This window comes from Pogona vitticeps, chromosome 3 (assembly GCF_051106095.1).
Source record: "Pogona vitticeps strain Pit_001003342236 chromosome 3, PviZW2.1, whole genome shotgun sequence".
Classification (NCBI taxonomy): Eukaryota; Metazoa; Chordata; class Lepidosauria; order Squamata; family Agamidae; genus Pogona; species Pogona vitticeps.
The window spans coordinates 28,424,907-28,496,995 of record NC_135785.1 but is presented as its reverse complement, the minus strand read 5'-3'; the positions used below and the strand labels follow the sequence as shown (position 1 = coordinate 28,496,995).

Below are 72,089 nucleotides of genomic sequence, written 5' to 3'. Positions count from 1 at the left end.
ATTGCAATGGTGAATGGTCAGTACACAAAACAAAATGTCTTCCCCAGATGTAAGGCTTGGCCTTCTGGATCGCGTAGACTATGGCCAAACACTCCTTCTCCACGGTTGCCAAATGTCTCTCACCTTTTTGAAGTTTCCTACTCAGGTAGGACACTGGATGCTGGTCACCATTCTCATCCTCCTGGCACAGAACTGCTCCTACCCCGCTGTTAGACGCATCGGTGTAGATGATGAACTCCCGGTCGAAGTCTGGAGCACGCAGGACAGGATAGTTGATTAACGCCTCCTTCAACCTCTGGAACGCCGCTTCACAGTCGCTGGTCCACGGGATGCGGTCATCAGCCTTCTTCCTCGTCAGATCGGTCAGCGGAGCCGCAATCTCGCTAAACCTCGGGATGAACTTTCTGTAGTAGCCCACCAACCCAAGAAATGATTTGACTTTTTTCTTGGTGTTGGGTCTAGGCCAATCACGAACAGCTTCTATTTTGGCCTCCAGGGGTTTTATCATTCCTCCCCCTACCATGTGACCCAAGTATTTTATTTCTGGGCTACCCAGCTGACACTTGCTGGCCTTTACTGTTAGCCCTGCTGCACATAACCTCTGCAGCACTAACTCCAGGTGTATCAGGTGATCTTCCCAGGTATTACTGAAGATCCCTATGTCGTCAATGTAGGCCACTGTAAAGTCACTGAGCCCTGCCAAGGTCTGGTCCATCAGCCTTTGGAATGTGGCTGGTGCATTTCTGAGACCAAAGCTCAGGACTCGAAACTCATAGAGACCAAAAGGGCTGCAAAAGGCAGTTTTTTCTTGATCCCTGGGATCAATTCTTAATTGCCAATATCCCTTTACCAGGTCCAATGATGAAATGAACCGACAACCCCCTATGGTTTCAATCAGGTTGTCTAGCCTGGGCATTGGGTAGGCATCAGGAGTGGTTACACGGTTTAATTTCCTGTAATCGACACAAAACCTAATGCTCCCATCAGGCTTGTCCACAAGGACTATCGGAGAGGACCAAGGACTAGAAGAGGGGACGATTATGTTCTCCCTCAGCATCTCGTCCAGCTCCTTCCGCACCTTGTCCCTATAGGGTCCCGTTACTCGGTATGGGGATACTGCCTGCGGGGGTGCATCCCCTGTGTGGATCCGATGCATCACTCCCTTCACTATCCCCGGCTTGTTGGAAAACACCTGTTGATATTTACTAAGCAGCATTTTTAGTTCTTGCTGCTGGTCTTGGGTGAGTGCAGGACTGATCTTTACCTCCTCTGGGTTGTATTTTACTTCCCCTCTACCCTCCCAGAAGGGTAATTCAGCTTCCTCACTCTCAGCTGCTTTTATCGCGAATAAAACCCTCTGTTCCCCTCTGTAGTAGGGTTTTAGGGCATTCACATGAACCACCCTCCTTGCTTGGTTCTCCTCCTGCTCTATTAGGTAGTTCAGGTCTGACATCTTGGAAATGACCCTATATGGTCCTGCCCATTTGAGCTGCAGTTTATTCTCTCTGCAGGGCCTAAGCCAAAGCACTTCCTCCCCTGGGTCAAAGTGCCTCTCTCTAGCTTTGTGGTCATACCATGTTTTCTGTCTGACCTTCTGAGCTTGCAGGTTTTCTGCTGCCAGCTCTAGATTTCTCCTTAGGTCATTCATCAAGGTGTCTATGTAAGTCACAACGTCTTGTGGGTCATCCTGGGTGATCTGCTCCCAATCTTGCTTGATCAAATCAAGGGGCCCTTTCACCCCTAAGTGTGCAGCAGACATGTCAGAGTGACCCCTTTGTAAGATCATGGGGCGATACTTTTCAGGTACCACCAGCTGACTTCTGATCCCATCTCCCCCTTTTGAGATATTCCTCAGGGTCTCTCTATATAAAATCCCCTTTTCCTCCTGAAATCTCACTGGGGTTTCAGGTGTTAGCTGGGCGTCAGTCACCTGTTCAAAACACTTTTGGAGAGTGGCGTCTGCCTTTTGCTCCTGTCCAAATCTGCTGTCTGTGGTTAAGGTTTCCACCACAGCTTCTGAACTCCCCTCTGCTTCCGTCTCTGGCTCATCATTACCCCCCTGAACTGTCCCCGTGGTGGCTTGTGAGCGTGTAATCACTAGCACCCATTTCACATGTTCAGCCAGGTCATTTCCCACGAGCACGGCTGCTGGCAGAGTCGATGAAATCGCTAGCCGCCAATCTCCCCTCCAGCCTTGAAAGTTGACAGGTACCTCTGCTACTGGCAGAGAGATTACCTGCCCCTCAATCCCTGCCACCTTTATGCTCTCATTTGGGATTATAAACTCCCTAGGAATAATATCTGGATGGCACAGGGTTACCTGGGAACACGTGTCCCGCAGCCCCCTATACTGACGGTCAAGTATTCCTACGTCCACCCCGGCTGTCTCAAACAACTGAGAATCTGTTTTCACCAGCAAGCAGCGCTTTACCTCTATAAGAGGACCATTTTCCTCAGCCTGATCAGCAGATGTAACTGTCCCAGACTGAGTAGCCATGGCAACAGGCTCCCTCAGTGACACTGAGCCTTGCTCTTTCTGGACACAGAACACAGCTTTTGGCTTGGTCTGACTAGAATCCTGAGGCACCATTCCTTTTAGCTGCTTTAATTTCTCACAATCTGAGATTAGATGACCCTTTCCCTGACAGAAATAACATTTTCTGGTGTATTTTGATTCTCTCTCATCTTGTTTTGGTTTTCCCTCCAAAATCTGAGGTCTTAGTTTCATGTCTGAGGGCTTCCCTTCACCATGGGCCCCTCCCCCTTGCTGGCTTTTCCCTGGTCCCTGAGAGTACTTGCTGTAGGTTTCTTTGGGTTTACCTACAGATTTCCCCTCACCCAAGGGCTTTCTTATTTGGGAAATAAAATCTGCGATCTCAGCGGCTGCTGCCACAGATTTCGGTTTCCTTTCCCTCACCTGGAATTTCAATTCCCCATGCAGGACTGAATAGAACTGTTCCAGTGCTATCAAGTCTTTAAGCTGCTCATAGGTCTCTGTCCCCTCCTGAGATAGCCATTTCTCAAGCAGCCTCACCAATTGGGCCCCCACTTGGGTAAAAGTCTGTTCTGGTTTCTTGGTGAGGGACCTGAATCTTTGTCTCAGCTGCTCCGCATTTATCCCATGTCTGGCAAACACCAGTTTTTTAAACTCTGCAAAATCTTTCATCAGTTCCTCAGGCATCTCGGCATAGACCTCAGCCAGGCTACCACTGATTAAAGATCGCATGATGGTCATCTTCTCAGTTTCCCTCACTGAGAAGTCCACAAACGCTCTTTCCACTAGGGAAAAGAACACCTCAGGACAATCTCCCTTGTGGTACACAGGGAATTTCTTCAGGTCAGCCTTAGACAATTGGCCTCCCTCAGAATCCCTATTGTTATTATTGTTCTGGTTCATCAGTTCCAATTTTTTTAATTCAAAGGCCATTCTTTCTTTTTCCAGAGCAATTTTCTCTCTCTCCCTCTCCATTTCCATTCTCTCTCTCTCTAATCTTTCTTCTTTTTCCAATTGCCTCATCCTCAGTTCATGCTGTTGGGCTATGAGCAATTTTCTGAGCTCTGGGTTCTGTTCTCCTGTGCTGTCACCTTGCACTGAGCCAAATTCATCCTCAGAACCTTGGTCAATCTGGGGGTCTTTCACTTCACTCATTTCGGCCATCTGGCTTCGAGTCAAGGGCATAATCCCCCCTCAGAACAGGCTGCTTTAAAAAGTCAAGCCTCAAAATAAAACGACCACTTTTTTCCTTCTTGCCTCAGAACCAGCTCTCCCTAGAGATTGCTGCTGTTCTTCAGCACTTAGCTTGCAACAGTATCGAGTCAGAGCCTACCCCCCTCTGCTGGGCCTCTCAGCTGGCAAGCTAGCTCACTGTTACTACGCAGTTTTGCCTCAGCTTTTTCCCGCCAAAACTAGGCTGCCTCAGAGCACCTTAATCTAAGTCTCCCCAGTTGGCACGTTCTTCTACTAGCGCACCTCCCCGTGAGGTACACCTAGAAGATTACCTACGCGCCTCAGACTGTCCCTGACTAGACCCCCCTTGCTCTGGGCACACTTGCCAAGGCTTTGCTGGACCACTGGACAACTGGACCAGTCGTATCCCACACGCTGGACACCAATCAATGTGACAAACCCAGACCTACTGGGATATGTCACACAGTTACACTAAGCTGCCACCAACCATTCCCTATAAGAAGTCACACAGACCAGGGATGGATTTTTAAACAATAAAAAGAATAAGGTTTATTTTAAATACACACAGGGAAAAATAAACAATCAGGTGAGTAGGATAAAGTAACGTGGCTTATTCTCACTCATTCAAGCATACAGTTTGGTTCACCCAGAACCCTTAACTTAAAGCACAGACCCTGAACCTATCAGTTCTGGCTAACCAACAGACACCTGAACCTATCAGGTTGGTACTCTGACACACAGTAGTACCCTGTCTGACACACAGACTCCCACAACAGCTTCTTCTTCCCAGCTGCTGCTTCGTCACCTCCCAGTGTCTCTCAGCATCTCTCTCTCACCACACACGCATCACATATTTATACAGTACAGCCCCTCCTCCTGATGTCCCGCCTTCCACTCCCCATAGGATGGAACTTTCCCTCCAAACCCATGACAGACAGGTAACATCAGTGCTGTATGTAACACCCATCACTTTAGGCAGACAGAGATGCTGTTTTTGAATGATCCCCAATATATATGTTTTTCCCCTTGGCAAGCAAACAAGTAAACATTATAGTACACTCAGGAGAATGTTTACAGGTCATTTTCTCCCTGTAATACCTGTTTTCTGTTTGACTGATGTTTTTCACATATAAGAATGAATTTAAAAATGGCACCTGCAGCGTGAAGTGTTATCTTCCAATCTTTCTAAATTTTTGGCTCAGCCGCCTAGAGTGGCCTTTTAGGCCAGATGGGTGGGGTATAAATCAAAATAAATAAATAAATAAATAAATAAATAAATAAATAAATAAATAGAACTCTCTCACTAGAGCTTTTTAAGAACTCTCAGAATCACTGAACATTGCCTATTTAGACCTAGACTTCTGGGAACAGAAATCTATAACTCCTGGAGGCCAGGGTTTGAGAACAAGTAGTATCATCCATTTCAACACTTCCATTCTTTTCTAATGCATTCTGTTGTGACTATTCACCTGGTCTTAGTCCCAATGGACGAAGGTGCTCCAATGCTCATGATCAGTTGCATTTTGATATGAAAGAAGGCAAAGCTTACTGGGATTCCCATCCAAATCAGGCTAAAAAAAATCTGTGCCTTAACAAAACTCAAGGAGATTCTTAAAATCCATTGAAGAAATCATTCAAATACATATATACTGTATTTGAATCTCTCTCTCTCAGGTCCCTTCCATGTTCAATCCTTAGTGTCTCCAAGCAGCACTAGGAAATATTTCTGCTTTACACCTTCTGGCAAGCTGCTGACAGTCAGAGTTGACAATACTGGCCTAGATGGACCAAAGTTCTTATTCATTATGTTTCATATCTTTTTATGAGTTCTCTGGCCAATGCACTTGCCTACGATATCTAAATGACCCAGTAGAAAATCAGCTGACATGCTCCCATTCAGCCAAATAGGCTCTTGTAAGCTACAGCTAGAACAGTTGAGTATGAAATAGTTTGCTCTATGTACTTGAGCATGAAATAGTTTGCTCTATGTACGAAGCAGAGTAAAACTGTGGAAAGGAAAGCAGCACGGAATGAGCAGTGAACAGCATCACAGTTGGTACCATAATTGGAATTGCTTCCCACCGTCTGAACCTTTGACAAGGAACGTAAATGGCACAGGCATTGGATGCAGCTGCTCCTCTTTGCTTCCTGGTATCTTAAACAGTGCGTCGACACCACTTGTTCAGATAAAGCATGGGGAAGGAAATAAAACAGATGCATTTGAAGATCTCAGATGGGGGGTTCTTTTTCCAGGTCAAATTCAGGCATCATGCCAATGTTGCAAGATCCTCCTCTGGGAATCCCATGAAGGAAAAAAAATCCCATTGCTTCTGCATCTGCTGTTGCAGCTGCTTCAGGAAACAAGGCAGTCACTCATATGCTAGCACATCTCAACTCCTCTTACATTCTTGGTCCTTCAATTAGCTTATGTTTCTACAGGTTGCTATTCCTGATCTATAATGCATAGAGTGGCCTGATCCTGCTTCTCCCATCACGTTACCTTAACCTTGAAAGTTTCAAGTAAGTGGGTTGAAGCCTTGCACAGTGTTGTTTTAGCAGAACAGTATATTGAGGGATGGTTATGTTCCATTTGCTATTGGCATATCTGACATAGCTTTCCATCTTGAAGGGTAGGCGGATTGGGTAATCTTAAAAACAATGAAATAAGTGCTCTAGGTAAAGGTAAAGGTTCCCCTTGACAATTTTTGTCCAGTTGTGTTCAACTCTAGGGGGTGGTGCTCATCCCCGTTTCCAAGCCATAGAGCCAGCGTTTTGTCCAAAGACAATCTTCCGTGGTCACATGGCCAGTGCAACTTAGACACGGAACGCTGTTACCTTCCCACCAAGGTGGTCCCTATTTATCTATTTATTTATTTATTTATTGGACTTATATACCGCCCCATAGCGCTACAAGCACTCTCCGGGCGGTTTACAATTGCATTTGCATGCTTTCGAACCGCTAGGTTGGCGGGAGCTGGGACAAAGCGATGGGAGCTCACTCCGTCGCATGGATTCGATCTTACGACTGCTGGTCTTCTGACCCTGCAGCACAGGCTTCTGCGGTTTAGTCCACAGTGCCACCACGTCCCATAAGTGCTCTATGTGATTATAATTGCTTGTTCTGTGCAGTAATGTTAGAAAATGTTTAGATTTTTCTATAATAGCATTTGTAACAAGACTGGGTTCCACTGCTAGATTAAAAAAACGAGTTGACCTCTTGTTCCAGTATGGATCTCTTGTTATATCCTCCCCAGACCCTATGTTCCACTAACATTGCCCATACCATAAGAATATACAACCATCTCTGTTTACAATTCCATGCATTGTCTTGGAGTAGAAGCCAAGGATCATGTTTTCTGTTCACTCCAACACAGCATCACATACAGGGGTGGTTACAGCACCTATTGCTGGTATGGCAATAATTAGAGAGTATAACTACAAACTATGATTGTTATATCACCTGAGGCTGCTATTTCCTGCATATTTAATGTATCATGTAGTATGTCTCTTACAAATAAAGAATGCTGCTTTATACCAACTCAAAACACTGGTCCATTTAGGTCAGTATTTTGGTTGGCAGTGATTCTAGGACTCCAGGTAGAAGTCTTCCATTACACGTCTGCAGATGTTGAAGACAGAAGCTGGAACATATAGAGCAGGAGTAAGAAGCTGATCTAATTTTTGTTCTGGACCCTGCCCAATGCTGTGGATTCTGAAGGGTTTTCAGCAGAGGGACAACTCAACCACAACCTTTAGGAGAGGAAACCACACTAGCATTTCTGCCATGGAATCCTTCCCAAGCATCAGCCTCAGTATGGTGTCTGAGCAAACGAGACTTCATAGCCAATCAGAATGCAAAACAAGCTAATCTGCAAGTTATGGGAGATCAGAAAAATAGGAGGGGGTTACAATCAGAAACAACTCTAGTTCAGTGCTGAAACAATGTGGATTTTAACACAAAAAGGTTTCCCCATGCCTCTTTTCAGATTGACTGTTTTCATAATTGACGATGCAGTTGTTCCACTCCTCTGAAGTCATCTTTCTTTGTCGTTTGAACCTTTGACGATGGGCAGAAGTCCTATCATAGTTGGGGGTGGGTTTTATTTGTTTTTTTAACCACATAATAGCAAGGAAGGAGGGTGGGCACATGAGTGGGGTGGGGGACAGAACAGTAGCATTCTTTTCCATTGCTGTTTAAAGCTATAGACAAAGATACCTGGTTTGAAACCTAACAGTTCTGTATCTTGCATTTTATACATTTTTCAGAACATGTGCTCCACATGTTTTGTGCCTCTAGATATATTTGCCTATACTGTATATCTCATCAACCCCAGCCATCATGCCCAATGGTAAGGGATTTTGAGAGTTGCACTTCAAAACAGTTGTACTCCAGAACATTCCCCATCCCTGCTGAATGATCTTTCAATCTTATGGCAGTTTCCATTTCACTGAGAACCAAACTGAAGACGTTCTAACCAAGCATTAGATTTTCCACTGCTTATTTCTTCATTCTCACAAACATTACATTCTGCCTTACATTACTTGTGATTCTTGTGTCCAAATGGCATAGGGACCTACAGTGACCCTACTTGGTCCACTCTTTAACAGTGTTCATTAGGTATGTACAGTATATTGTGTATTACATTTATTTATTTATTTATTTATTTATTTATTTATTTATTTATTTATTTATTTATTTATTTATTTATTTATTTATTTCAGTATTTGTATTAGGTATGTGTACATCTAATACACTATGTATAGCTGATGCCTGACGTTTTGTTCAAAATTGGGAAAGGAGTATGACAAGGCTGTATATTGTCCCCCGGCTTATTTGACTTGGTGACATCTTAAGTCAACTTTTAGTCCCTTCTTCCAGCTTGCTTCTTGTACCTCTGGCTTAGTACTTTTAGCAGTACAGTTCCACAGCTTCACCTACAGAAGCTCCCGTAAGCACTGAACAATTCAGTTAAGTGAATAGTAAAGCATTTTACCTGTAGGTACTACCATGAGCCCTGCCCAGTTAACAGTGTAATTCTAGATATGTCTATTCCAGTGGTTCCTAACCTTGGGTCCCCAGATGTTCTTAGACTAAAACTCCCAGAAGCCTTCATCACTACCTGTGCTGGCCAGGATTTCTTGGAGTTGTAGTCCAAAAATATCTGGGGGTCGGAACCATCAGTCTACTCAGACATCAGTCCCAGTGAATTCAATGGGATTTATTATGAACTGCATATAGGACTGTAGCCTAAATGTGAAGGGCACAACTATGACTAGTAGTTATTAATTCTAGAATTAGAGGTAGTATCAGGCACAGTTGATGGAGAACACAAGCAGGAGGAGCGTATTCCATTCATGTCCTGCTTACGGGCTTCCCATAGGCAGGGTCAGGCCTGTCACTAAACACCATGAGACAAATGATGGAACACAGGAATGGTAAAAGATTAGAGGACAGAGTTTTATGTGTCCAACAGCATACCCTACAAAGCTTTTAAGTCCCTCTACTGCCTTTATGGGATGGGAAATGGCACTGTCCCATTGCCAGTACTAAGATTCTGTTGGCTATTTGGCTGGCTTTTGTAGGTGGGTTAGAGAAGGAGTTCTTGCCTCCCTTTCTCCCCAGACAGCCAAACATATTTGTCTGGCTGTTCCCATTGACATCTGTTTGGCCACCATGGGAATGAAATACTCTACAATCGCAGGATTGCTCACTGTACTTGCACAGATACATTGCAAGGAAAAAAAATTACAGTACAACAGAGATGGGCCACTTCTGGCCTTTCAGACTCAGCTGGCTGGATAGCTCAGTAGTTTAGGTATCTGTCTGTGAAGCCAGGGGTTGGGAGTTCAATTCCCCACTGTGCCTTCTTCAAGTGGAGCCAGCCTGTGTGGCCTTGGGCAAGCTGCACAGTCTCAGAGGCCCCCAGAAGAAGGGAATGGTAAACTGCTTCTGAGTATTCTGTACCTGGAAACCCCTGAAAATGATCACTTGATGGCACATGGTTAGACACAGCTTGACTATTACTCTCATGATCCTTCACACTTAGCTATGCTACCCAAGGACAGATGGGAGTTGTCCACTTCCATTTTATATAGCCAAGACAGGACAAGAATAGAATTATTTTATTGTTTATATTATATTGGAAGCCACCTAGAGTGGTCTTATAGGCCAGATGGGTGGGGAATAAATAAATAAATAAATAAATAAATAGATAGATAGATAGATAGATAGATAGATAGATAGATAGATAGATAGATAGATAGATAGATAGATAGATAGATAGATAGATAGATAGATAGATAGATAGATAGATAGATAGATAGATAAATAAATAAATACAGTACTTTGCTAAGCACTAGTAAGAACTACTTCAGACTTTGTATCATGATGTTTAGAAGTAGTAATACAACTGTCAGATCTGTACCTAGACATGATATACAGTATATATATTTCTGTGGAAACACACACACCTTTATATATTTAGTGATAATGCTTTGCTCCCCTGAATGCATCCTTATCAAGAAAAACAGGAAGAAAATACACATAAAGCAATGCAAACATTTTTTTTATTTATTGTTTCAACTTATCTACCACCCCATAATGCTTGGAACAGTCACTGAGCAGTTTACAGCATAACTGCACAAAGAACACTTTGTCCCCCAACAAGCTGAGTGCTCATTTTACTGACAGTGGAGGGATGGAAGGCTGAGTCAACCTTGAGCCTGCTATCTGAACCCATCAGAACTGAACTCAGGCCATAAGTAGAGGCTTGACTGCAGTACTGCAGTTTAACCACTGCACCACAGGGCTCACAAAAGGAACTATAGTAAAAGCCTACCTTTGAGCATGACAGTAAAACTCTTCATAACTGTGGATTATGACTGACAGCCTACCAGTGTACAATACATTGCACCTACCAGTGTACAATATACGGTGCCTACCAGTGTACAATATAGTTCTTAATGCTTCATGATGCTTCAGAACAAGCAGCAGCCCAAATAAGCCATTGTTCTAAAATAAGTGGCTGAGGAAAGAAGTCATCGGGATGAATGTATCCTAAATTAGACATTAACCTTGAAGCAAGTATGTGTCGAAACGGCCCTTTCAAGTCTATCCCTTTTACTTAGATCTACCCCAGAGATTTCTACTGCCATTCACTAACACTACAGGTGAAGATAGTAATCAGTATATCTTGCACCCACTGTAGAATTTTCCTCCTCAAACTGAACTGAGGTCAAGTTGAATTAAAGTCCCATTACTGTGTAACAGAATTTTTATTTGGTTGTTGTAGGTTTTTCAGGCTGTTTGGCCGTGTTCTGGAGGTTTTTCTTCCTAAGGTTTCACCAGTCTCTGTGGCCGGCACCTTCAGAGGACAGGAGTCAGAACTCTGTCTGTGCTCTGGTGCAGTTTGTGGGATAGTTGAGTATTTATAGCTGTGGGATCAGCTTTTGCCCTTTTCAGGAGATAGGGTGATTAGGGTGACCAGTGTTTTTTTTTAAATTGTGGGTGTATTGTTGTGATAAGGGGGAGAGATGATCGGTCACTGTGATTGATGGGTGTCATTAGCTGGCCTTTTGTGTGCAGTGATCACCGGTCCTTGTGGCTGGGTAGAGTTTGTTGACCTTGTCTAGGCTGTATTTTTCTGTGCTGGGAGCCAGGCCTTGTTGAGTTTTAAACTTTCTTCTTTTTTGTTGAAGCTCTGCTGGTATTTGTGGATTTCAGTAGCTTCCCTGTGCAGTCTAAAATAATGATTGCTGGTGTTGCCCAGTATTTCAGTATTTTGAAATAGAATTTCATGTCCAGCTTGTTTCAGGGCATTTTTCCGGTTGTTTTAGTCTGCAGTGTCCCTCATGTTCTTTGATTCTGCTGTGGTTGCTTAATTTTGTGATTCCAATATATACCTTTCCACAACTGCAAGGTATCTGGTATACTGCAGTAGTGAGGGGGTCCCTTTTGTCCTTTGCTGACCGTAACATTTGTTGTATTTTTGTGGTGGGCCTGAATACTGCTTATAGGTTGTGTTTTTTTCAAAATCTTCCCCATGTGGTCTGTAACCCCTTTGATGTATGGCAGAAATACTTTATTTGTGGGTGGCCGTTTTTCCTCTTCAGTTTGGTGCTGTTTTCTTGGTTTGATGGTTCTTGTGATTTCATTCTTGGAATAGCCATTTGCCTGTAGGGCCCAATTCAGGTGGTTGAGTTTGGTGCTGCGAAACTGAGCTTCACAGTTCCAATTTGCATGGTCTACCAGTGTTTTGATTATGCCTCTTTTTTGCTGTGGGTGGTGGTTGGAATTTTTGTACAGATACAGGTCTGGGTGGGTGGGTTTTCTGTAAAGAGCTATAAATACTCAACTATCCCACAAACTGCACCAGAGCACAGACAGAATTCTGACTCCTGTCCTCTGAAGACACCGGCTACAGAGACTCACGAAATATTAGGAAGAAAAACCTTAAGAACACAGCCAAACAGCCCAAAAAACCTACAACAACCATCGTATCCTGGCTGTGAAATCCTTTGAGAATACAGAATCTTTATTTGTTGGTTATTGTGTAAATTGAAGATGTTACTGGAGTAATAAATGGAACCATGTAAAAGAGATAACCTAGACCAGTGGTTCCTATCCTTCTATAACCCAGTATCAAGGGGAGAACTGACATTACCTTAACTTAGCAAGTTATGGGCTGTCCAGCATTTCATTCCATTGGGACAAAATTAGTAGGACACACTATAACCACATTATAATCATAGGTATTTACTCACATAATTTTAACTACTAAATATGGAGTTGGAAAACAGGTCCCTAATGCCTAGTGATGATAATTATAGCATGGCATTATTCTACACAGCAATTTTGGTTTTTAGTGTATGACTGTTTTATATGATATAGCAAAACCAACAAAAAAAAGTTTTATTACACTCTAAAGGTGAATGGTTTTTATTTGGTGTAAGCTTTTGTAGACTACTACAGCCCACTACGTCAGTGAGATGCAGTCCAGGAAAGCTTAATGCCAAATAAAACACACTAGTCTTTAAGGTGCCACAAGACTACACAGTCCTATAAATAAATAAAAATAAATATGAAGTACTATCACGTTAATTTTACATCTTTTTCAAGTAAATCTGCTCAAAATAAGGCAGTTACAGGAAAATACATTGGACTGAACTAGTACAACTAAGTAATAAGGAAAGTTTTTTTGGAATCAGTGGCCCAAATCCTGCTGCTAAGCATACTATATCATACTAGCATAGGCTACTCTAAACAGTTAGAATAGCCTTATTTCAATCAATAGAATGTACAGAGGAGATGACTCACTAAATCCCCATTGATTCAATGGGCCTTCTCAAGTGTGATTTACTATGCTTAGCAATAGTAATTTGGGCATAATAAACTAAGTACAATAAATTTGGTTAGAAGGAAGCTGCAAGTCAATCCAAATCATCCTTGTTCCCATCATAGCTTTTAAATAATGATAAGGACTGGGTTTTTTAAAAAACTGTTTTCACATACATTGAAGAATATTATTTCATTAAATGCAAAATGTGTAGACTAATTTAATTACCTTAGCTTTCATCTTATAAAGTTTAGAACATTCAGTCAAGGGATGGTAATAAAATGAGGGGCAGTCCAAAATGCAAAGCATAAAGTATGATCTTATTAACAGATGGAAATCAGAAAGAAGCCAACATTTTTACAGAGGATGAATGAAAAGAACAGTTCTCTTTCCTAAGAATTTGAAAAATGCTGTAGAGGGGCAAACTTCCTTCCTTCCTCCCAAATATAGAATCTGTAAAGTGTAATGTGAATAATTCAATTTTCTCAGCTCTTCCCAATATTTAGTAACACAAGGAGCATTTGCTTCATGAAATGTCTGAAAATGCTCCTATTCCTTTTTTGACATGAACTAAATTAAACTTAAATGGGAATTCTATTTGATCAGGAAATTGGAATGCTGAACATGCTTTAAAATGAGATACATATCAATTTCAATAAATAAAAATGTACACGGCATGCTGCTTTAGTCACTGGACTCTTCCTTCTCCTGCGCACTCTTAGAAAGGATTAACCATTCAGTTCAGAGCTTGGAATCATTCATTTAAAAAACAGTATGTCTCTAATTAGCTATTAATTTTTGTGATTGACATGTCTTGATGAGTAGCTAGTAGCAGGTTCCATTTAATGCATTAGTGCCACTATTATTGGAATTTTTATTGTTGAAAGCACTATTGAAAATAGCCAAATCCCCCCAATAATTATCATGTGATAGTGTTTCTTTTGATGCCATGTTTTTAAGCTATGATTCAGACAAAGGCTATCAACAGAAAAGATACGGTCTAGTTGAGAGTCAGCTCTTGCTAAGAAAAGATTAAAACAGGGTAAATGCCATAGGCCTGCAACTCCTTGGCGGCTACTGGTGGTGGTGGTGGTGATGCTGGTGGTCCACAAGCCAAAGATGTCCGGGGCGGGCGGGCAGGAAGGCTACATAATGGTACGTTTACATAAAATTGTGTGCATAGTACATGGCACTACAACACAATGGCTGAAATCCTGATACTTTGTGTGTCACAGTAGAGTAGGCTACTAGAGTAGGTCCATTTGATTCAATGGAATTGATGGAGGAGTTGACTCACCAGATCCTCACTGATGCAGTGGCTTACTCTGACACAATGCTAAGCAACAAGATTTCAGTCAATATGTCTGTTTCTGTACATCAAAATAATAAATACATTTAAGATTCCAGAAGAGGCAAGTTTGCCCTCCATGTGGATATCTGTGAGGCTAGATCCTATTGGTGAAGGTCCTCATGCAGTGCATAAGCTGCTGCTGTTACATCTGGTTGCTGATAAAAGACTTTTAAAAACTTGCAGTGAACTTTGCTTTGAAATCTGGAATCAGTTTTTGTTTACAGCTGGGGAAGCTATTCTGTGGAACAAAAGGCTGAGCTGTATTTACAGATACCCCATCATTAGAAAAGGGAATTCCTTAAGTGCTGATTATGTATGATTATCACAGCAAGAGGTTGTTGGGGGTTTTGCCCCATCAGGAGTCTGCCAATTCACTTTGTTTTGAGATTGGTCTGTAGGACATAAGCATGGTGCTTGTTTGAAAGCTGGATTTCCCAGAAATGTAAGTCTGCTTGCATCATGTTTCTGGATAAATAAGACAATTTTAAGACAGGACTTGCAATGTATATTTTTGGCCTAGACTATGCTTTGAAGCCTGAAGGACATTGTACTGGGGCTTTCAATAGAGAAAACATGTGTAGAATTAAGCTGTGCTTTAAATGGCAGGTGGGGAAATGACCAAACCCAGTTAGAAGTCTATCTGGCCCCATCTACTTTGATTTCCTCCATCCTTTGTCCTCAGCCCTCTCTCCCTGGCGAAATGACGAAGTTGAAAGCATGCTCACTATTTTGTAAAAGTTCACAAAATAATTAGAACATATTTATTTAGCACTTGAGCTATCCTTCCCATCTAAAATCACTGCTGGATAGCGACAGAGTTACCATAACTGAATTTATTCACTTACCTGCATACAGTGGACCCTTGACTTACAGACGGCTTGACTTACAGACTTTTTGAGTTACAGACTTCTCTGGCTGCAAAATTTAGGTTTGACTTGCAGACTGAGATTTGACTTACAGACCAGAAAAAAACCAAAATGGAACAAAAACGGCCTGTTACGGGATTAATGGGTTTTCAATGCACTGTCGGTCAATGGAGACTTGACTTACAGACTTTTTGACTTGAGAACCGCCTTCCAATACGGATTAAGTTCTCAAGTCAAGACCCCACTGTATTTCTTTTCTGTGTCTTACCAGCTGTCTTCAAGCTGTCTCTTAAGCCATTAACTACTATCCAAGTGTAAATCTGCCCGCTTTGTGTGAACAGAGTACAAATTCAAACCAGCTGTTCCTTTTAAATTTTACTTCACTTTCTGTTACGTGTCAAGCACAGGAGTCTCCCTTCCCCTCAGAGTTGCAAAAAGCACAAGCTGAAGGGTTTGATTGAAGGATCATATCACATGACAGAGTATTTTTTTAAATAAGTACTGCTCAAGCTGTAGCAGTCACTGGGGCTTACTACCTCTTGAAAGGAAATGTGTAAATGAGATCATCCATGCTGCAGACATTGTTGAAAACAATTAAAAGTAAAAAGTTGGCCCCACTAAGAAGTTGTCTTGACCCTCAAAGCTCTTGTGCTTTTGTCAACATGGAAGGTCATTCACTGAAGAGTACTATTTACAGAGAAATTGCTGAATGTGTGTTAGGTATGACTTCAGTTGATTTCTCAACCTACAGGCTTTCATTGAACCTCTCAGATTGGTGAATTTGACATTTAAGAGAAGCAATGCACAATGTAATACGCAGAACAGCATGGTCTTGCCTAATTTTCCCATTTATGGGCTCTAGGAACGAGAAGGCTAATTGCCCAAACAATTGCTATGACTTTTTAATTGTGCACAGACATTATTCCTCTTCCTCTACCAGCTTCCAGTGGAAAATTCGTCTGATTATAATTGTTTGCTTCACCTTTTGAATAAACTCTAAAGAAGGGCATTGCTAGAACACAAAGCAGCGATACAGGGCTGAATTCATTTTAATCATTTCCAGCATTTTGGCCAGAATTCTACAGTATATGTATGTATGCACAAAACGAATGGTAGAGCTCACAGCAAATTGAGAAGATGCTGGGAAGGAGCCAGTGGCCAGCTGGGCTTGAAACCTGGCATGTGACTGATATGCCAATGGCACCTCGTCAATTCGTCACAGTTTATGTAATTCCTCTTGCACCCGCATAAATATCCAATAGGGCTTTGGCCAACTGAATGGCTCATTGCAAAGGCATTGCTTCTGGAAACAGAGGCTAAGAGTGCCAACATTTGTAGTTATATCTTTTAAAAACTTTGAACTAAAGCAGGGATGGGCCAGATCCAGCCCCTTGGCCAGTTTTTGTACCCATATAACCCCTGCCTCATGACATCCTTCATCGTGTCTTTATAAAAGGACAGTGCTTTTTGCAGTTGAGAGGAATCACTAGTAGCATCCTTGACAGTACAGTACTGCTGCATTTTTTTTAAAAATCCCAGAATGAATTAAAAACTATACATGCAAATTAGCCTCTTTGGCCACTCCCTTCCCCTGTAGCCCACCCCCTTCAGATTGTGGCCTCTGTGCTGCTAGAAAACCTAAAAAAGACCCTTGGCTCTTCTGGAATATTAGGAATTTGGAATCAGTGGTGGAAGCTTTTCTAGGTATGGAGACAGGCTGAAATTCAACAACATATGAAGGAATGCCTGTACATAGGACAGGACTTTCTCCCTCATCTCACAGTGCCACCTTGTACCTGTTCTCCTGGTCCTTCAAAACAAAATTCCCCAGTGAGTTTTGAGGGTGCATTACAGGGATTTCCCCCTCCACATTCAACTGAAGGGTAGAGTTCTATCATTAGAGTTAGTTAACATAAAGCGTTAGTTAAATACCACTCAGCAACTGGAGTCTTGGCCTGTCAGAATTTTTAGACTTGCATTCCAACAATCCCTTACCACTGGCCATGCTGCCTGGGCCATCTGAATCAAATTCAGTTTTCTATATGATATATTATACATACTGATCGACAGGGAGATAAAATACAACCTTATTTGACATATTTGCAAACTATTCTATTTTTCTGTATTCTGTTCTAACAGTAGCTCTTATTCAGAGTTTAAGCTACGCATCAGGATGCTCAAATGTTGGGTCATACACACCCCTTTAAAAACTATTTATAGTTTGCTATGATCCATACAAAGGCTTTGTTGTAATCAATGAAGCACAGAGTGATTTTCTTCTGAAATTCTTTGGCATGCTCCAGTAGCCAACACATATGCCTCTTCCTTTTCTAAATTCATTTTTTACAACAGGCATTTCTTACTCCAAATATGTTATAACACCTTGACCTTTAGTTTGCTTAATTAATGCAATGGCCCTATAGTTACTTCACTATTTGGTGTCTCCTTTCTATGGATTGGAAGACATACTGGATGTGTCCAGATTGTGGAGCATTGTTTTGATTTCCACATTTGCTGGCACATTCTTTTTAGGATTTTCATAGAATCATAGAATAATTAAGTTGGAAGGGACCTATAAAAACCATCAAGTCCAACCCCCTGCTCAATGCAGGATACATTTTGATACATTTAATCTCTGCCGCGTAGAATAAGTGGTGCCTCGCATTATGACATTAATTCGTTCCCGCGAAATCGCTATAGAACGAAAACGTTGTAATGCGAAAATTAAAAGCCCATTGAAACGCATTGAAACCGCTTCAATGCATTTCAATGGGCTGGAAACTCACCGTCCAGTGAAGATCCTCCATAGGGTGGCCATTTTAAGTGGCTGTCTTGTGAGGAATCCGTCCCAAAAAACAGTGGGAAGCCATTTTATTTACCCGGCAGCCATTTTGAAACCGCCGATCAGCTAGAGGAAAATTGTTGTTTTGTGAAGAATCGGTTCCCGAAGAAGGGAACTGATCATCGCAAAGTGAAAAAACCCCATTCAGACCATTGTTTTGCGATCGCAATTGCGATCACAAAAAGATCGTCGTAATGCAGTTTCGTTGTAATTTGGGGCAATCGTAAAGCGAGGCACCACTGTAGTTCTATTGGTTCAAGCTGAGTCACCAAACTAAGATGCAGTCACCCTCTTCAGGAAGAATGGTCACACCAGCAGAATAGAATGGATAATTCCAGTGGTGATGGGAAGGGAGAAGCTCTTGAAAGATGGCTACTAGGAAGCATCAGTAGTGGAAGGAGACACTGCTGAAGGATGTTTCACAGACAACAGCAGTGAAACTCACACTAACGTCTGTTAGTACTATGCAAAAGAGGGCAGTGGCAAATTTCTTTTGAGTATTTCCTCTCTTGAAAACCCTATGATGTGGTGAATCCTTATTTTCATTTCTATTTACCATACTGCACAGAACCCTAACTATAAAGATGGTAATCATATTAGGCAATGGCTGCGGATTTGATTGTCAAGAGATTGATAAAGGACAAAAGTAGCCAGATGCAAAAGAAGACAGGGCTTTTGCATATTTAGTTATTGTGTAGAACATGGAGTTTCGGAAAGTGTGGCTTACGTAGCCAGATGTTGCCTCAGCTACTTGTTTAGGTGTTTCTATCACATTCAGAACAAAATTTACCAACGTCTTAGTATTCTGTTTGTAAACATACAGTGTACTATTAGTTTGCACATCTTCCCATGGTAGGAAATGGAAAAGAAAGGGAAGTACGGGAACAGATGTGTTGCCTTTCCTACTCACTTTGCCACACCTGGAAAGCCATTGTTTTTCTATGCTTATTGTGCAATGTGTACAAGCAAATATAGATGTGAGTGTGCATGTCATGTGCCTCATCCAAAACTTTGATGCTGTATATTTTAAAGCATATATATTAAAACATTGAATTTTCATGGGTTCAAATAAAGGACATTATTTTGGATTTCCTCAAAAGATGCAACTAATCTAGAAAGTATTTGAACTGTGGTAATGGATCTTCTAAAACATGCATAGTCACATGAAGCAAAAACAGAAGGCTCAGTACTATATGCAGGTTGTTGCATTATATATAGGGAGTCAAACCTAGAATCTTCTGCTCATTGCAGAGCATTAGTTCTTGCTCAATGCAAAAACAAAAAAAAATACATGCATGCTTAATAACACCACCAGCAACTTGTTCCCAACATACCAGAATATAAATCAACAATAGTTGCTTAACTTTTCAAAAATATTATCCTTGTCATGTTGCCAATGCCATTGTATGGTTTATTATGGGCTATTTGTGAATTTCAGCCTGTAGCTACATTGATATTTGTCTTTTCATAAACTTTCCTGTTTTATTAATGAATCAGTGCATCTTGTTCATTCTGGTTCCTGATCTTCCTTACCACCTGTCCCCTCTTTCATTTCTCCACTCCATGCCAAGTTCCATTCCTCTTCTTTGGGCCAAACCAGATGGCAGCCAAATAATCCGTGTTGATGAACACTCATTAACTATAACCTGCTCCAAAGGGCCTCATCACAGGGCTTTTTCAAGTTACATTAAAATCCTTGTGCAAACAATGCTCTTGAATGGAGCATTTAGTTATTAACTCTTTAGCTTTGGAATTCCCTAATATTAAATACACCAGTGCTAGTGCCTATTCCAGACTGCTAATGTTATCAACTGGGACTGGTTACAGTAAACATATAATTCCCCTATTAGAGCAGCTTGACCAGCTGCTGATCCATTTCCAGGCACAATTCAAAGTGCTGGTTTTAAACTACAAACTACCTCTCCCTCTATGAGCCTGTCTGGACGTTAACATCATCAAGGAATGCCTCTCAGTCCCACCACCCTCACAGGTGCATTTGGTGGGGACACAGGAGAGAGCCTTCTCTGCTGCCACTTCCAGTCTCTGGAACTCTCTCAACAAGAGGCCAGGCTGGGGCCATCTTTGCTGTCCTTCTGCAAGCAAAACCTTTACCTGCAAGTTAGATTTCCTTTAAATCAGTGGTCTCCAACCTTGGGCCTCCAGATGTTCTTGGACTTCAACTCCCAGAAATCCTGGCCAGCAGAGGTGGTGGTGAAGGCTTCTGGGAGTGGTAGTCTAAGGACATCTGGAGGCCCAAGGTTGGGGACCACTGCTTTAAATGAATGGCTGACCAAGAAAATTTTTTAAAGTATTATTTTATTCTGTTGTTTTACTTGAGCTTGTAATGAGTTTTAATATGACATCTGCTAATGCTTTTTAATATTGTAATAATTTATTATTTAGCTTTTTAACTTTGTTTCTTGTAATACTGTAAGCTGCCTTCGATGCTTTAGAAAAAAGGCTGTACAGGATGTAAATATTTTAAATAAACAAACAAAGGGTCTCAGTGATTAGCATTGTGAACAGTGAATACAAAAGAATGTCAGGAATACTTTAGATAGGCTTTCAGCTGACAACTAATGTCCCATCAGAAGCAATACCCTGTTTCCCCGAAAATAAGACCTAACCTGAAAATAAGCCCTAGCATGATTTTTGAGGATGCTTGTAATATAAGCCCTACCTCCAAAATAAAACCCAGTTAAGTATTACAAGAAACCCCACCCTCCACCAGTGTGCAGCAGCAACCTGAATGAGATGACATGACTGTATTTGAATAAATGTAGATTGTTGTACATGAAAAAAAATAAAACTTCCCCTGAAAATAAGCTCTAATGCATTTTTTAGAATGCACAGCCCCTGTGTTATTTTCGGGGAAACAAGGTAAATCCTCAATATATAGTACTTGGTTTGTTGTTGTTATGTCCAGTCAGGTTTAACCAATGGCAACCCTATGAATGATTGATCTCCAAAATGTCCTGTCTTCAACAGCCCTGCTCTTGTAAACTCAAGCATGCTGCTTGCTTTGCAGAGTCAGTCTCATATTTTTGGTCTTCCTCTTTTCCTGTTACCTTCAGGTTTTCCTAGCACTGAACCTGGTAGCTTAGTACTAAACTTTTATATTGTTGTTTCCCAAGCTCGGGTCACCAGGTGTTCTTGGACTAAAACTCCCAGAAGCCTTCATCGCTAGCTATGCTGGCCAGGATTTCTGGGAGCTGTAGTCCAAGAACAGCTGGGGACCTAAGATTGGGAACCACTATTGATAAATTGGAATAGGTGGGTGGATATGTCTTCTTGCCTTAAAATACATCCTGTATATCTTGACACTGCTGCATGCTTTGTGTTGGACCCGTTTCCAAGCCATAGAGCCAGCGTTTGTCCAAAGACAATCTTCCGTGGTCACATGGCCAGTGCGACTTAGACACGGAATGCTGTTACCTTCCCACCGAGGTGGTCCCTATTTATCTACTCGTATTTGCATGCTTTCGAACCACTAGGTTGGTGGGAGGTGGGACAAGCAACAGGCGCTCACACTGTCACGTGCATTCAATCTTACAACTGAAGATCTACAGACCTTACAGCACAGAGGCTTCTGTGGTTTAACCCACAGCACCACCATGTTCCAGATGAGTTGTAAAAAATAAAGCAAACCGTTTCAGCAACTTATCATGTACATCTTTTTTAATAAAAGACAAATGTCTAAGATAAAAAGTTTCCCTGCCAAACTATTGACTTTTTGTGGCTGGGGAATTAACAGTCAATACCATTTATTAGGGTGGGGAAATCCCTTCCTTCATTCCTGCCTTCCTTCCTATGATGGGTCTATAGAATTGGAGGAGACCACTAGAATTCTTAGTAGGTTTAGGAAATATGAGAAATGTACATGAAATCCAACCCCTAACTCTAACCTTAAATCAAGTGCAATGCTCACTCTACTGCTAGCGGAATCAGAAAATAGAATTGGTGCATTGCCAATTTAAATCATCAACTATGAGGGTAAAATCCAGTTTTGCACAAAGAAATCCAGCTAATGAGTTAGAACAGTGAACAAAAAAATAAAACCTTATTGATAGCCATATTCTGGGCTGTTTATGATTCTTGTATCTGAGTGGAGAGTTCAATGAGTTAGGAAGAAGGCTGGGAGTTTGATTCCTTACTGTTTCTCCAGGGAGAAGAAGCAACCCTTGTGCACAGCCCCAGAGAATCCTTTCAGAAGGAGGGTATGGTAGACCACTTCTGAGTACTCTAACTAGAAAACTGGGAAAGGGATTGCCATGTCAGAATTGACTCAATAGCACAATATTATCTTGTTCCCCAAAAATAAGACCTAACCTAAAAATAAGCTCTAGTATGATTTTTTTCAGGATGCTCATAATATAAGCCCTACCCCAAAAATAAGCCAGTTAAGTGAAATCCCACCCTCCACCATTGTGCAGCAACCAGAAGATGAATCAACCAGAAGATAAACCAGAACATTTGAATCAATGTAGATTGTTGTACATGAAAAAAATTAAACATCCCCTGAAAATAAGCCCTAATGCATTTTTTGGAGCAAAACTTAATATAGGACCCTGTCTTATTCTCTGTGAAACACGGTATTATTATCATTCTTTGTTAATTGATGTAGGTGTTGTAGAACTTTGTGGGAAAGTAATATGTAATGTTTTATTAGATACCGCTTATAAAAAATATTGTCCTACTCACTTTATAGTTTCATCTCAATTGTAGGATGTAGTTCATTTTTTGTAGGTTGTAGTTCACTGTTGTTCACTTTCATGTAACAAGCTTCAAAATGTGCAAATCACATTTTGATTTGCACATTTTGAAGCTTCTTATATGAAAGTGAACAAAGACTGATGATGAGGTATTTGTTTTTTCCTTCTCATTGGTTCTGGGCTTCAGATCAAGTTTGGTACTTTGAGATTACTTACCTATTACACCTTTAATTGCCTTTTTATATGCATAATCACGATGGTTAAAATGTTACAGATGTTTCTATGCTTATGAACTAGTGTTGTTTAAAAACCAGTTTTGTCCTCTTGGTTTAAAGTTATCCACAGTGCTTTAGAGATGTAAAAGAATGGCACTTATTTGTTTCAAACACTTGACTACATTTATTCAGTTTTGAAAAAACAGCCCTGAGGCTACCCACATAAACTCTTACATGAATTAGAATTCCATTGACCCTGGGACTTTTACTTTCCATTGAAACCCACAGAGAATTGCGTGGTTATTATGACCATCAAACTGTTTTTTAAAAAATATATAAGGTAGAGTTCATTTTGAGGTTAGGTTCCCATTTCACGATAAAAATGTACCATGGTGTGATTTTAGTGCGTTGTTGATAACTACATAGTTCTTTATAACAAGACAATAAAACTGTATGAAAGATATGCCAGAAAAGAAATGAGGATCATAATCGGAGTATGACCGTGGTATTGGACGAAAAAACCTAATCGTTAATCCGGATTAGTGACAGTATACAGAATGGTACGGTCTTGGTGTAAATGGGCTGGAGGGACGAGGGAGGTACGTTCCTGTTAAAAAAAACATTCGGAAAATAAGATTATAGAAAATAGGGCATGCTGTCCTAAACGTTAAAAAAACGACCCCGGCAGGGACACGTAGTCCTTCTGTGAATACAAAGGTATGGCGGGAGGAGAGACGGTCTCCCGCCTTGACCGGGTGTCGAACGCCGTCTATGGGGAAAAGAAAAAAAAAGGCTCGCCAAAATGGAGTAAAACGAGGAGCAAGTACGAAGCTGTCACCTCATCCCTTGCCCCTTCCCCGCACTGCTAGAAGATACCAAGACACCGGTGCTGAGGAGGAGGGGGTGGCACGGAGCGAGTGGAACATTCCAAACGGTTAAAATGACGTTCGGGGAGGAGGGCTTTCCCTATTCGCGAGGCCGCGCCTCTTCTCTCCTCGCCTCCCCCACCCGCCTCCGTTCTCTGGATAGAGAAGCGGCGCAAAATTTCTCGGCTTCGGAGACAAGGGCCGGACCTGAGGGGCGTGACGTCAGCGCGCCTCGGCGTGGGGGGCGGGGCCAGCGGCGGCTGCCGCAGTAGCAGCCGCGGCAGGAGCTTAGTTGCAGTTCCCAGGGTGCCTCGCGGCTCCATTTGAGCCCCATCTTGGGCGAGGGGGCTGAGCAGTTTGAATTTCAGCTCCTTCGGCAGCGCTTGAGAGCGAAGCGCGTACGGAGTACAAAAAGAGAGAGCGAGAGGGAGAGGGCGAGACGGGCCCAGCCCAACCCCAACCCCACCGCACTCTGCTTTGCCTCGCTCGGCTGAGGAGGGGAGCGCGAGTCCGGCCGCAGACAGAGCGCGAGACAGGCGACTCCGGGAGGGAGGCCCGCCCGCCTGCCTGAGGGGGCCGCAGTGGAGCCCGGCTCGTTCTTCCGTCCACCCCACCCCCGCGCGCTTTCCCCTCCGCCTAAGAAGATGCGTCTGGTGCTGATCTCCAGGTAGAGAGCGGAGGCAGGGCGGCCTGCGCCTCCGTCGGAATTGCCGATTGCGGCCGCTGCCGCCGCCGCCACCGCCCCTCTTCGGAACCTGACGGACGGACTGGACTCGCGGCCTTGGGCCCGCCTTGGGGACCCCCCTCCCCCTGGTCCCGCCGGAAGCTTAGCGGAAAAGCGCCTGGACCGAGAGCGTCACCCCGGCCTCGCGAGCCTGTGAAGGACTGTGGAAGGAGCCGGGGCTGCAGAAGGCGACCGCGGGACAGACAACTCCACGGAGAGGAGGAGGTGGTGGCGGCTGCCGCCTCCGCCGCGTTGCTGGTGCGGTTGCCCGCTTGCCCGTCCGGCGGCCCTCAGTTCGGCTGAGAGGAGGGAAGAGGAGGAGGAGCCGGGCCGCCGCCCCCTTTTTGCCTCTCGCTCTCTTTCGCTCCTCTCCAGCCCTGGGCCTGGTGGCCGCCCGCTGAGCCGGGAGTGCGTCGTCGTGAGGCCGGAGGAATGTGCGATACGGCCGGCGTCTGCGCCGTAGACAGAACGTGATCCTCCCCCCGCTCCGCCGAGGGCTCGTCTGGCCGGCGCGGACTTTCCCCCCCCCCCCTTCCTTCGCCGACTCCGCGTAGTTTTTCGCCGACTCCAACGAGGGCAGGTGGGCGGAACCCCCAAACCACCTTCTTCCTCCGGCTTCTTCCAGCACGCACTCTCTCCCTCCCCTCGTCGTCCTCCTCCTTTCGGGGGGAAGAAGAAAAAAGCACCATGTCCAAGATGCCGGCCAAGAAGAAGAGCTGTTTCCAAATCACGAGCGTGACGACGGCCCAGGTGGCCAGCAGCATAACCGAGGACACGGAGAGCCTGGACGATCCGGATGAATCCCGCACCGAGGACGTGTCCTCCGAGATCTTCGACGTATCCCGCGCCACCGACTATGGCCACGAAGACGTCTGCGAGCGGAGCTCCTCCGAGGAGACTCTCAACAACGTGGGCGACGCCGAGACTCCCGGGACGGTCTCTCCCAACCTGGCCCTGGATGGGCAAGTCGCTGCTGCTGCCGCCGCCGCCGCCGCCGTGGCCTCGGGAGGAATACAACCGCCGCCTTCGCCTGCTGTGCCTGCCGCCAATGGAGGAGCGGTTCCCAGGAGTACCGCCATGCCCGCAGCGGCTGCCACCCCAGTTTCCTCGGTGGCGGCAGGAGGCAGCAGTGCGCAGGCAGCTGCTGGCCCTGGAGCTGTGCCGCTAACGGCTGCCGCTGCCTGCAGTTCCCGCTTCAGGGTGATCAAGCTGGATCACGGTACTGGGGAGCCCTACCGACGGGGGCGATGGACGTGTATGGAATACTACGATCGGGACACGGATGGTGGGGCCGTTTTAGCCAGGACTGGGGATTGCATTAGACACAACAGTACTTTTGAACAGGCTGTTCAAGATAGGGATAGTGGTTTGGGTGCTACTGGCAGCTCCTTGATAGTCTCAGGTGTGGCAACTTCAGTGCATGGCCCCGACTCCCTTGCTGACAGCTCACTTGCTGCTATGTCGCAGCTACTCCAGCCAGAGAAAATAAACCAGCCTTCTCCACAGCAACCTAATTTTGTCATTGGGCAGCAGCCCATAGGTGGGGCTGTGCCTCACAGTAGTGCTCAGCCCGTCTATTCAGGGGCTACAGCAGCAAGCCAGCAAATGATGGGGCCTCTGCTGCAGACCCAGCCACAGGTAAATGTGCAGAGCACGGGACAAGCTGGACCCAATGGGAAAAGCATGCCACCTTCGAATGTAGCAATACCCCAGACGAGTTTGCCCATGCCACAACAGCAGGTACAACAAGCGAATGTACCAGGCACTCAGACTCAGCAGTTTGCTTATTCTCAATCACAGATTCCACCAGTGCATCTGGTGCAGGCCCCAGCTCCTGGCCAGCCAGAATTCATTCAGCATATGTCAGTAATGCAGTCTCAAGGAGCTCAACAAGCTGCTTCAGGCACTGTCCCAAGCACTGGAACTTCCAGTCTTCCAGCAGCACAAGTAGCTGGACAGAATCCCTCACCTATAGTACCAGCGATGGGAGTTTCTTCACAGGCTGGTGAAACAGTAGGACAGGGATCCGGACTAATGCAAAGTGGCTTGACAACTCCAATTCAGACTGTCATTCCTCAGCCAGGAGGTGTGGTGCAGCAAGGCATTGGACATGCAGGGATTGTGCAACAGAAATCCATGACTCAGCAGCAGATGGGTGGAAGCAGTCAAGCGGCTGGTGCTCCTCACAGTATAGTTTCTGGAGTTCAGAATGTGCCTGCAGCTGTACCTGGTACTAGCGTGCCTAGTGCATCTACAACAACTTGTGTTACTATGCCAAATGCGCCTGTTACTTTAGTCCAGTCCCAAATGACCAGCCATACGTCTGTCAGTAGGAGTTCCAGTGTTGTCCAGCAGCACATTGGCCTTCCTCTAATGCAAGGCACAACCAATATACCTACAAATCTGCCACAATCTAATATTGGACAATTTCAGACTCAGTCTTTAGGCCAGATTGATGATACTAGAAGAAAATCTGAACCCCTACCTCAACCACCACTTTCTCTTGTTGCTGAAAATAAACTTGTGAAGCCACCTATTCCAGACACTTTAACAAACCCTCTTAGCTTACCTGCAACTACTCCCATGAACAGTCTTGCCAGCTCTGTCTTTGGCATATCTATTCCTGTTGATGGTGATGAAGACAGGTATTTATCCTTTATACATACGTACATATATATGTTTATTGTGCAGGCACTTAATTGCAGAATTATTCTGCCAGCAATTGTTTCATCAAGTTTAAATACAGTACATCTTCATGTTTGTTCTAAGGGCAGTTCCTTATAATATGTGACAGAGGAGATGCATATTTGGTTCACAGGTAAACTACTTGTGTAGCAAAAATGTGTTTAAATTTTCATAAGAAAGAACATAAGGAAATAATGTGAATGCTAAGCTGTGTACTAAAAAGGAAAGCATGTTTCCTGCAGTATTGAAGACCAGATATACTAATCCTTCAGTGTGTTAAATGCATGTTATGGTTAAAAGAAAAGGAAGGCTTTTGTTTTCTTTTATTTTAAGTATAAAGTGAATTCTTACAGCTATGCATTTGCTTGAATTTAATCTGTTGAGCTGGATGCCAAGCTTACTACTTACCAAACTTGTGTATGTGTTATTCTTTTGAGTCCATCTTTTTTTAATTCAAACATACACAGTAGTAGTGGTTATCGAAAGAAAACAAGATGCTGCCTGAGAAAATGCATGTATATTTAGTGGATTTCAGTAGTGTGTTTCTGGATTTACTTTCTGTGTTAGCATTGCAAATGATTTCAAAGTGGGGAAAACTAAGGAGTCTAAGTAAACATGGCTTCTTTTTGCTTTTATAGAAGAGAATTGCTTTATCATTTTTAGAGATATGTTTATTTCATAAGGAAAACAAAATATTGAAAAGTCAGTGAATAAGAACTATTTTAGGGAGGCGTGTTCAGGGGCAGTTAGAATGGAATTCATTTAGACTCGCTTCCTCTTATTGCTTAAGATTGCAAGTTTGGCTTGCTTAAAGCCAAAAGAATTGGATTATAAATGTGTTCTGTTAATTACTTGAAGTGAAATGGATATTGTCTTTATGGAAAGTCTTGTGGATGAAACACTGTTGGGTGACCTCTATATAGTTTCTTTGGAGAAAGTACCAAATTTGGAAATGCAATGTTCTCAAATCCTGTAAAACTTCAAAAGGCTTTAAGAAACAGATTCACCAAGAAGTCAGTAATAAGCTTTTAAACTATAAAAGAAAACATATGTTTATACAATGGGAAGTAGAAAGAGATAAGCAGAATAGTAGCAAAGGAAAAAACTGGGAAGTTCGTTTTGCTAACTGCTCTATGGTGTAGTTCTGTAAGACTTAGAGATATAGGAGTAGAAATACTTGGTCATCAAAGGTTGAACCCCCGTACTCATGTCCCTGGGAGTAAGCACCATTGAACTCTGGAAGACAAAATACAAAGAAACTTTGCCTAAAAAGTACTAATTTTCTTAACACATCTTTCAAACAGAATAAAATTCTGCCAGAAGCGTCAGAAAATTTTCTTGCATTTGAATTTGTAAGTACTGTATCGAATAAGAATTCTCTAGGTGAAATAGTAATCTAATATAGGTGTCAGTTGTAATTGTCAGGAAATCTACTTATGATTAAATACAGAATAAAATAGGGTTTTGTAGCTTTCCATTGCAGCAACTGATATAGTATTGACAGTTGGGTATTACATTTAGCTCAATGTTCCTATGGTATATCACAGATTAATACACCAATAATGCAAATATGCATTTCATTTTGTCTTATTTATTATGCAATTTTGTTTTAAGTTTTGGATATAGAAATACATCTAGCAGCATAATATTGACACAAACAGTTTCTTAAGTGGCTGTGCTACATAGTAATGGAGGTATCTCATACTGCTGCACAAACCTAAACATATTTACTTGGAAATATGTCCCACTGAGCTTGTACTCCATAGTAAGGCTGCTCAGGATTACAGCCTCAGTTTTTCAAGTGGTAATGCTAGTTATCTGCTGTTTGCATGTTACTTTAATAATGGAAAAACATTTGTAATATTTGTTTGAAACGGAACTTCTTTTTTGACCTTTCTTCTTCTTCTTCACTGAATTGTTTTGTGATTGTGTCACATATAACTCCTTGGCCTGCTAAGAGGGCTTCTTAAAGCTAAACTTGTGCATCTCTGTGTTGCTGTACACGTGAGATGTGTGTGGCCATTTCAGACAGTGTCTGTGAAATACTGTTATCTTACTGCAAGCCTCTTCCCAGCACTGACAGCACGGTAAGAGTGCATTCACATGAACATCCTGCTGGAACATTCCTTTTTTCCTTCACCCTCCCTCCCTCCCCCCACTGAGAGAGCTTCCACAGTGATAGAAGATTGACTGACTTGTATTCTGGCTGCTTCCCTGCATTCTGAAAAGGGAGGTAAAAGTGCATAGGAAGAGTAGTATTGGGAGAAGATTTTTGTTTGTTTGTTTGTTTTGCAAAATATAATGAAAGGGAATACTTCGATTGAAAAGTTCCTGTTTGCATTGGTGGGAATTAAGCAGCCTAAGCCATATTAAGCAGTGTTAGATTAAGCTTCCATGAGGATTTTGTCAGCATGGAATGTACAGGAGAAATGTATCTCATTGTATGGCCACTTCCACTGATTTTATTCTGCTTGTGTTAAATGGCTATCATTTCAATTCATTTCTACAAGGCATAGTTTGGGCAGCTTGTGACCCTCCAGATGTTCCTGGTCTGCAACTCCCATTACAACCAGCATCAGTGATTGTGATAGTGAGTTGCTGTCTAATAACAACTGGATGGTTTCTAATTGGCCAGCTCTGGCATAAAATGTGCTGTGTAGAATGCAGTGACAGTATGGAACAGTGGCTTATAGTGGTAGAAATAATACTTTTAAAACATCTGGGCTGTTAATATTATAACCAGAACAAATAACCAAAATTAAGCATATTATCTACTGGGTAACATATTAATGGAATATAACTTTGGCTAGTTTATGTAATATACAGTAATAAAGTTTGTCAATTTCAGGTGACAAAATAGCTTTACACTTACGTTTAATAACTTAACCTTTCACAAATTTAGCTGTCAAAAGTGAGATTACATATCCTTTAGTTTTGTTAAATCCTAACATCTGCTGGCTTCTGAAAACAAAACCAGCTGATGTCTATACATTTGGCTCCTGAAAAATATGTTGCTGCTCTTGAAAGGGTAAATCATTGGGAAAGCTTGTTTAAACCTCCTACATGTTTGGCAGATATTTGGTGCAAATATTACCAGGCTGGCTAGAAAAGGCATAGATAGCTGACCAGTATGAACTGTGCAGGCTGTTGTCCAGAACTTGGATGAATAGCTGCAATTGTGAGCATTCATCAGCAGCCGCTAGATTGTTGAAAACCTGATTGTAAGGATTTCTTCATAGAGTATGTCTGTGTTCATTTAAAAAGCTTATTTGTATAGTGCCCTAATTGTTTCTGATAAAGGATTATAATGGAACAAAGGCTTGCATTAGCACTAACATTGATAAGCATCCCTTAATTCATTGCTAAAAATGTGTAGTATATGTTCTATTTGAAGAAAAAGAAAATAAAGGGATTATGCAGGTTAAAAAACAGATATTATTCAGATTCTGCAGTTACTACCATGTTTCTCCAAAAAAAAGACAGGGTCTTATATTAATTTTTGCTCCAAAAAAGCATCAGGGCTTATTTTCAGGGGTTTTTTTTCCATGTACAACCATCTACATTGATTCAAATACAGTCGTGTCATCTTCTGATTGCTGAACAATGGAGGGGGTGGGGTTTCACTTAACTGGTTTATATTTGGGGTAGGTTTTATTTTCGGGGAAACAGGGTAGTTTGTTTGTTTGTTTTAAACTGCATTGTGGGTTGTTGTTCCTGAGCATGCTCACAAAAATTGCAGACCTGCATCTAAAATGGGGAGTGGTCATATTGAAATGACTTGTGAGTGTAGATCAGAAACAACTGCAAGCAGGAGCCTTTTGTAGGCCTGAAGTGTTCCTATTAGGTTAAAGTGATGCTTCATTCCTCTTACTGCTTCTGTTAAAGATGTATCAGATTTCTTTGTCTAAGGGGGAAGTTTTATTTTCAGGTTGTTAGAGTGACCTAATCTTGTGTAGTTCTAATGCACACACATTGCCTTTTATTTTAAGAATATCTGATAACATTTAGTTTTAGTGCTATAACTATGTAGCTGTTTTCTCCCAGCCATTGATCATAACTAGTGATTAAATATCGAACAGTAATTTCCACAGGTTTTATTTTAAAAATAGGTACTTCTGAAAGTCACAGATATTGTATTTCAGTTGATCAGCTTACCTGCCTTTCGTACAGAAAGAATCTCTGGAGCCAGAATACATAATTTAAATAAAGGAAGATGTATATATCTGACACTGAACTCTCGTACACTGTGAAAGACCAAGAACATGTTTGGAACACTGTTGTGGGGAGCATGGGTCAGGTCATGCTGTTGCCCACTTGCACTCCAGGGAGGTTTCTCTTGCAATTGCATATTGTAGTTAGTAGTGGTGGTCCAAACCATTAAAAAAACTTCATTGCAGAGAAAGTGCTTTTGAGGCATTTTAGATGCCTCAGGACTCTGGAAAATTTATTTGGAATTTCACTGATCATGATCATAATCATCCCTAGCTAAATGTGTGGAGTAATTTGTTTCTAGAAGAAAATAGCATTATCTTCCTTCTTCACAGTGGATATTTTGGAGTGGTTCTGTAGTGTTGAAATGGGATGCTTCAGTGATCATCAAGCCCTAGAGGAGCAAAACTAGGTATTTGGGCAAATTCTCTTTTGTTTAGACCCTCTAGCTCCTCCCCTGTGCTGGAAAAACATGGCCAGAAATGCATTTTTCTATTCTTAAACATTTCCAGGATCAGCAGTTTTAAAGTACACTTGCCCCCATCTACAAAAATGAACATGAAAGTGGATGTTCACCAACTTCCTATTGTGATTCTCATTTTTAGAAGTAGTTTGGCCTGTTGTGCTTCTGTCCAAAAATTGCCCAGTTTTGTAGAAAGGACTTCCAAAGACAGGCTTTGTTATTTACAGTGGCTTATCAAGTGGCTGTGGTATAGAATGCGATCCCTCACTGTGCCTCTTTGACAGGATCTGGTCTTGATGATCCATAAGGTCCTTCCAGCTCTGCTGTTCTTAGACGATTAAGATTAGGAATTAGATTCTTTGTACCTGCCAGAATGAAAGCAATTGGATTTTATGGGCAAAAACAATGTAATATGTGAAAGGCATGGCAGGGCACAAATAAATGTTTGTAGAAATTAGAAAATCAGATGAATAACCAGAGGAGGAAATGAAACAGTATCAACAACAGAAAGTAAATAAATTGATCTGTTTTGGGATCTTGTTCTTTATGGTTGTTAGCAGGGAAAATCCAAAGCCCAGATTTTGCTGAACAAATGTTTTGTGGGTGGGTTGAGCTTCTGTGCCTTGGCAAGCATGCTGTTTGTATGATCTGCGTCCTTATGACTGTTGGGTGAATCAATCAAAACACTAGGTACTGCTGCTGGGTGCTTAAAATTCTTTAGTCAGGATGGCTAGAAGATGTTAAGCCTTCTCTTTGGGAGAAAATCTCTCTAAAAACCTTGTGCGCAGACCTATCATGTTGTGACTTTATGTCAAAAAGATGGGTCTGCAATAAAACTTTGCAGTATATCATCCTTTCTGAACAATGTTCTTCAGTGCTCCAGACAAACATGGTATCACCAAGAACGTTATGAGCTGGAAACGTCTCTTCTCTCCCAGTCCCTTTTTTCTGAGTTTCTTTTCCAGATAGCATTCCACATTGTGTGGTTACCAAGCATACTCAGTGTTCATCGAGCTGTGTTTAGGGTTGTGTGATTCACCCTTTAGTGTTTTCAAATATTCTGCCTTTTTTTTTTACTGGGCTTTTCTTTGGGGGGGAGTATCCCTGATTTGGCCCCAGTTCTGTTGATTAGGGATGGAATTTTTGAATGTTCAGATCTTCTGGACAACAAATAATTCTCCATTCTCTGGGAGTTCTGCTGATCTTACTGGCACCCTATAAACACCTGGATGTCAAGCATCTGGAAGGAAAGTGGAGTTTTGAAGTTTAGCTAGGCCAAGCGCCACACAAGCTTTCTGCTCAGAAAGAAAGTTTCAAGTTAACACTGGCATAGGAACAGGAAGCTTAGACAGAGCTTAATCTAGGTAAGCTTCAAAGCCTTATAATTTAGGCCTTTTTCCCCCAGATACCTCCCATTCGTGTATTGGTAAGGTGCCTCTAAGGCAAAAAGAATTCTCAGAATGGAAGAATTATGATATTTGTACTCAGGAAAATTTGAAATTACCATCTTTATCATTGACACTCATCTGATTAATTCAGTTTTAGAAAAATGGCTTCCCTCCCCCCTTAGCTGAGAATAATTGTCGAAGTAAAGCAATAGTATATGATTATTTTATTTTATTTTATTTTGTTTAGATACTTTTTAAAAACCTGATCCAGGGTGGATAAAAATCAATCATGATTTCAGTTATGATTTCAGTTTTAAAAATCAATTTTTAAAATTTAAATAATCAGAAAATAATTAAAATTATGATTTAAATCAAATCCACCCTGACTGGATCCATCCTGAGGTTTCAAGTTGAACAACGTAACTGTTATTGAAAGAATCAGGACAGAGGTTTACTGCCTGTCATACTTCTTTTCATATCTAGTTGTCGTCACCAAAAATCAACTCAAATAAAGAAGATTCAGGGCTGGGCATTACAGGAAAGGAAATACACTGCAGCCATTAGACACAGGTGTCATGTCATCCCTTTCAGTTAGAAACAAAGGACTTGGTTCTCATATGGAGTTACTTTCTTAATTGTTAACCTAGTCCAAAACGAATTATCAACTCATTTGGATTGTCAAAAGTTCAAACAGGTCCTTGAATCCTATACATGAAACTTGCAATTATATAGATAGCATGTGAAGAAGCATAATAATTTATTGAGAATCTTTTGTATTGATCTTTCTAAATCAGCAGTTTGCCTGTTTATTTATCTTCACTTTTTAGGAAGGTCACAGCTGTGATAGTAATAGTAATGTATGACAATAAACAATACTTTGAAAAGCAGGGGAGAAATAAAAGTAAGTTTGTTGCAAAAATCCAGCCAAGTCATTCTGCTGATAGAAGCTGTTCCTTCAGTGGAACAGGGAAAGGGTGATGTCTTCTGCTCCTGCAGCCCCTCCCTCAAAATACTGTATGCTCCTGAAGCTAGGAAAATGTTCATAGCAGACCTCAGATCACACAAAGGAACAGAGCTTAATACTAGTGGTACTATAGAAGCTAATCAATTGCTCTAATAAGTTTGAATTGAGAACATGCAACTTAGTGCAGTAACACCATCTTCTACTGATGATATATAGTCGGGACATTAATGCTTAAGGTTTCATCCTCTTGATAAATGTCAAGTAGGAATTCAGAACTAAAAACGAGATCCAGGGACAAAATACATAAAGCTTTCTCATTTTAAATAAAGATGCAGTATACTGAAACATTAGCTTTCTATGAAAAAAAACTGTTTCTCATTAATCCAGAATTTTCTTTTGTAAAGTTAAATGGTCTTTTCATCTGGCAGTTTTGGTTATTTCCCAGTTTTCAGATGTGGTATTGTTATGTGTTATCAATTCACCTCTGACCTATGGCAGCCTTATGAATGAGCTGTCTCCAAAATGTCCTGTCCTCAACAGCCTGGCTCAGCTCTTGCAAACTCAACCCTGTGGCTTCCTTTAGGGAGGCAATCCATCCTGTATTTGTTCTTTCTCTTTTCCTGTTGCCCAGCATTGTCTTTTCCAGAGAATTCTGCTTTGTAATGATGTGTTCAAGGTAGAATAGCCTCAGTTTCAACATAGCATATCTTGATTTCAGTAAGGCCTTTGACAAATTTCCCCATTATATTCTTGCAAGGAAACTAGTAAAATGTCGGCTAGACAGTACTACTGTTTGGTGGATTGGTTGAATGACTGAACCCAAAGGGTGCTCATCAGTGGCTTCTCTTCATCCTGGAGAGAGGTAACTAGTGGGGTGCCTCGGGGTTCTGTTCTGGGCCCTGTGCTATTCAACATCTTTATCAATGACTTGGATGAAGGAATAGAGAGTATGCTGATTAAATTGGCAGATAATACCAAATTGGGAGGGATTGCTAATTCCCCAGAGGACAGGATTAAAATTCAAAATGACCTTGACAGATTAGAGTCCTGGGCCAAAACTAACAAAATGGATTTCAACAGGGAGAAATGTAAGGTCCTTTACCTAGGCAGAAAAATGAACTGCACAGATATAGGATGGAAGACACCTGGCTAGACAACAGTACCTGTGAAAGGAATCTAGGAGTCTTAGACCACAAACTGAACATGAGTCAGCAGTGTGATGTGACTGCCAAGAAAGCCAATACAATTCTTGGTTGCATCAATAGGAGTTAGATTAGGCATCCTTTAGTCTCAAGAGACTATGGTAACGTGCTCTGAATAGAAGATTTGGAACAGCATCTAGTGTGGCTGAGTAGGCCAATTCAAGAGTGACAATTCCTTCCACACTGAAGACAAATACAGTCTGTCCCCTGTCCAGCTCCCTGATTTTGCTGCTTTCGGGACTGCCTCTTTGCCTCAGCCTGCTGGATAAGGGTCTCTTCAAATTGGGAGAGGCCGTGAAGCACTGCCTGCCTCCAGGCTGAACGGTCAGATGTCAGGGTTTCCCATTTGTTGCGATCCATTCCTAAGGCCTTCAGATCCTGCTTGCAGATATCCTTGTATAGCAGCTGTGGTCTCCCTCTGGGGCAATTTCCATGCACTAATTCTCCATACAGGAGATCTTTTGGAATCTCAATAGGAGTATAGTGTCTAGATCAAGGGAAGTGACACTACCACTCTATTTTGCTTTGGTCAGACCTCACCTGGAATATTGCGTCCAGTTCTGGGCACCTCAGTTCAAGAAGGATGTTGACAACCTGGAACATGTCCAGAGGAGGGCAACCGAAATGGTCAAAGGTCTGAAAGCCATGTCCTGTGAGGAGCGGCTTAGGGAGCTGGGAATGTTTAGCCTTACAAAATAAGGTTAAGAGAGGACATGATAGCCATGTTTAAATATTTGAAGGAACGTCATGTCGAGGAGGGGACAGGTTTGTTTTCCACTCTCCAGACACTAGGGCAAGGAGCAGTGGTTTCAAACTACGTACAGGAAAAGAAATTCCACCTGAATCTCAGGAAGAACTTCCTGACAGTCAGAGCTGGTCCCCAGTGGAATATGCTGCCTGGGGGTGTGGTGGAATCTCCTTCTTTGGAGGTTTTTAAGCAGAGGCTGGATGGCCATCTGTCGGGAGTGCTTTGATGGAATTCCTACTTGGCAGGGGTTTGGATTCGATGGCCCCTGTGGTCTCTTTCAACGCTGTGATTCTATGATTTTTGCCTCCAGAGATAGTTAAGGATTGATTTCATCTAGGACTCACTTGTTTATCTTTCTGGCAGTCTAGGATATCCACAAAGCTCACCTTCAGCACCACATTTCAAATGATTTTCCCCCTGTTAGCTCTCTTAACTATCCAGGTTTCACACACCTATATGGTGGTTGGAAATACAGGAGTCTGGATGATGATGATCTTGGGTGATATATCCTTACACTTGATGATCTTTTCTAGTTCCTTCATTGCTGTTCTTCTGAGACTTAGTCTTCTGATTTCTTGGCTGAAGTGCCCATTTGGATTGATGATTGAACCAATGTATACCCTTAGCCAGATGGGTGGTTTGTTTAATTGATTAATGTCAATGTTGAAGTTGTAGCATTCTTCTGTAGTCATGATTTTTGTCATAATGTTCAACGGCAGTTTTGTTTTGCCACTTTCTTTCACTTTCACTAAAAGTGTTTCAAGTCATTGCTGCTTTCTGCCAGTAAAGTGATGTTGTTTGCATATCTTAAATAATTGCTACTTCTACCACTAATTTTCACTCCATCTGAATATATTGCAACTTTCCATATGATAGGATAAAGGGATAAAATGCACCCTTGTCTGACACCATTGCCTATAGAAAACCATTCTGTGTCTCCATATTCTGACTTACAGTAACTTCTTGTCCACAATACAAGTTATGCATCAGGACAATCATGTGGAGAGGCACCCTCATTTCTTTCATAACAACCTGTAGTTTCTCATGAACTGCACTGTCAAAGGCATTGCTGTAGTCTATAAAGCAGGGGTCCCCAACCCCCGGTCCGCGGCCCGGTGCCGGGCCCCGAGGAGCCATCAGCTGGGCCACGGGGACACAGTGGCAGCCATGACAAAAAAATGGCGGGAAGGCCATTTGAATTTCCCCAGCTCCTGCCTTCCACCACTGGGTCCATCTGTGGTGCTGGCTTTCCAGGCGGGCTCCGGGAGGCAGAGCCTGGCTGGAACGCCAGCAGCGTGGACAGACCATGCGGGAGGGGGGAATGTAAGGACCCACCAGCTATAAGCCAGGCTCCTCGCTGAGCCTTCCAGGTGCCCCACATTTTTGTCTCTTTGGGGGTTGGGGTGTGTTCCTTGGGGTTGTGCCTTCTAAAATGCCACCTGGGGAAGCGAGCCTTCCTCCAGGGAGCCACATCGGCCTCCTTCGGCACGCTCAAAACGGGGCGGGGAAGCGAAGGAGAGAAGTCTGGCCACACTTTGGGGCCGAACCTGCGTGCGTGTGTGTGTCAGGGTGGGTGCTCGGGCGCCGCCGCTCCCTGCCCCGGACCCACCAACTCATAAGCCAGGCTCCTCGCTGAGCTTTCCAGGTGCCCCACGTTTTTGTCTCTTTGGGGGTTGGGGTGTGTTCCTTGGGGTTGCGCCTTCTAAAATGCCACCTGGGGGAAGCAAGCTTTCCCCCAGGGAGCCACGTTGGCCTCCTTCGGCACGCTCAAAACGGGGCGGGGAGGCGAAGGAGAGAAGTCTGGCCACACTTTGGGGGCGAACCCGCGTGCGTGTATGTGTCAGGGCGGGCGCTCAGGCGCTTCCACTTCCTGTCCCGGACTCACCGGCTCATAAGCCAGGCTCCTCGCCGTGCCTTCCAGGTGCCCCACGTTTTTCTCTTTGGAGGTTGGGGTGTATTCCTTGGGGTTGCGCCTGAGGTCCCGACTAACCCACCTGCACCCCTCCTTCTAAAACGGCACCTGGGGGAGCAAGCTTTCCCCCAGGGAGCGATGTCGGCCTCCTTCGGCGTGCTCAAAATGGGGTGGGGAGGCGAAGAAGTCTGGCCACACTTTGGGGATGAACCCGTGTGCGTGTGTGTCAGGGCAGGCGCTCGGGCCCCGCCGCTCCCTGCCCTGGACCCACCGGCTCATAATCCAGAGTAACGCTGCCTCTTCCCCCTCCCCCCCGGTCCCTTTCAAAGGTGTATGTCCCTTCTTAAAAGCAGGCTGCAAACCGGAGGCTCTTCCTCCTCTGCCCCTGGAGGCAGAGCCTGGCTAGGAGGCCATTTGAATTTCCCCGGCTCCTGCCTCCAGCCGCAGTGTCCGTCCGCGCTGCTCTCTTTCCAGGGGCTTTCCAGGCGGGCTCCGGGAGGCAGAGGGACAGGATAGGGATGCTGCCCGTCTTCGCTCTCCTGCCCCCTCCTCCAAAGGAGGAGGTCCCGGTAAAGTCCAGGCGCTGGGTCTGTCTGCGCTTCTGGCTTTCTAAGGGCTTCCCAGGAGGGCTCCAAGAGGATTAGATTTAAATTTTCATTTCACGCAGAGGGTGGGGAGGAGCGCACGGGGGGTGCACGTGTGTGAGTGGGCAGGGGCTTCTGTGCACGCATGAAGTGGTGGGGAATGCGCGCGCAGCTATGGCGCGCGCGTGCTCCCCAAACACTTTGTGCGAGCACCGGAGAGCACGAGCGCGAGGGGCCACCCCAGCTCCCTTAGAGGCTCCACCGGTCCGCATGACAAAAAACGTTGAGGACCACTGCTATAAAGCATAGACTGATCCTCTGAAATTCTTTGGTGTGCTCCAGTAGCCAGCAGATATTTGTGTAATATTATCTCAAGTGCCTCTTCCTTTTTGGAATCCACCTTGAATTTCAGGCATTGCTCGCTCTATGTAAGCTAAAAGCCTTTGTTGTAACACCTTATGCATCACTTGCTTGCATTGTAAATTAAAGCAATGGTCCTATAGTTACTGTGCTCCTTGTTGTCTCCTTTCTTGGGAATTGGACTGCATATTGAATGTTTCCAGTCTGTAGGTCATTGTTTTGTTTTCCATATTTGTCGATACAGTGGGGTCTCGACTTACGAACTTAATCCGTATTGGAAGGTCGTTCGTAGGTCGAAAAGTTCGTAGGTCGAATCTGCATTTCCCATAGGAATGCATTGAAAACCATTTAATCTGTATCTGCTCCTTTCTGTCCATAGAAACTAATGGGAAGCTGCTATTCCGCCTTCTGCCACTAGAGGGGGATATTTTTCTTTTTTCCCCTTAGGTTCAGGAAATGAGGAGGAAGGCAGGGAACAGTTTGCAAAGCACTTTAGAAATCTTTTTTTTCCAACCAAGCCAATTTTAAATCATGTTTTAAAGCATGTTGTGCTGATTTTTTCAGCACAAAGACACACAGCCAGGCTTTTTAGGTGATGAGCAAGCCTCCCCAAGCCTCTTCAGAGCCAGCCGATCAGCTGATAGGCGGGGAGAGGAGGGTGCAGGAGGGGGGGAAGCACAAAATGGCTGCCAGACTCCCTTCTGGGTGTCGGCTTTTATCTGTTTCCTGCTCTTTTTCCTGCTGTTTTGGGGCTACCAAGGCCTGGTAAGTGACTTTCTTTTATTTATTTTTACGTTTCTGACCCTTTTCCCCCCTCCAGAAGCCTCTAAGGGGAGGGAGAGGGCACTTTCCCCCCTGTTCGTAACTCGAGGGAAGTTCGTATGTCGAGTCCTTATTTCCCCTATAGGGCGGGTTCGTAAGTTGAATTGTTCGCAAGTAGGGTCGTTCATAAGTCGAGCCCCCACTGTATAGTCTTGCTAGGATTTAGTCCTTGTGGCTTGTAAAAATTCTATCAGTATTCCATCTACCCCTGGTGATTTATTTTCATCTTAGATCTTTCAGAGCTTTCACTTCACCTTCTGGAGCTGTGTGTTCCTTGTCAAAGGATTCCTTTGCAAAGGAGCCTGTCATCCTTTTATCTATTCTGTATAGGTCTTCAGGATACTGTTTCCACCATCTCTTTATTTCTCCTGATGAGATAGTGTGCTTCCCTGTTGGTCATTCACCATTCTTAATCTAGGCTTAAATTTCCCTTTGATTCCTTCAATCTTCTGGAAGAGATCTCTTGTTTTTCCGTATTGTTTTTTTCTATTTCTTTGCACTGTAGTTGTTGTAGCACTTCTCTTTGTCTCCATGTGACAACTGAAAACTGCTTTCAGGTTTCTTACCCTATTTCTATTACCTTTTGCTGTTCTTAATGGAATTACTTTTATGGGGATATCCCCTTCCCCAAATTGAGAAACTATGCCTCTGAACATCTGGCATCTTGAGTTATGCTTCCCCTAGAACAATAGAGTATTAAACTAGCTGGAAAATACATTGCTCTTCCTGATTACATTGCCCAGGGTTGAAGGAAATGAGACATGGGCAGAACATGAACCATCTACCCACAATTAACAGACAGGCTGCATCAAGGAAAAGGTTAGAGTCTGACTTAAGTTTAAAAAAACTGCTTTCAGTTTCCCATTGCTTTCAGTAGAAACTAAGTGCTGTTAAATTAGTTTGGCTTCAGTCCATAGAATTCACAGATTAGTCACAGTGGAAAAAAGTGGTAAAGTAATGTTTAAGAGATCATATGCATATCTGAAGTAACTCAGTGCATTGGCCTTACATTGAAATTCCTGTGATTGTAGACTCTGTCAAGTTACTATTATCCAAACATATTGGGATCTGCTTGGAATTAAAATACACCTTGCATCTGAAGGAAGTTAATTTTAGTTGATTTTGAACATCATTCAAAACTCCGTTCCAGGTTTTTAAATAAGAAATGTCCTTTTGCTCTTTCATATACCAAAACTTTTCAGAGATAAAGTTTATAAAGTGAGGAGGATAATAATATCAGCCGTGCTAGACATAATTAAGATGTCTGAGGGCTTAAAGGGCTAAACAAATGTATGACATTTTGGTTGTAATACAGAGCCAATTGCAGTATTTTCATTTATGGGCAAAGATGTTCCATACTGGAAATTACTCTTGTCTACTAATTGAATGTAAACCTAATATTGTTCTAATGTCAGAAAAAAACATTAGAAGTGGTTGAAAATCTGGCTCTGTGTTGCCCCATAGTGAGTTTTATGGAAATGTAGGTTGACTTTGATTTGCTGTAGAATTTATAATCTCTTTGGAGGTTCAAAGTACAAGATATTCAGCGTGTTTAGTCGTTTAGTCGTGTCCGACTCTTCGTGACCCCATGGACCAGAGCACGCCAGGCCCTCCTGTCTTCTACTGCCTCCCGGAGTTGTGTCAGGTTCATGTTGGTTGCTTCGCAGACACTGTCCAGCCATCTCATCCTCGGTCGTCCCCTTCTCCTCTTGCCATCACACCTTCCTAACATCAAGGTTTTTTCCAAAGATATTCAGCAGTCTGTTTTAAATAACCTGCTTTCGGCCAAGACTTCAACTTTATGCTTTATATATTTGAAGATAAACAGGTTTAGATCAAGCATTAGTCATGTATTTAGCAGACCCGATGTATTGAATTGTGGCTTAAATCTGGATCTTACCCTAAATTTTAAAATTAAAGGGGGCTGTTTATATACTATCAATAAAACAGCAAAAATATCAAAATGTTTTCCCTGGTCTAAAAAACATATGAAAGCTTTTTGGTCCTATCCCACTTCCTAGAAGCAATCCCAACAATTTATTCTAGTAATAATATTTTCAATGTCATATCGTATGCTGTCAAGTCAGAACCAACTTACAGTGACCCTAAAAGAGTTTTCAAACTGATATTTTACCATTTTCACACCCCATTGATCCTCAGTGGCTGAAATGGCATTTGAACAGTCTTGAATCATAGTCTGTCACTATCCACTACACCCTAGGTTCTTAACCTGCAGTCAGCAGGCCCTCAGGGGGCTGCAGTGCCCTTATTGGGGGCACACACAAAGGCTTGAAGAAATGTTATGATCTTTTGCATTTAGAAAGAAAGAAAGAACAAGTTTTTAATTTCTCTTGCTTGTTTATGTAAAACTTGGCTTTTCTAACCTACCGCTTCCATCGTCATCGTCATCATCACCATTTAAAATGTGTATGGAATAATTCCAATAAAAATATTATAATATGAGTGTGTGCATTAACAGATTAATTTATTTCTCCCTTCTCTAAATTTGAAGATCCTTCATGAGAAATTTTAAATATTTGATGCACTTTAAGGTTTTAAATCTTGAGCTAAGTCTTGGTGGTCTGCAACAGCAAAAGATTTATGAAGGGGTCTGTGGTAAAGAAAAGATTAAGAACCACTGCACTACACCACACTTAGGTATCCCAGTATATTCAGTAGGTGTTAGCAAATGCTCTGTCATACAGATTTTTGTTATACTTTGTGTTCAGTGTTGTACTGAAATGACAGTATGAAAACAGTATGTCAAAATCAATTTTAAACCCAAAGATAGTTACAATAAAGGTGAACCACAAAATATTTCAAAGTTGTCAAAGTTACAGATAGGAAAAATTTTCAGTACTTTTTGGCCACTACTAATCAGCTTGGTTAGCTGATTTATTTCTTTGTATTTAAAACTAGTACTCTGCTGCTGAACTTTTTGGATGCTTTTATTGCACAAAAAAGAGAACTAAATGGGTCTTAAGCTCTTGAGAAAAACCATCAAATATAGTCTACCGTATTTTTTGCTCCATAAGACGCACCGGACCTTAAGACACGCTTAATTTTTAGAGGAGGAAAACAGGGAAAATATATTCTGAACCAAATAGTGTAATAAAATATTTAATAAACTGTAACAGAATAACATTTAAACCATGTAAAGTGAACAGCAGTCAACAGTGGCATTAAGAACCATTACCACTGTCATTAACAAATGAAGAGACTTAAAGCTTTGTGTACTCTAGTTTATGTACCATAAATTTGTGTACCATAAATTTAATTCAAGTACATATAGACCATTATCAGCCAGTGATAAGACCTATACCACGCTACCTATATTTTACATTTCTTTTCATCCACCTCCTCCCCATGCTTATAGAAATGTCTCAATGACAGATGAGATTGTTGTGCAACTCTACCCATCTACAGCTCAAGCCTATATTAAGTTAGAAATGGTTTGTCTGATCTGGCACTGCATTGAGAGGTCCCTTTTAGTTGTGTGGAGGATAAATAGTGGAATTAAACTATTTAACAGCTGGTTTCCTTATTTACTTTAGGTTATGCAAAAGAATAGCAACACAAAGCTTAACCCATTCACCAGCAGTAGCACATGCACAGCATAAGACCAAATCTCGGGTTTCTGACATAATTGAATATTTATAGCATGCAAGGCACAACACCCATGAACAATGTTCTTGACAAGCCAAAAAAACTGAATACAAACTATAGTAGCTGAAATCAGGAAGCAGGTACTGTAATCCAGTTAGAAGTCAGGAGGCACAGTTAGTTTCCTTGCTGCAACACCCTTTGGAAATACATTCTCTATTAGATGCCCAGAACTAGTTGAAAAGTTTGCAAGTCGAATCCAAATTTCTCATAAGAATGCATTGAAAATTAATTAATGCATTCTTATGGGGGGGAAAAGGTCAGAAACTTTTTAAAAAATTAAAAGAAAGTCACTTACCAGGTACTGTAGACTGAGCCGAGCTCTTCACAGTGCCTTGGTAGACACCAGAACAGTAAAAAAAAAAGAAAAAAGAAAAAAAAAGCCCCAAACAGCTAAAAGGCAGCCGGCAGCCATTTTGTGCTCTTCTCCACTCCTGCCCCCTCCCCTCTCCCCACCTAACAGCTGATCAGCGCTGGTCTGAAATGCTTCCCAGGCAAGCAGGTTTCAACTCAAACGGAGCACCTTTTCACCCAAGCACGAGCACCTTTTCACCCAAGCACGGTTTAACCCAAAACAAGCAGCTTTTAAAGAAAAACAAGCAGATTTTTAAGGCAAGCATGAACGTTTCTACACAAGCAGTTTTCAACTCAAACGAAGCACCTTTTCACCCAAGCAGGGTTTAACCCAAAACAAACAGCTTTTAAACTAAATTTTATATTTTAAAATGACAATACCAGGCAGCCCCAGAACTCTCTCTCCCAGCTCTCTAACTGCTTGTACTAGCAAGGAAGCAGACAAGCAGCCTCTCCACTAACTGAAAGTTTGAATTTCCCCGCTTTCCCTGCCTTCCCCGCATATTAGGTATGCTAATATCTGTGCACTGGAGGATTGTGGGAGGAACATTCCAGCCCCTGATGGGGGTCCTGTGGGGCACCCCAAAACACTGAGTAGGTCTCTTGGCCTCTTTCAGGACTGGGGCTGTGCAGCCCTGCTCTGATCAGGAGGTGCAGCCGGGGTGTCACCATGCCTTTTGGGAGATAGGGCACAGAAAGGGGAAGAATTTTCAGGGGCCATTCTAATTCATAACTGGCAGGGGAGATACCATTATTGTAAAAGTGTTTTCCCAGGGTAAGGCTCATCTATTGCACTTTGGGTGTGCTGTCCCCTGTGATTTCACAAGAATGATTTTACTAGCAGCAGCAATTCTAAGAATTAAAGACTTTCCTATGACAGACAAGTGAGCCTCAGAATCTTCTGGAGGGGGTGGAATCAGAATTTTTTAATTGTGACTGATGACACCATCAGCCTTGCATGGTATAATTCCTGCTTCTGGATTTCAGCTAGTAAATCAGCAAACCTTGCCAACATTTCTGTTCTTTCTTTCTTTCTTTCTTTCTTTCTTTCTTTCTTTCTTTCTTTCTTTCTTTCTTTATTTATTTATTTATTTATTTATTTATTTATTTATTTACAGTGGTGCCTCGCTTAGCGATTGCTTCGTTTAACGATGTAATTGCTTAACGATTAGTTTTCTGGAGCGATCTTGCACTCCGTTTAACGATGTTTCCTATGGGCGATTTTCGCATAGCGATGTTTGGGACCTTGCTTTGCATAGCAATGACAGTTTGGGTCCCCCTGTTTCGCTTAACGATGGTTTTGACAGCCTCATGTTGGCTGTCTTTTAAATGTTTAAAAATGTTTTTAAAAGGTTTAGAATGCTTGAAATCATAAGTGCACTTAATAAACCCTTTGTTAAACTAATTCGACTTTGTTCTGACTCTTTTTGAATTTGTTGTATTTTTTTCCCCCCATTGAAATGCATTGAATAGGTTTCAATGCATTTCAATTGGGGAACTGTGTTTCGCTTAGTGATGTTTCCTATGGTGATTTTCACTTAAGGACGGCAATCCGTTCCCATTGGAACGGATTATCTGGTTTTCAATGCATCTCTATGGGAAAACGCGTTTCGCTTAGCAATGTTTTCCCATAGTGATGTGTTTTTTTTGGCACCAATTAAAATAGTTAAGCAAGGCACCACTGGAAAAAGGTAAAGGTAAAGGTAAAGGTTCCCCTTGACAATTTTTGTCCAGTCGTGTCCGACTCTAGGGGGCGGCGCTCATCCCGCTCTTCAAGCCATAGAGCCAGCGTTTGTCCGAAGACAATCTTTCCGTGGTCACACTGTATTATCATATAATCTTTGTTAAAAAAAACCAAAAAAACCCAGCTGTAACTATGAAATCAAGTAAAACCATCCTAACCCTAAAAACCATTAAAATCAACTAAATGGATCAAAATGAATGAAAAGTTGAGTTTAAAAGAACATAGCAGGGCAGGAATTGCTCCTAGAATAATTTTGGTGTTATTAAAACTCACACCAGTTTGGTAGGACTTACAGATAAACAGCTGGAAAGAATCCAAGGAAGCAAATCATGCAGGTGTTTTGAATCTCATTTACTGTATGCTGTTCTCAGATACTATATGTACATTTGATTTGGGTGTTTTCACACGTGTGCTCTGACGCAGAATGTGGGTGATCTAAGCAGAGACAAATGCTGTTTTATCAGTTTTTTCAGCAGTAGAGATGGGCACAAACTGCTGTTTTGGTGGTTTGCCATTTATCCAACAGAGTTAGGCACTTCTCAGTCTTGCTTCCTCTGACGAGTACCCTCTCAGAGGCAGTGCTTCCCTGTGCTGCCTCTGAGTGGGTGCCCATTGAAGGAGGTAGAGCTGGGAAGTGCCAAACACCTTTTTGGACAAAGTATGAACTAGCATGAACTGTCAAACTGTCTATCCAGCAACCTATATGCTCTGTTCCCAAGGGAGAGAGTCACACTCGCCATGTGAGGAATAACCAGGTTCCTTTGTCAGCTCTGGTTCTCAGACTTTTCCATTGTCCTGCTGGGTTGGGACATTGCTTTGTTGAAGGCCCATTTTGGATATCCACAGGCCTTAGAGCATGTACAGTGGTGCCCCGCATAGCGAGGTTAATCCGTTCCGGATTAACCTTCACTATGCGAAAACATCGCTGTACGGGGCAGGAAAAGCCTATTGGGACGCATTAAACTTAGTTTAATCCATTCCAATAGGCGCCAAAACTTACCCCTCCAGCGATGTTTTCGCTGGTCTGGCGGCCATTTTGGAGCCACCGATCAGCTGTTCGGCAGCTCCAAAATGGCCGCCGGACGCCCCAATCGTCGCAAAGCGAGTGCGGCGATTGGGGCAGCTCCATATAGCGATCCCCAAAAAGGGATCGCTATACGAATTCTTCGTTATACGGTGCACCACTGTATATCTGAAAATCTCAAAAGGATTTTTGATAAACACCACATACCCATGTACTTTATAAAAACACTAAGGCAGAGACTAGTCCACCCAAAAGACCGGACACCAAAATACAGCAGGAACAGTAGAGTATATGCATTCCAATACAAAGAGGAGTTTTCGGACCTGTACATTTGAGAAAACAAACAGTCACTAAACAGAAGAATGGGCCAGCACAGGAGGGGCAACAGTTCACGACCACAGTCAGCAGTGTTTCTTCATTTGAAGGACACAGGACACTCATTTTATGACCAAGATGTACTCATTTTGGAGGAGAAGTGATTTGAGAGAGGGGTTAGGGAAGCCATACATTTGCATATAGAAAATCCCTCACTCACCAGGGGTGGAGGCCTTAGATACAATCTGCCTCCTATTTATCATTCTGCCCTTTCATCTGTCTCCAGAAAGATCAGGACCACACCCACCAGAAAGACCACTGTTAACAACTATTAATGACCCATGACAATGGGTGGAGAAGGACTGCAGAAGTGGGACTTTCATTCACCCCAGTCCTTTATCCATCTAACGAGCCTATTCAGATCAGAGAGAAGTGAAACCAAAGTGGAGGAAATATCAGGTATCTGCTAGACAGCGATTTCCGTGGAACGGATTAACATTGTCTTGCGAGGCACCACTGTATATTACAGATAGGTAACAACTTTAAAACAGACAGTAAAGATAGTGATAAGTACTTTCAGCAGTGTTCGGAATCCTTTCCTTGAATGAAGGTACACACCCCTTCCACAATCTGTGTTTCTAATAAGAACACTGGTAGGTATTTCTTGTTCTAAGAAGAAGTTCTAAGATGCCTCTCTATAAGAAGCTACAGGGAGTTTCAAGGGAAGAGATGCCTCTTTAACCAGCAATCATGTCAGTGCACTTCCTCACTTACTCCATCCATAAATCATTACAATTAATGACTGCTCGCTTTACTGATTTGTACTTGTGCTCAGTCGGAATGCAGTAAACATTTTCTAGAAATTATGCAAGAAACTTTGCTGTCTAGCAAGGGCAGAACACACCACATAAGAATGCAGCATCCAGAGTTTTGATTGACTTCTTACTTAGATTGTTATCTTGTTAGTTCTAAGACTTCAGTGGCTTCCACTTTGTTTTGGGGCTAAATTCAAACTACTGGTCTTGCTTATAACCTGGTTTGGAACAAGTACTTGAATGAGTGCATCCTTTTATCTAAGCATACCTGATTACCTGCTTGCTGAGGTCACCTAGTGATGCTGTCTTCCAAATATTATCTCCATTAGTGGTGAGAATTACATCTACAAGGGAGAGAGCTTATTCAGTAACAATGTACTGTATTTGTGAAATCCCTTCTCTAGGAAGTAAATCCTAGTGTTAGAAGTCATTAGGCATTGTTTATTTCTGGACATTTAAAAATCCTCTGGTATTTTAAGTATTTTACTCTTTTATTATTAGTTCTTTTTCTGTTGCTGCCTCTGTATTTGCCTTTGCTTGTTAGTAATTTTGGAAATGTTTGAATATTGATGTATAACGTATGGTTCAGAAATGTAGTGGGTTAAACAGGAAAAACATGTGGAGCAATGTAACAAGATGAAAGGTCATTGGCTAAGCATGATGCAAGAGTGAATTGCAGTTTTAGAAATATTTCTACCGGTGTAGTTAGAAGTTGAAGGTGCAAACTACCCAGGAAATCAAGGTGATAAAAAGTACATGGGGAGGGGGGAGAAAGGGTAAAGAAAAGTACATGGGGAGAAAGTGGTGTAGGAGATGTACATACAGAACACGAAGTAGAGTGGAAAGGTGAGGAAAGAAGTTGGGTAAGTGGTCACAGTAAAAAGTCCAGTTGCCATGACTCAGCTTTCAGATAATGTGGAAGGAAAGAAGCAGGAAGGAATGGAAAACAACTGACATTGGCATAACTAGCTAAGCACTGTAAGATTGTTGTCAAATTGTTAGGAAATCAGGATGTATGGCATACCTATCATATCTTTTAGCTGTGTTTTGAATAAGTGTGCTTTAATACAGAAGATATTCTTATGAAAACATTGGTTACTAAGCCTATTTCATGAAAGAAGTCTAAAAAACATCATGTAATCAGTTTTCTTCCTTAGTTAATGCTGACAGAAAGAGTGGGGTTTCATCTACTGTAGTTCTTGTATATTTCTAAACTGACAATTTAAGATAGCAAGCATTTAATTATTAAAATGTTTCATTTGAGAGGCAGGTCTACTCAGTTCATTCTAGGCAGGTAGAAGGAAATGTGCCAAGTATTTAAAAAGTGAAAAAATTTGTTTGAAGGGAAGATCGTATGAAGGGATTTTCTTCTCCTTTCCTCCCTTTTAGTGCCCTACCAAACCTCCCTAGAGTAGTAGAAAATTGCATCAGATTATGCAAAAACATCTGTGAGCAGAGGGAATTGGCAGAAGGTGTCTCTGATTTTGAGCAAGACTTACCTTTTAATTCCTACAAATGGCATTTTTTCATAATACTGTATTGTTTGGTTACATTATGGAGAAACATAGTACAAGTCATGTTGGGCAAGTAGAAACAATATAACATTTAGATTAATGTGTTTCAAATAACTGTACCAAGAAAGCATAGATAATTATACACACATAAATTATGCTTCTCATGTATTTAATGTGCATAGTAGGTATCTGTCAAGACTATGCTTCTTGAAAGATTGTTTTGGTAGAAAATAATGTTGGATATCAAATTAGAAAAACATGTTATATTTAAACAATTTTAAAATAAACTTGTTAGAGTGAGAAACAGTTTAAAAAGTATAACAAGAGTAAGTAGCACTAAAATATTTCACATTTTAAGTCAGGAGGAACATTTTAAAAGCTGTTTTAAAATTAGCTACGATGATATGAGATCATAGGAGAGACGCTGTGCTTGAGAAGAGGCTCTAATGCTTGCCAGCCTTACTGATGTTAGAACTTCTGAGGATGGTCTGAAAGCCTTGACAACTTCACATGTTGGTGGTCCTTCAAATAATCCAGACCCAAGGGTCTAATATTTCTTACATTGAGGTGCTAATTTTGTTCCATTGCTCTTATGAGATTATTTAAATTAATCTTTCTGTCCCTCAATACTCTGGCTAGAAAATGTCATTATAAAATTGAACAGTCTTCAGAGTGAGATAAAAATCTTTGCCAATTACTAATCTGAACTGGGAGTGGACCCATTGAACCGGTTGCTGAATAGTAAGCAAACATACATCAGTGGGTCATCTTTAGTTGGAATCAGCAATTGGTTATTGGCTTTGGAAAGAGAAATATTTGGAAATGAGAAATAATGGACTTGATTAGCTTTGTTTTCCAGCTCTGACTGAAGTTATTAATCCTGGAGGTTTTTTCCCCTCATAACACAGTAGCATGTTGAAAACTCTTAGGAAACCTTTTAAAAATCTCCAGGATTGCTAGAATGGTTTGCTTGAGTGATACAGATTATTTTGGAGTGGCAAACTGTAGTCCCTCAGTAACTTTGTAGACCAAGTCTGTCTCTGAACTGGAAATACAGTACCTGTTTGAATTGGCTTTGGTAGCTAGAATAATTAATTTTCTGATATAACTGCAAAAATCACTTTTTTTCTAAATGAACGTTTCAAATACTTAATATGCATCTTCTAAAAATAAAACCTGTATCTCTGTGTTGTGAACATTTATATTGAGTTCACAGCAAAGAAGAGAGCAGTTTCTCTTCAGGCTTTTCCTTAATGACTGGTGGTCTGAGGGGTTTAAAATGGATTTGTTGTGCTCTGTTGTTTAAATGTGTTGTAATCTCTTAGTTACCATTTTAATATAATACTTGTTTAATTCTTTTAAAATATTTTTATACTTATTGTTTTTAACTTTTAAATACTATTTTAATAATGTAAGCTGCCTTGGGTCCTTTTGAGGTGAAAGGCAGGATAGAAACAAATTGGTGGCATTAGGGTCACACAATTGTGTTTTTTGGAGTAATGATTGAGATCAAGATTTAAATTACTCTGCTTTAAATCAGGTCCACCCAGTTTGTAGATAAATATTAGCTCTTTGAATTTGTCCCAAAAATAAACTGGCATCTGATGCAGCTATACATGATCCAGCCATCTAGCTTTAATAAAGATGTGACTAGCCACATTATATATTTAGTCAAAGTACTCAAATTGCCTTTCAGTATGGTTCCAGTATAGAATCATCTTGCAGTAATCCTGTCTGAATGTAGTTAGGTGATGAGTAACCAAGACTAGATACCTCGTGGCGCAGTGGTTAAACTGCTGTACTGCAGCCAAAACTGTGCTCACGACCTGGGGTTCAATCCCAGGTAGCCGGCTCAAGGTTGACTCAGCCCTCTATCCTTCCAAGGTCAGTAAAATGAGTACCCAACTCGCTGGGGGGGGCAATGTGTAGCCTGCATAATTAACTTGTAAACCACCCAGAGAGTGCTTGAAGCACTATAAGGCGGTATATAAGCAGCACGCTTTGCTTTTTTGCTTTATGCCAAGTAGGGTCATAGCAGACATAACAGCCAAATTTATTTGACTGCTATGGTCTGCCATACTTGGTCTGCAATGAATTCAGAAAAAGACCCAACTTGTGGATTTCAGGAGATGCCTCTTTATCCAGGAACAGCTGACGTCTTATGAATTGGTAGGTTTTCCCCGCTTAAAAGTAATGCCATCTTCTTTGGGTTGATCTCCAACTTGTTAATTGTCATCCACGCTAAAACTACTTTCTCAGACCCGTCAATAGTAAAGCTCAGTTGTTTTGAGAATATTTGGAAGTAGACATGAGATATTCATACTGTATTTGTATCCCTATTGGCACTGCAGGTGCCTGGGAAGTCCAGCCCCTCCCCATCCCAACCAGCAGGTCCAGTTACTGGTCATCATGTGGCCTGTTCAGCAAGCAGAGTTCTCATTGCATCAGTTGTGGAAGTAGCCCAGCTGGTGCTTTCTTGCCTTCCAACGCAGCTGACCACTCTGGCGAGGAGGCAGGATGGTGACTCTCCCTGCTCAGCTGTTGCATGGTTGGCTATGTGTGGAGGCAGGAAAGCGCCAGCCAGGCTACTTCCATGATTGGCACAATGAGAATAATGCCAGCCATGCATGCTATGCAGCGACCAATAATTGGACCTGCTGGTTCGTGTTGGGGGAGTCACTAGATTTCCCAGGCACCTATGGTGCTAATATTCATATTTGTATTCATAGGAATATGAATTGAAATATCCCATGTCTATTTGGAAGCTGTCATATGGACTCTTCAGTCTCTGGGGCCAGAGCATTCAAAGAGATTCCAACCTTACAAAAGTTACAGGCATCCTGAAGGTCCAGTTTGATCATATAAAGAAGTTAAATAGTGTTAGTACATTGGCAATCCCAACCTGCTTTTTTAGTGCCTTAGATTTATTTATCAATGTTAAATAATCTTAAAGTATATGCTAATAAATGGAAATTTAGCCATGACAACTGGACTTCTTTCTTATTAGGTTGAAACATTTCGCTACTTATCCAAGTAGATTCTTCAGTCTGAGAAGAATTGGTAGGAGACCCCTGATATATCCTCCATGTAGGTTTCACTTTTCCCACTGCCTGGTCTAAATAGGCTCACTAGAAGGACAAAGAACAAGGAGGTGAGTGAGTCCTCTGTCCATCTAATGAACCTATTCAGACCAGGCACATGCCCAAGTAGGCTGTCCTGGCGACCTCCAGAGTGATTGCCGCAGTATCAGCATGTTGAAGGAATCTCAAAATCTGGCACTTCTCGGTATTCTTACATGTATTTATTTCCTGTATACAACTCTTATTTAGTTTGTTTTGCTGGAGTTACAATTATATTTTTTGTTCTTTTCCTTCCCTTCAACCTGTGGCTCCAGGGACTTTTTTAAAAAAAAAAAATACTCTGTTATCTCTAGGGGTAAATTCCCTTGTCATGCATGCAATAAATGTCACTTTCCTCTTTGTGAATGTACAGATGACAACTCATCAAACAGATGTTACAAATCCACAACCTACTTTTCTTAGATCATGTTTCATAAGCAGAAAACAGTAATTACATGGATTTTTTAAAAATACTGTAGGAAGTTGTAAGTAGCATTGGAAAACAGTTTCCTGTCTTCCATTTCTGCTGTGGGAATGTTGAAAGTAATATCTGAGAATGCGTAGTATGTGAGAGTACAGTGGTGCCTTGACTTATGAACGCCCCTACTTATGACCATTTCAAGTTACGACCAGCTCCGGCTGCAAAATTTTGCTTCTACTTGCGGCCGGAGCTTCCACTTATGAACAGAAAAAGACAGGGAAAAAAGGCAGGAAATTCAAATTTCCTACTATAGGTGGCAACGAGGCTGCTTCTTTGTAGCTCTTTCGCCCCAGCAGTTTGAGATCTTTGGAGGCTTGGGACTGGCTCCTTCTCCTTCTGAGTGTGTGTGTGTGTGTGTGTTTCCAGGGAGGCTTCAGGTTGCCTTGTAAGGTAAGGTGCTGTTTTTTGCTTTTTAAAAACTGTTTTTGGGTGTTTTTGCAGTGTGGTTTTGAGCTGAGGGGAGTTATGTTTCTGTGCTGTGATGGGTTTTGGGAGCTTTGTTTGTTTTTTGGTTCCCTCCCATTTCCAATGGGTCTTGGGGGTTTTTGTTGCTTTTTGGATTCCCCCCCCCCATTTCCAATGGGCCTTGGGGAGTTTGTTTGCTTTTTGGAAGTTCCCCCCATTTCCAATCTTGCCCATTCTGCTTAATTGCTTTTTGCTTTCTCTTGTTTGTATTTGCAATGGGTCTTGCACAGTTGATTAGTTTTTCGTTTGGTTTCTTTGCGTTAGGTCTTCCACACTTGATTGCTTTTTGACTTCACTTGTTTGCATTAATTGCATTTCAATGCATTCCAATGGGAAATGGTGCTTCAGCTTACAGCCATTTCAATTTACGCCCATCTTCTTGAACTAATTAAGTTCGTAAGTTGAGGCGTCACTGTACAACTTTATCAGTCCTGTAGAAGGATTTGTACTCAAATTGAAAAGTACTTCTATTTTGAATCACATTTCTCATCAGTAAAAGGGATTTAAATGTTTTCATATTTTTACATGCTCAACAGATGTAATGCATCCGTTTCTCTTCTAACTAACTTGCTTTTGTCATCCTTACCCTCCAAAACTTAATAAACCTCAGAGAAAGTGTTAACAATTGTCCTGCTGCAAATTACTTTATTTATTTTCCTTAGAAAAAATATTATTCATGCCCTTCTGAACGAAAATGATAATGTCACATAAGGTAGAATTTCTATGACATTTGGAACCTATGACTTTTGGCCTTTTATTTTGGATTTAGTTTTTGTAGTTTGACATAGGCCCATGAAAGCTTATGCCACATAAAACTTATTAATCTTTAAGATGCCGCAAGATTGTTGTTTTTGTTGCAGAAATTAAATGAGTACCTTGGAGCATTCTGTGTTTGCTACTGTTCAGACATAATACATAACTTTTTTTTTAGCATTATAAGGAAAAGCTTCAGCACAACTAAGGCTTATTTGCTGCATCCTTCCCTTTTCCCATCATCACGAGGAGGACATCAGAAACTGTTGGTAGTACCTAAGATTAGTAGCAATATAGCATGCCGTTGGATTGTTAAACTATGCTCAGTCTTAAATTAATTATGGATGAGAGAAACAAGTCAGATTAACAATTTGCCCACAACTTTTTTATTGGCAACCTGTGGTGAATAATCTAAAACTCCTGTGTCTTCTGGCAGTGAGATCAAGGCTCACTGTAGCATATTCTCGAAAGGCTAAATTGTAGTTTAGTGTTATGTTCAAACCAGCCTGTTCAGAAGTAGGATAAATGTTTGAGTGTTCCTCCACAGAAACACTTGTGTATTGCTGTTTTTTTTTCTGTTTTTATAAGCTTCATGTACATTTCTTTTGTGGGACAATAGGGTTTTTAAAGTGGGATTCCTACTTTGGGAAAAGACACAATGAAAAGTACTTTTCTTCTTTTTCTCTCTTTTTTAAAAATAGATAATTTGAAAATTACTGGGTTGGTGGCTCAGCAAACTATTCAGATACCTTCTCATTATTTGACTCAGAAGTGCACTGGTAACTTACATTTAGTGACTGCAATCTTGACTTGTTTAATCCATTAGTTGTGTTTGCCCTTTTTAAGTGAAGATCTTTGAAATTGTGTGTATTTCCTGTCACTTTTACTCTTCATTTGTCATTCTTCTGTACTTGGAAGTACGATCTTTGTCAATCTTTCCAGATACTATTGGAATGGAGCTGGGCTTGGGAATTTCTGCTTATCTGCATGACTTTTTCTGGTATCTTCTTTACCAAGTCTTAAAATTTCATGATAATGATTTTGTTGACTTTATTGTGAGTTTACATGTTGTGAAGAGCTACCCATGTGAGAAGATTTCTGAAGTGGCAGTACCTATATTTTGTGATGTGATGTAGCTGAAAGGTCAAGGACCTTTTAAATAGCAGGTGCGTTAGGTGAAAACAGGAAGGTTGAGTCTGTGCCAGGATGGGTTAAAATCAGTGGTTTTGTTTTAGATCAGATTGATTTAAATCACAATTTAAATCAAAAATTGATTTTTTTAAAAAATTAAATAGTAGAAAATATTGATTTTTTTTAAAAAAATTAAGTCCTATTTTAAATTGTGATTTAAATCAATTTGATCAAATCCACCTGTGCTGAGAGACACCTGGCTTGTCCCATTTGAAAATAGGATGGTGCTCTGCATGAAATGTAGGCCTGTCTAGCAAGGAATTTCTTAAAGCTTCTTCAACCTCTTTGGCATTCGTGTTTTTACACTTTCTGTTTCATGTGTAATTGAACTCTTCTGTCTTCTTTGTATTGTTCAGTAGTCTACAAGCTATTGGTAACCTTTGGACTTGTGGTCGCTATAACTATTTAAACCAGAAAACTCATTATTTTCCTTCAACAATATTGTTATCCGTTCTCAATCTTGTCTCATTTCCCGGCTCTCATAGGAATCCTTCAACTACTTTCTACAAAGTGTTCCATTCGAACAAGTTACGAGAATCAAAGAACCTCTGGGATAGGTATGAATACATAAGTATGAAAAGCATACATGCTAAGATATGCATGAACAGCTTTGCACTGTGCAGGTTTCTCGTCATAAAGAAAAATGACCACTTTAAAATTGTTTGTCTGTGTCCTCTGTTTACCTACTGTGACTTGACTGCTGTAGCTGCAGTCCAAAAAGCAGTGCAGTGGAATGATTGTTCTCTTGTCAGCCTCGTGGATTTAGCCCTATTCTTGCATCACCACTTTTTCTTTCTGTAGCTTGGATAGTGATAAATAAATGCGATGCTCACTAATGCTAGAATAGAAATACTGAACCTAGCTTTTGAAAGCTAGATGTTTTCAGAGTTATGACCAGTATTTTTCAAAACTCAAGGCATTTGAAATTGCAGAATTAAAACATCAAGGTTGGGTTGTTTGGCTTTAAATTGGAACAGTTGGGGCAAGTTTTAAAAGACTGTTTGGGCACAGCCATGCACTTGGCGAGAAACTGCAACAAATCCAACTTTGAGGATAAATATTTGTCAAAGTTGCATTACTAATTCAACTGCTGCAGTTTGGCTTTCTCACAATATTAATATTATAGTTTGAAATCCTGATGTTTTCTGGCTTACAGTGTTCTTGTCTGTTTTAGATTTTTCTGTTTATAGTTGAATGTTAAGCTCCATCATGCATTTGCTTTATTGAAGCAAATAACACTTGATGGCTTTCTTACATCTTGCTCAAGTCTTACTGTTGCCACTTCAAAATGGTCACATTCTGGTTTGCAGAACTGCAGGATTTAAAATCAAAATAGTGGTCTGAAAATGCTATTAATTATAAAAGAACTCATACATGTTAAGAGTTCTCTGACATAACTTTTTAAAAATTATTTTTAGTTAATGTTTCCTTTTAGCTACCTCTTGTCCAGTTTTTAAAAATAAAATTTTGGAGGTAGATTTGGTAAGGGATAAGTACTTGTATCCATGCCAGAATGACAAGTTCAAGAACACCTTGACAGACATCTTGCATTGATTGTATGTGAGTTAATCAAGTGTTCGTCTTAGAGAGACATGGCAGACCTGTGAGCTTTTGGAGGGTGAGCTTTGTCTCCATCAGCTCCAGTCAGTATGGCCCAATGTTGGCAGTATTGAGAGTTGTAATTCAGCAAGATCTGAAGAATCAGCTTGGTCTTTGATATCTGAATATATTATAGAACAGTAGAGCCAAATGGGTTGCATCTGGTGTTACATTTCCAGTCATTCTGTGTTTTATGCAGAATGGCTGTATTCCAGCACCTTATTTGGTCCACAAAGATGTTGTCATGCATGAAAGATGTCCTGTTGGCTAAATCTGTCTTTGGAGCAGCACTGAGCAGAGCTCTTATTGGCACATAAAAATGAAGGGAATATAACATAATTTGTGTTGATTGTGCAGAGGCATGACTTGGAAAGGCACGACTGAGGCAGAGATTGAATGTGTGGGGAAATTGAGTGATGAATAAACCCTATAATTCTGGAGTTATGTGACTGCAGTCTGCCAAGGCAATATACTAAACCTATTTTATTATAGTCACAAGATTTAGTCCCATTTCTTTGAAGAAATTATGAATTTTTGTATATCTTTTGGTGTATTCTGTCAGGCTTTTCAATATAACACTTAAAACGGAAAAGACTGTGGTCATGGAAATAAAAGGAGGTCACTAACAACAATTAGGGAATTTAGACAGCTCTACTAGATGCTAAATTGCTAGGAAAGACATGTGCTAGTCGAAGCAGGATATGAAACACACTCATCTGCAGGGTACTCATTTCTAGCTTGTGGCAAGCTGATTCTGTTTTAGTGGCAGTGTGCTAAATGAGGGCTGGTTTAAAAGTCTGCTGTTTGCCTTGGTTGCTGAATGCAATGTTTAGCTCCTTGTTGTCCCATTGAACAACATGACACCTTTTGATCATATTTAGAAATTTAACCAGCTAGACTGCAGCACCGGCCAGTGCCTGCTGTAGTTGGTGAGGGAGAAGGCACAGCTTCCATGGGTGGGTGGGGTCAGGAATGGCAGGCAGACTGGGGGAAATTGGGTTATTCACAGGGGGACGCATGGACAAGCAAGTATTTACACAAATAGGAAAGCAGGCATTCACTCAGATACTGCTTCACCAGACATGACATTAATTTACTCCACAGCTCAGTTGGGGAGCAGAAAATTATACCTCAACTCAAAATCAGTACTTTTTATATTTGCTGCTGCTTTCTCTGCCTGATTTCAGAACTAACCAGTTGGTTTCTCTATTTATATTAGTGTTCTCATTTTCTCTCTCCCTAGCTTCCTTCACACTTATGTACTCACACTCATACTATTATACAGTGGGGAGATCAAAAGAAGGGAAACATACCCTGTTTTCCCGAAAAAAGACCTAGCCTGAAAATAAGCCCTTAGTATGATTTTTCAGGATGCTCATAATATAAGCCCTACCCCAAAAAATAAGCCCCTGTTAAGTGAAACCCTGCCCTCCACCATTGTGCAGCATTGTGCAGCAACCAGAAGATGACATGACTGTAAAATAAAACATCCCCTGAAAATAAGCCCTAATGTGTTTTATTGTAGTTGAATGTTAAGCTCCATCATGCATTTGCTTTATTGAAGCAAATAACTTCATGTGTGTTTTTTTTTGGAGCAAAAATTAATATAAGACCCTGTCTTATTTTTGGGGAAACACAGTAGTAGAACCTCGACCTTTGGTCTTCAGTTAAGGAGGCAAGGATGGCAGGACCAGCTGAGGGTCACCTATTCTAAGGTGGGAGGGTGCCTTGTTTTTCCTAATGGACCAGTCTATACTGCTCCCCCTCATATGTGTGTGTGTGTGCGCGCGCGCACACACACACACACACACACACACACATATACACTGCAGATTGTATCATCTTAGTTGGTTTTGTAAAGCTGTTTCTTGGCAGACAAAAAAGAAATCAGGTCATTGGTTTAACAAAAATTTTTCTTAGAAGACAAAAAGGTGATTGGTTACTCGCTTGCTCCAATCGTCTGTCTTTTCTTTCGGAACACAGGTGGGCAAAATGTGGCCTTTCAGAAGTTAGACTACAACTCCTGTCAGCCATAGCCAGCGTAACTACTGGCAAGAAATGATGGGTGTTGCAAGCTAATGACATCTGGATAGTTCACATATTCCCCACATCTATTTCAGCAGGATGAAGTTCTAGCAGATATCTCAGTATCTCACAGTTTCCATGCTTTCCACTGCCCATAAAGCATAAATAAGAATTTAAAAAAAAAACCAGGCAAATGGAGTGAAGCGAAGAAACTGAAAGATAGTATTTGTTTTGATATCAAAATATTTGATATTTCTCACAGGTTGGCCCAGTCTTAGTGGCAGTCGGCTAATAGAACCTTTATTTGAATGGATATTTTAGCATTCTTTTGGAAAGGTGTTTTACAGTAGCTGTAAATTTGATGCAGTTTCTGTGAAACTGGCACCAGACACATCATGGACTAGTTTTTATTTTTGAAAACACAGTCTAACATATGAAGCAGGACTTAAATGAATTAAGCTGTAGCATATAGCGTAATTTGCTTCTGTTGAACACCCAGATAGGTAGACTTATTTTAACATTTTAATAAGTTCTGTGTCAAAAATGTCACTCTTTGACATTTTTCTTTTTAAATGAGTATAGCATGCTCTTTTGTAACTTGCCATTTTCCTGGGAGTATTTTGAAGCCAACGAAAATTATAAGTAGTTACAAGAGACTGAATACTGCCCTGTAGAATACAGCAGGGTGACCTAGTATCTGAAGAGACATAGATGGTTATCTTTTATGACCATTTTAATATACTTGTAATATAGAGGTGTGTTTTTTGGGGGGTAAATCAAGTTAATCACTTACCACAGTTTCCTTTGGGAACCTTCTGTGTGTCTTCATGCTCCCCAATTTAACCTTGGTTGCTAGGTGCATTTATCTCAAGAGACTTTTGCTCTTAAGTAACTCAAAATAGGAGGTTGGGGAGGAGTATGGAATAGTTAATTTGAAATCAGACTTTTCAAATACTATTTCTAACAAGTCATATTTAAACATATTTATTTCTGTATATTAGTAATTCCTTAAAAATCATGGTGCTCAGTTAATGATCTGGGAGTATCTGCAGTTATAGTATTTGACTAGTGAGAGCAACGAGGTAAAAGTAATAAAAATGTAAAAAAAAATTTAAAGTATTTAAATCATAATGCATTTGTTGCTTCATTGGTTTACCAAAGTTCTGTTATAATATACTGTTACTTTGAAAATAATTTGTTATTTTGAAAATGATTTGTAACCACTTAAAATAGATTTATCAGTTTTGTGATTTCAGGATCTTATGTATAAGCTGTTCCTGCTGTAACTTGCAGCTGCAGAAGGAATGTTGAGCAAATTGTTCTACCAAAGTCCCTAGAATAGCCTACAAGTGATCCTATGCAAGTGGACGTTTATTCATACAGTAAACAGTCATAGCATTCACATTTTAGGTTTCTTGTGGATGTGCCATGGGAATAATTCCTGGCATGCTGCTCTTTGCATGTATTCTAAACATGATTTTCAGCTGCAAATCAGTTACTAACCAGGCTGGGCAAGGGTCAAGGGAGGAGGTGGTGGCACGAGAGCGGTCAAGCGCTTTGTTCACCATATCCGGCATCACAGGCTGAAAGAGATCAAGTCTTGTCAGGCAAGGTGGAGCACTGGACGTCTCTGCTCGATTTACTGTGTTCAAAAAAAGGAGAGAGCTCCCGGCGGATGGCTTCCACTTTAGATTTCAAAAATGCTGCAAATTGGTCAGGTGAAATACTAATAGGAGACCCATCACTTAGACCAACTCCGGATAGATTGCGAACTATACGGAAAAGTTCAGCCTGCTGATTTGAAGCTTCGCTCGACTGGCAGCCCTCACCTTAGTAAAATAGTGGTTAGTCGTGATCCTGACAGCTTTATGATTATAATCTGTCAGGTTCCGTCTCCAAATGCACTCTAGCCTTCTCCTGTCATGCTTCATACCTTGCAGCTCCTGGTTAAACCAGGGCACTGGCCGAGCTCTGCAATGGAGAGGACGTTTAGGAGCGATCGTGTCAACAGCCCTGGTGGCGGCAGCAAGCCAGCCATCAACCAGAGCCTTGATAGGAGCGCCAGTCAGATCAGCCGGAATCCCTCTCATGGAGTCCTGGAATCCTATAGGATCCAGTGACCTTCGAGGGTGGGCCATGAAAATAGGTCTTTGCTCCCTGCGGGGAGTGAGAGCCACTGAGTGGTTACATTTAATTAGGTGGTGATCTGACCATGACAAGGAAACTGACACAAAAGGTCAGTTACCATCAGACCACACTCACTCTGCTCAGGGTAGAACACCAGATTTAGCGTGTGACCATCCACGTGGGTGGGGCCGTAAACATGTTGGGCCATGTCCAAGGAAGCCATGGTTTTCAAGAACTCAAGAGCCGGACCAGAAATCTCCACCTCCGCATGGATGTTGAAATCACCCAAGACTAGAAGCCTTAGGGATTCCAACAGTGCCATGGAGACAGAGTCCGCCAGCTCCAGTAAGGAAATGGCTGGGTCGCAGGGAGCGCAGTAACCCAGCAAGATCCCAATACCATCCCTGGCCCCAATCGACATGTGGAGGGCCTCCAGACCTGGCTTCACCACCGTAGAGCGCCTAACAATTTCCAGAGTGTTTCTATAAACAATGACTACTCCCCCCGCCCCTCCAGTCTACCCTGGTGCTGGACTGCATAACCGGGAGGACAGGCAAGAGTCAAGGGAACACCCCGTTCCCTGCCCATCCAGGTTTCGGTTATGCATGTCAGGTCTGCATCCTCCAGGATTATCATGTGTGGTGGTTATGCGAAAAAGCAAAAAATAAAAAATGATTTTTTTTTTAAAAAAAAGGTCACCGATTTGGGAACTGTCACAAGACATTGTTCAGCAAAAATTAAGTTTTAAACCTGAAATGTTATTATTGAATATAATGCCAGAAATTATTGATAAGAAAATAAAATTGATTGATTGATTGATTGATTGATTGATTGATTGATTGATTGATTGATTGATTGATTGATATCCCGCCCATCTGGTCTGGTCGACCACTCTGGGCGGCTTACAATAAAAAATATACAATAAACCATAAAAGTTTAACAGACAAACTGTGACACATGCAGTAATTAAACAAAAAAATGAGAAAAGAAAAAGAAATTAAGTATTGACAGGAGGGAAGGCCTGAACATACAACCATGTTTTTAGTTGACTCTTAAAAGTGCCCAGCGTAGGGGCCGCACGAATCACCAGAGGAAGGTTATTCCAGAGGCGAGGAGCCACCGCCGAGAAGGCTCGGTTTTGTGTCCTTTCCTTCCGGGCGTCCCTCGGCGTTAGGCTCCTCAACCTCACCTCCTGGCTTGTGTGGGTGATCCAAGTAGATCTAGGTGGAAGCAGGCTTTCCGCCAAGTATCACGGTCCTAAACCATTTAGGGCCTTATATGTAAGCATTAACACTTTGAAGTCAATGCAGAAACGGATGGGCAGCCAGTGCAGCATGGCCAGAGTAGGAGAGATATGTTGGTATTTTCTCACTCCAGTAAGGAGTCAGGCCGCCGCATTCTGCACCACCTGAAGTTTCCGCATCAGCTTCAAAGGGAGCCTCATGTAGAGCGTGTTACAGTAGTCTAATCTAGAGATTACGAGCACATGTACTAAGGTAGTGAGCACCCCCGTGTCTAGGTAAGGTCGTAGCGGGCAATCCGCCAAAGGTGGAAAAAGGCGGTGCAGACTATCGACGCCACCTGCGTTTCCATGGTGAGTGTCGGGTCCAGGTACACCCCCAGGCTGCGGACCCCACTCTTTGCGGCCAGGGCCACCCCCCCCAAACATAAGGGAGTTTCCCATGCCACCATCCACAAGGCCACCCACCCTCAGAACTTCCGTCTTGTCTGGGTTCAGCCTCAGCCCGTTCTCCTGCATCCATTGCAGTACGGCCCCCAGGCAGCGCTGGAGGGACAGGACGGCATCACCTGCAGTTGGTGAAAAGGAGATGTAGAGCTGGGTGTCATCAGCATATTGATGACACGATGCTCCACACCCCCTGATGACCCCACCCAGCGGCCTTATATAGATGTTAAACAACATTGAGGAAATAGTCAACCCCTGTGGAACCCCACATTTGAGACTCCATGGGGCCGAAATACTCTCCCCAAACTGCACTCTCTGGGGGCGGTCCTCCAAGAAGGAACGGAACCAAGCCAGAGCCAAGCCACCAATACCCAACTCAGAGAGCCTCCCCAGGAGGATACCGTGGTTGACGGTGTCAAAGGCCGCCGAGATGTCGAGGAGGACCAACAAAGATATTTTACCCCTGTCGGCCTCCCTCAACAAATTGTACAGGGCGACCAATGCCGTCTCTGTACCATGGCACGGCCTAAAGCCTGACTGAAATGGATCCAGGGCATCTGTTTCATCCAGATGTGCCTGAAGCTGGTCAGCCACCACCCCCTCAACCACTTTGCTCATGAAAGAAACATTGGCGACGGGCCTATAATTGCCAATTTCGTCCAATATAGTTTACTGTATATATTTACTGCAGCTAGGTTACTCTGGGCCCAAAAATGGAAGAATGGAGAAACACCAACGATGGAAGAGCGATTAAAGAAGCTATTGGACATTGCAGAACTAGATATGCTTTCAGAGGCATTATGGGCTCAACCTAGACACTTTGTAAAGGAAACCTGAAAGCTGATATATAATTGGGCCCAGGAAAATACAGGAATTTAGGGGAAGAATTAGCTTATGGTAAATCAGTGCTCACTAGCATCCGTTGATGATATGCAGATGACCAGACGATGGCGAAATCTCTGATCTATAGGTGTAGTTGGGATGTTTAGTTTTGATGTTTTGTTGTTATTACTGTTAGGTTTTAGTTTTTTTGTTCTGTATGTTGGTATGTATGAATAAAAATAAGTTTAAAAAAGGAAAGGAAAGGAAAAAAATAGGTATAATGTATGATTTGACTCTCAACCACAATCTTAATTAGATATCCTTTTGGGTTTAATCCATTTGCTACACTAGTAAATGTACTATTGATATTTACCTTTAGTTCTTCCCAGAAGTCTGACCTGGGAGTCTTTTTTTCTTTTGCTTCATTTTTTTATTGTCTCCTCATAGGTTTTGGAGGTATAAAATATTCAAAAGTTGTTTAGCACTGCAGCCTTCTGCATAGTCCTAATAAGAGTTAGAGTACTATTGTCTATGAAGGATCTTCTACTAGTGTAACCTTCCACTGTGGCTGCTGCCCATCTAGAATTTCTCTGCCTCCCCCACCACGAACACATCCGTTGTTTTCAGTTGATATGCCTGTTAAGTCCTGAAGGAGATGCATCTTAGTCTATTGTCTCAACTTTGACCATTCTGCCTTGGGAGTCCAGGCTCTTGACAGAGTTTAGATTGCTGATGGCATTGCTCTCAGCTTCCTTAACACACTTAACAACCCACCTACCCCATTTTTTGTATGTAATCAAGAGGATTCTCTGTGACTAGCTGTTTTAGAAAGGAAAAGGTTAACAGAAGCCTTTGCTTCATAGAATATATACATGCCTATATCCCGTGTTTTCCTCACCCTTTCTCTTGCCTGTATGCACTTAAGTGAAACTTTAAGACAGTGCTAAACAACTCTGTCTACCATTTCTCACAAAACTTTGAAATCCAAATTTGATTAAACATAGTGACTGCCTTTCTTTTCATAAGAAGAATATAAGGGCCTTAAATGATTTGAGGAGTGTTCTTTTATTGATCAAGGTGTGTGAAGTTGAGATATCTAGGAAAGTTGTTTGAAAATGTAAACACTTGACCATGTGAAATGTTTAAGAGGCTACTTTTTATAGGAGCGGGTCCACAGAAACTCTTCTGACATAAAACCCATTTGCTTTATTGGCTGCTTTTAAAGGAGGTAAAATGTACAGCTTGGCTTCCAAATTCATATTGACCCATTTTGAAAAGCTTGCAAAAAGAAAGTCCACATTTCAGCATGGATATTTAACTTGTTTGCTCTTCAGCAAGATTTCCATCTTAGCATATTGTGTTGGCACTTCCTACAATTATATTTAGTACTCTTCTATCCTACCTTACCAAGGGACTTTGATGTGAATTACTGCTATAAATAGTGAACAATTTAACATTTCCACATGGTGGGAAGTGAGAGAAGACAGTGGATATTAACATCAGGACAACACGCCATTTTGGTGAATCTGTGAAGATGCTCTTTCAGCATGTATGAAGATTGTGCTGGTCTGCTGTTTCTTGATATTTTCTGAACAGTGCAATATTATTTGTTTTATCTTAAAGTTCTCTATAGTGGCACCATTTGAAAATTAAAACTTTCAAAATTGAGGCATGTTTTTGTAATAAAATGTGATCCAGTTGTGTGAGCATATAAATTAGTGTTCTGCTTGTCTGTTGATTTGCAAAAAAGCAGTAATTACATGTTAAAGTATTTGTTCACTTTGGAAGAGAGTGGGCTCTGTTGTCACAAATAACAAGTAGGTACAACTTCTTTGAGTGTATGTAGGATGCTTCGTGTTAAACTATGGCAACATTGATTGAATTCTCTCTCCACAGTGAAGTCAAGTATCAAACTTAAATTTAATTTAATGTCTGTAGCCATATAATTACTGAATTTCAATGCATTTAAAGATTATCATTTATATAAAATTCATAAAATTGGAGCTTAAAGCATCTAATTTAGTTAAGTTGGTTTGAAGTGCTCTAAAAATAATTATCTATTCAGTGTGGCCAAGGGCGATAGGTAATCATTGCTTCTCGAACCTGACCCCATGAATTCTGGTAATATTAAAAGCCTGTTGTGATTATGATATGGAGCTTGTTTTCTATACTGGATATTTCCTTTGGGCTTTTGAAGAGGAGTGTTTACTGATTTAATCCATCAGCACGAAACATCCTGAAATTAATGCAAAGATAAACCTGTGGAACGTGTGTTTATGTTATATTCAGGTCTAAAGTTCCATCACATAATCCATCCTAAATTAAACTCTTATATCCCATTAGTTTCAACTGAGTGAAAAAATAAACCTGACTCTCACATTGAAGCCATTAGAAGTTAATTACTCAAAGTTGTATTCAAACTCTTTCAACTGCTTAGTGGTGTAGCAGAGAACATATCCTAAATGTACTTTTATGGGTTTTTAAAAACTATCAAAACCTGTTTCCTGTCTTCTACATGTTCCATTATGAATTGGAAGTATTCAAATGGCAGAATACTTTACTTGTTTTACTGTAGATAAAGTTCGCTTTTTGCCATATTGGGTAATATGTAAGTTGGCTGTCCACATTGCCATACTGCCATACTGGACAAAACAAATTAATCAAAATGTCACTTTTACTCACACAGAAGGACTTGAATGGTTGGCTTGGTTATGATTATGAACTCTCCCAGTTGCATAGTAAGGGCCCTCAAAAGCAAGCCATGGCAACCAAGAGGACTGTGACAACACTTGTACTGTCAAAACCTTTGTGCCTGGCTCAGACAAGGGCCATAGACCATGTAGATTGTCTTATGGCACATCTGGAGGGAACTAGAAATGTCTGAATGCTATTGAAAGCATTTAAATATTCTAGTTCCATTGGTTTTGATAAGATATAAACATGTTTCATTGTCTCTGAAATATAATCCTTATCATTAGAGGATATCGTTGTGATCTGCTTGTCCCTGCATATATGGAGATAAGACCAGTCAACCTTAGAGGTTTGTAAATGAAATATAAGGAACATTGAGGGCGCTATACAAATGTTGCCAAATACGATGCAAGCCATATTCAAATAGATAGAGGATCTTTTTCAGTTTTACTGTATTTGTAAGATTCTGGTGAACATTAGAGTTCATTTCCTGTGTTTTTCTTTTCTTTTAAACAGTGCTTCTGGTGCAAGTGTTGTAGCCATTGACAACAAAATAGAACAGGCAATGGTAAGTAAAGAACTGAGTGCTCATTTTAGAACTCTACTGATTCTAGTTTTTTCAGCTTTATAGAAGTACGTGGATGAATTCTAATGTTCTTTTCAGATTTTAAGATAGAAAATCCTAAAACAGGCATGCATGCAGTTCTGTCTTTGAATTTCAGAGCTGGAAGGGACCATCAGGTCCAGCTCCTGTCAAGGAGGCCCAGTGGGGAATCAAACTTTCAAACTCTGGCTTTGCAACTAGAGGCCAAGCCACTGAGCTGTTCAGTAACTTTTTTTGGACCAATACTCCACACTGGTAGTAAACAGCAGCCACCTTACTTAAAGTGATATATAATATAATGTTTAGTATGAACATGGTAGGCTTCAGCCTTCCATTTGCCTTTATTTTGTTCTTGTGCGTTGTCATTTAAATAATTTTATTAGTAAATGAGCATCAGTATAAAAGCCATCTAAGAACTAATACTGCACTACTAGTATTTTCAAGAACTCTGAGCAATGTAAACTGTGTAAAATGATCAACTTACTGTAGTGTGGTTAACATTTATCAAACGAACTCCTAAATATTTTACCTTGCACAAAGGCAATTCAGATTCTGCAGCAAGACTGCTGTTACTTCAATCACCCGAAGCATTGTGGTGCTGAATGTTGGCAGTATCTTCTAATTTGTCAGCTAGCTCTTCAGTATGTGTACATTTCAGGTGATTAATTGCAAAAGCATAACACACTTAAGGGCTTTGGTTTACTAAAGGTTTGAAAGGCATAAAATAAGCTATAAAATCTTATGCTCCTTTGCTGGGTTAGGGGACAAAATCAAATCAGAGCTGAGATTCTGTAGTATAAATTATAAGCCATACAAACATGTTTGTGCCCTAAATCTAAATGAATATTGGCCAAAATTACATTTCATAGAATCCTTCATACTGCTTAAAGTAAACCATGTAAATAAATTTTATTAATAAGCAGTTGCCTGAATGTGTTGGCTCCCACCAGTATTTATGTGGCCACTGGAAACAAGCTATTATTGCTTTATATTACATTTTTTTAAAAAAAATCACGTATCTGCGTCTTCAGACATGTGTTCAATTCAACTTGTGATATAAAATGTGCAGCAAATCATTAAAAATAGTGATTTAGTTTATTTTTATTCAGAACAAAACAAAGCTTTATCCAGTATTAATCCAACATAGAATTTACTCACTGAAATTAAAACGATTTTCTAATGGTGATTAATAGAAGTTTTGTTTATCTTAATAGATTGACTCTAGACAGAACTAATAATTGCATGTAGCCATAAAAACCTACAGCTCTAAAACACAGATAAAAATACTATCTTCACCTGACATCTGAAGGATGGAACCATAGCTGGTAACTAGATCTCTCTGGGGAGTGTGTTCTAAAGGTGAATCATTATCACTAAAAAAGGTCCTGTGACCAACGTACAGTGGTGCCTTGCTTGACAATGTTAATTCGTTCCAGCGAAATCGCTGTAGAGTGAAAACATCGTCAAACGAAATGAAAAAATCCCATTTTTCAATGGGCTGAAAAACTCACCGTTCAGCGAAGATCCTCCATACCGCGGCCATTTTCGGTGCCTGTAAAGCAAAGAATCCGTCCTAGAAAACAGCGGGGGGCCATTTTGAAAGCCGGCGGCCATTTGGAACCCCGATGATCAGCTGTTTGCTGATCATTATGAAGTGAAAAATCGGTTCCCGAAGCAGGGAACTGATCATCGCTAAGCGAAATTCCCCCATTTAAACCATCATTTTGCGATCGCAAAAACGTCAATGTAATGCGGATTCGTCGTAGAGTGGGGTAATCATCCAGCAGGGCACGACTGTACGTTCTAATTTTCAACTCCGCCTCACTCTTGCACAGCTTCGCCCCTGCCTGCATGCGTGACTCCGCCCCTCCCCGGGCACTCTGTTCCATGCGACAGAACCTAACGTGATTGCTGCACAGAGGAAGACAGCTGCTCAGAGGGAAGCGGAGTCATGCACACATGCGCACACCCAGCTTAGTGGGAACCTTGCCTGTGACTAGTTGCAACCCATCCAGTCTTTAAAGTCTGAGCAGCAGCAAACTTTCTGAATGTAGAAGTGAATGGATGTCTTCATACAGGAGAAGGTGGTCCTTCGTTCAGATAGTATGTTCTGATAAAATGAATGCTGCTCGTTAGACCCTCAGACTGAGTTGAGCAAGACTAACAAGCTCCAGGTTTTAAACTAGTATTTATAACCATATGTTTTCTCAGAGAGCTGTTGGGTATTCGTGCCGTGCAAGTAGATTAGTTTCCAGAGTACCAGCTCTGTTAGCCTCAGTGTCACAGCTGTAAATGGGAGTAGACAAAGGCTGTATTCATGCATAATCACAAAGAATGTACAATATTCAAAGCTAAACACTATAGCAAAAGGGGGAGTACTTCATAGACATTATAGAACAACCATATATGGCTTTACTTGAGGAACAAAGGGATTCATTTGTGCATGATAACATTTCTGCAAAAGCTTACTTCTTTCACAGACCCTCAGATATAAAAGAGAAGAACTTCCACTATGTTAGTTAAGGTGGCAAGCCAGCTGACAGCAGTTGCTTTCCTTTATTTTCCCACGCTTACCTGTAATGGTTGGTTGAAGCAGCTGGAAAACAAGTGAGGGAAAACAATCTTCATATTTATAAAAGCCTTCCATCAGTGTGACTCGCACACAGACAAGCTGGTATTTTCCCTCTGTACAGTTAGGAAACCCACTTGATGTCTTTGGTGTGTCTCATTCCATAATAGATATTACCACATGTAGCCCCCTAGGGAGCTAAAGGGGCCTCCCAGCATCTTCTGTCCCACAAAATATCTACAGCTGTTTGGGGCTCAGAGAGTTCCCTTCTGTCCCATTCAGGATGAGGGGGAGGGGGGTTTGCCAAAGTTTTGACAGCCTCCAGCTTTCTCAGGAATGGACATTCAAAGCCCTTCGGCCTCTAGAGACTGCTTATCCCTGATCCAGTGGTTTGTGATCTGGCTGCTTTGTAATTATACAGTCCTTCGGTAGAACTTGTGTATATAATTGGTACTGTTTGATTTCTAGAAATCTGTCTTTTACTTGTGTATGGAAACCTCTCTAATGACTGATTTGTCATTTACAGGATCTGGTGAAAAGCCATTTGATGTATGCAGTCAGAGAAGAAGTAGAAGTACTGAAGGAACAAATAAAAGAATTAGTTGAAAGAAACTCTTTACTTGAACGGGAAAATGCACTGTTAAAATCTCTCTCAAACAATGATCAGTTATCCCAACTTTCAACCCAACAGGCCAACCCCAGTAGCACTTCTCAACAGCAGACAGCGATAGCACAGCCTCCGCAGCCAACACAACCTCCGCAGCAGCCGAATGTCTCCTCAGCATAAAGCTTTCTTGCCTCGTTAAGAAACTGAAAGCAATCTGTCCTTGTGTGCCACTGGTATTCTTTCCACTTTATATGAAAGCAAGTAGCCATGCTTCAGTTGTGTGTTTTGGCCTTTTCAGTATTAGACAATCATTCTACAAGAGCTTTTCCTCACTGAGATGTCATACAGCACAGTTGGTGTCCAATTACACCATCAGTGTACAAGGGAAAATGATAGAAGGAGTAACAATGCAAAAGTCTGCATTTATTTTGGTGCACATGAGTGGGGTCTTTAAGAGCTTTGGTGAGGCTCTTCAAGGTTTCCATTACTCATGGATTACTTTGAGCCTTGCTTTTCATGTAGTAACAATTCATCCTTAGAGCCACTGTTTTCTCAATTACAAGTAACATTTGCCTACATTAGTTTCATTTATTTGTGTTTTATTTATTACAGGGCTGCTATTCATAATGTACATGAACAATGTCACAGAACTTTTAATTTTTTTAAAATAAATGTAAGTATCAGTAAAAATTGATAGACAGGATTGAGTTTAATAGATAAAATGTTTAGGCAATAATTGAACAAAAGAATCCTGGCATATTTCTAACACTAATGGCAATTTACCTTTTGGTATTTATTTTCAGTAGTTAAGACCCAGCTTGAATGTAAATTTTTGTATAGTGTAAGTATGAAGACCATAGTGCATCTGTACAGGTAGTCGCCAGTCATTGTGATATAATAATTGATGGGCTATTTTGATGAAGAAAACTTTGCTCATTTCTGTTTCTACTTTCTAATAGAGAAATTGCCATGATTCCTCTGCTTTTTGACATTTCGTATGATTTAGGGATGGGTGGGTAGGAATAAAAAGCTGTGAAATTGTTCAACCTACTTTGTAACCAAAGAAGCAAAGCTGTGTAATTGAGTTTTATTTTATAATGCACATTCTTTATGTATTTTTATTTAGTGTTCTCATTCACATTTTCTTTGCTGTCTAGCATGATCTGCATGACCTATAATCTTTGAACCACTTTCGTACCTCATGTTTTATCCAGCACTCTTATTGTGATATGTAATAGTCTGTGAACAATGTCAAATAAAAAAAAAGAAAGAACAGCTAGTGTTGGTGGAAATGAGCTGGTGTGTTACACACTAGTTTAAAAATGAAGTGAGCCATCTTTTGTTCATTTAAAATGGTGTTTTGAATTTCGTATGCAGAAAACGTTTTGTTACATTGCAGATTTTAATGTATTTAATAAATGCAACATGCAGATTAAGTGCAGTGTATACTGAGTATTTAAATTAAAATGTACATTTCATAAATACAGTTTCAAGAGACCATTTGTGTATACTAACGTAGTATGTCAGAAGTTGATGTACAATATATTTTAACACTTTCTGAAATTAAACTGCAGTTTTGTTGAAAGATCTGGCTCTACATGTGTTCAGAGTATAAAGAGTGCTTAGATCAGTTTTCAGAATTAGTCTGAAACAATAAATTTAAAATATATAAGCTACAACTCTATGCATTCTTATGTAAAGTAATCTCATTGCACATAGTGGGACTTCAATGAATGTGGCACATTTTTAAAATTAATTTATCTGAAGAACAATGTTATCTACCGAACTAGAATAAATATCTCAAATATTTAGAATAATCCCACACAGCTACATACTTTTAAATCGGGTGCACACAAGCAGGAATCAAGGTGGTGTTTACTATATCAGAGACCACCACCCAGAGGGTTCTGGGTTTCAGAGGTTCAGATGCCTGATGAAGTGAAACCAGTTAACTCTCTCTAGAATCTAGGCTAGGGAGTATGTG

General features: G+C 41.3%; 1 protein-coding gene across 2 annotated transcripts; it reads left to right on the top strand.

Moving 5' to 3' along the window:
- Window positions 1-24,148: 24,148 nt before the first annotated feature.
- On the top strand, window positions 24,149-71,690 carry TSC22D2 (TSC22 domain family member 2). 2 transcript variants are annotated; one of them, XM_020781877.3, is made up of 4 exons: window positions 24,149-27,244; window positions 55,860-55,931; window positions 66,842-66,893; window positions 70,025-71,690. In XM_020781877.3, exons 1-4 carry the CDS (start codon window positions 25,287-25,289, stop codon window positions 70,283-70,285), a joined length of 2,343 nt encoding a protein of 780 aa, XP_020637536.2. In that variant the 5' UTR covers window positions 24,149-25,286; the 3' UTR covers window positions 70,286-71,690. The 2 variants fall into 2 exon arrangements, with proteins under 2 accessions (XP_020637536.2, XP_020637537.2); XM_020781878.3 differs by lacking the exon at window positions 55,860-55,931.
- Window positions 71,691-72,089: the final 399 nt, after the last annotated feature.

Excerpts from the sequence above, each read along its gene's own strand:
- TSC22D2 (XM_020781877.3), top strand. The coding sequence starts at position 25,287 with ATGTCCAAGATGCCGGCCAAGAAGAAGAGCTGTTTCCAAATCACGAGC. Across the intron at positions 55,932-66,841 it reads TCAAAGAACCTCTGGGATAG|TGCTTCTGGTGCAAGTGTTG; the intron begins GTATGAATACAT and ends TCTTTTAAACAG. Across the intron at positions 66,894-70,024 it reads ACAAAATAGAACAGGCAATG|GATCTGGTGAAAAGCCATTT; the intron begins GTAAGTAAAGAA and ends TGTCATTTACAG.